Here is a 60,948-nt window from a genome sequence, read left to right as displayed (position 1 = left end):
GAGAAATCTAAAATTATTTCCCAGAGCTTTTTGAAGGAGATGACCTAGAAATGAGATGGCCAAATTCTATTCTGATTTTGGCTTTTACAGACGGTTACACACATTTATGAATTCCTACTTAGATTCTTACACTGAACACTGCAGACATCTTTCCTCAATGAAAAACAAAATACTCTATAGACAAATGAAGTAATGACAAGATAAAACTGAGCATGATTTGTGCAAAAGCCAACAGCAACATTCTCTACTGGCAGTTTTTATTGTGTTACGCAACATGTGAACAGCATAACTACAAAATTAGGAGTAAAAAAATTAGAAATTCCTTGTTAAGAGTTCACCATCTCTTTTAATTTGATGTCCTTTTTTGGGCAGTCTTAAAATCACTGTGGTCCAAAATCTCATCTGCAGAAAGGCTGAGCTGGAGCTGTGGAAACATCATCTGGTGGCCTTCCCATTTTCATGAACATCCATCCTGTAAGCAAGGACAATGTCAAGTTTTTTTACATCCTGAGCATGAACACAAACCGCACTAACAAGAATGGTATTCATTCAGCATAATGACACTTTCACAGATGACTGAACACACCCATTCTCATCTTTGAGGTGCTGGTACAACTCGAACTTGCTGTTGACAGAACTGGCTCTTCCAAAAAACTCTTGGTGCTTCCTGGAATTGACTGCAGTGATTCGGTTGCTCCACATAGTGAGGAGTGAGACAGGACCTGCAAAGACAGCGAATCAAAAACATACAAATAGTTTGTGTGGTGTTATTTTCTTTTAAAAATGTGCCTTATACTGTGATAAAATGTCAATAAATTAGTGAAAATGTATCCGCGCTTCTGTATGGTATTATGAAAGGAGGTCAGGTGTCAACTGTTGGTACCTTTCGTTCTTTCTGGAGGCTGAATCTCCTCTGAGGTTAAGCGAGGCTTTTTGTTGAGCGGCTCTGGGGAATCTGGGGAATCCTTGATGACCTCCGACTCCTGCTCATCTTTATCCATCAATCCCTTTAGTCTTTGAGACAGAGGAGCATACATCACAAAGTTAGGTTCTTTTATCTCTTTCTTCTCTGTTGTATCCAATAAGCTCAATAAAAATAAGCTGTGAATCCACATGGAAAAATGATAGACGAAATTATTTTTCCTAAAACAAACTGAAGGTTCTCGGGCACTACTGACCTCTCCGAGTCCTGCCAGCTTTTGTCGTCTGTCTCCTTGCTGCCATTTTTCTCTGTCCTGTCCTCCCTCTCCTCTCTCTTCCTCCCTCTCTTCTTCCGGTCCTCCTCCTCTGGAGGTTTGCTGCGGCAGGCGATGATGCAATCCAGAACTCGCTGGTGCCTGTCAGTCGCCCCGGCGTGAGTCTTCACTAATGTTTCCAGCTCATTCCACATTATGCGGTACTGCTCATCCCTGGAGATAATAATTATGTGGAAATATTAATGCTGATTTCCGCTGGTAAGCCAGGACTGGGGAGTGTAAAATGATCAAAACTGAGGTAATACCTCTTGGGGCCTTTGCCTCTAGATCCTACAGTGGAAATGGGGAGTGGGTCGTTCTTTCTCTCCATATCTACCAGGTTGTAAACGGTCTTCTGGCAGGTGAGAACATCCTCATCTGTCAAAGTCTCTTTTACTATCAGGTTAGCCAGAGGAACCACCTAATAGAGCAAAAACAACACAGACGTGTGCTAAAGGGGGATGTGGGCCAACTGGAAAAAGACAAATCTTTGGTAGAAATAAGAAAGAACACTGATAATCAGGAAGACTAGTATTCCTGGATGGTGCCTCACTGCCTGCATGTTGAAGATGGTCGTCTGGGAGATGATCATTGGCCAGTATCGAGTGTGGCGCTCCAGCTGAGCTTTGGCCCTCTCAGCTGGCAGCTTCCCTGAGGGATCGTGGGAAGATTCTGACACAGGAGTGAGCCGGTTCTCCCTCATAAATTCACCAAAATCCTGATGAAAAAATGTAAAAAAACAAAAAACATTTAGCATCAGATCAACTTTGCTGAATATTTCTGAACAGCTGATGGGAGCTGTACATACAGTGATGCGGTAGTCTGTCACACGGCCTCCGCAGCCCTCGCTGATGGAGGGCGGGTCCTCTAGGGTGGAGCGGTTGCTGTTGAGCACGTGCAGGAAAATCTCGCCTCCGTGGCTACTGAGCATGTGGCTGATTACCTTTGAACCCGACTTCCTCGGTTGCTCCAGCAACACGGACCGACCTGTTATCGGCACATCAACAGGAATAATCAGCGGTTTGCAGGAACAGTCAAAAAATAGGACTTCAACACAAAAAATAAACAAATTGTGATGAATCCAGTTTACCATTAAGGAGAAAATTGGTCAAGCATGACGAGGGACGACTGTTGACATCTGTGGGGGAGATGCGATAGGCTCCTGTGCAGTAATGTAGCTCTGAAGTGGAAAAAAAACTGATCTTTTGATCACCATTAATTACAACATAAAACATGAACAATGCCTCCTTCACTGATGACTCATTTTTTTACCCTAGATGGTAACTATTTGTCTATTACAACCATTATTGTTATTTTATAACAAGATCCCAGAAGGACACTGTAACAGAGATGCATAGGTTGTACAATTCTGGTCAGATACTGTTCTGTTTTTCTTTGTTTCTTATGGTTCTGTTCTTATTGATTTCTCCAGCTCTAAATCACTGAGACAACATATTAGGACCAGCCACTGTCATCACTAAAAGCCTTTTTATTTGCCTAAATGCTAATATCAGCCCACAATCCCAATATTTGCCTATATACTGTGTATACCTAGCCTGCAAATTAACAGAACAAATACATTAAAACTATAAACTGAACAAATGTCGCTGCTTAAATTAGACTTGAGGATAAATATTCTAACTCAAGAAACCGTGGCCTAAGGCTGATAACCAGTGGCGTTCCTGAGGGCCTCGTCTCTTGTGCACAGAGATTTCTCCACATTTTCAGAATGTTTTTGTTCTTACGTACTGTGGAGGTTTTTACAATTTTTCTGAAAATTGACCTGTTAGTCAGTTAAAATAAATAGCTGTAAAACAGCTTGTTCTTTTAAGTATCACTGACGTGTTGCTGCCATCAAATTGAAAATGAGCGAATTCATTTGAAGAGACAGTACCATGTCTCAGTTTAAACGTGGTATTTTTTCTGTGTACTTTTGTACATAACTTATAGGTTTATGAGATTTAAAAAAAAAAACAAAAAAAAACAATGCATGGTGTTGCAAAACATTTTAAATGAAGAATGAGTGAGGTTATTCTTTGTTGCAATTTTTCCCACCTATGCTGTTTGTTCGTGGAGTACACCATTTTAACGTAACCGTCTCCTTGAGTCCATTTTCTCTAGTGCTGGTCCCCGCCATGTGTAAGTCTCCTACACAACACAAACACAACATTGACATATTTTATTTATTTCGAAGATTAAGAACTCAAAACACCAACAAGGAGCCCATTGAGCTGTCCAGCTTGTACCTCGCCTCCCAACTAAAGCTAGGACGCACACGCTCCACCTAATTCTTGCAAGATTTCTGAAATACTCTACTTTGTGTAGCAGGGTTTGGAGGTTTCAACAGCATTTCTTACAATGGGAAAACAACAGTTTCAACCTCCTGACCTGTTTAACTGGCTCATTTAGAGCTAGGCAGACCTGTAACGTGGGCACTCACCACTTTTAAAGAACTCGAGGTGGGCGTCTCGGTGATGCAAGAGCTCAACGTCATAATTAGCCGATGTGTTGGCATGCTGCTCTTCCTGTCCACCCACAGAGACATTAACAAACAAAGGTCAGCGTGAAGTCAGCTCCTAAAAGGTTCAAACTCACACAAATGCACAAACACACATCAACACTGCTGATTTCATGTCCCAAAGGGCAAAACGATAAACAAAGTAAAAGGAAAAACGTTGGTTCATTCAATGACCCAAATTTTAAAGCAGAAATTATTATTCAGTTTAAACATGCTTTGATGTGTTTAAAAGGTTTGTTTTGATAATAGGACTTGTTTACTTCTGAATATGGGCAACACTACTATCAATTTGAAAAAAAAAGTCAGTACATGGATAGCTGGAAAAGCTGGAATCCAGATTGAGGGGATAGATGCGCTCAAAAACTAGTTACAAAAAAAAAAAAAAAAAAGAAAGCACAATGGAACACACTGAGACACTAAATGGAAGATCTCGGGAAGAGAGACCGTTTTCAAGGGGTGGATAGAGAGCAGGGGAAGTCTGATAAACTTTTAGGGCATCTACACATTGACAGAATTTAATAAATCAGAAGAGGCAACGCTGGTCACAGATGTTTCCACTTATGAACACTTGAATGCAACAAATTCTGAAGTTTTCTTTTAGTTTTTGTCATAAAAATAATCTCTACAATCAGACCAAAAAGATTTCCCCACAAATCAAATCCCTTTAAAACTACATTTGAACTTTGTAAGTCCACATGAGACCAGAGTTGCCCGTCCTTTACTTGATCCAACTGACACATCAGGATAAATTCATGACCCTAACGCTCAAAATATACACACTACATGATGCAAACTCTGCCCCCTTCCTCAGTTTGATGTGTGTGTGATCAGAGTACTAACCTGTTCGCAAACATTTAATGTGGGCTAGCAAAACAGAAAATACAGCATGAAACCAGCAGCAGGTTCACAGTCACATCGACATGCAGATGAGATCAAACAAAAGATGCGACTAGAGTGCATTGGGTTATTTTAGTGAAGCAAGGGTTCACACTTTATAAGCAAGCAAAGAAACAAAATGTGGATATGAGTGAGAAAAGAGGATAAAAAAATAATAAAACCAATCAGTCCAATAAAAAAATAAAAAAAAAAGTGAGAAGTGCACTGTATTCTAAAAAAAGATTTCTATACTAGCAGAATGGAAAGACAAACATGTTATTTTAATCAACATTTTGGCAAAAGATGTGCAAGAGCAGATAAAAGGCAGGACGAAGATGGCCTTTACCTTCATGGGGATGTTCGTTATGGTGGTGGAGGCCAAGTCAAAGTGCTGCTGGACCAAAATGTTGAGTTTGGTGGCCAGGTGCCTCCCAGCTCGAACACTGTGCACCTCACTGGTGAGCAGAGGAGAGATCTGAGACACAAAGAGAGGGACACAGTGAAAAGCTGGATTGTGATAGATTAAATGGGGTTTGGGTGAAATCCAGTGTTAACACGTCTTCACTTTCTATTGTGATTGATTTTAATTAAACGTTGACTGTCGAGCTTTTCACCCACCTCTTTCTTGGGCCGGTCAGACACCAGTGTGTCCTCACCCTGTGGGTAGATGTGAACTAGAACCAGCTCACACTGCTGGATGGCCATGAGCCTAAAACCCACAACAATGAGTTTTAATATTACAAGCAATACCAGAGTTTCACTTTTTATAACCAAGTCAGGATCACCTGGAAAAGTCTTTCTTTGCTGCGTACTGACCTGTCTGAGCCTGCTGCCAGCTTGTTTTGCTCTATAATAGTTTCCTGAATGCAGTCTTCCAGCATGCGCACATGTGTGTCGCTGCACGACAAAAAACAAAAAGAGCAGGAATTTATGGACATTTATGGACAAGTAAAATGACAAGTGTAACAAGAGTACATGGCTGCAAAGAGGCCCATGTGTTTGTAAATCTGCTGACAAAGGACCCATTTTCGATGTAAGCCCCCCTCAGACATGCACTCCTTCCAATCCATCTGACAGCTTTTGAACATGCAGGTTCTAAGACTGACTCTTGTTACTTTATGTTACCTCAGAGAGAAAGCAATGCAGTTTCCATTTTTATAAACAAAATTCTTCCGTTGATACATTCTTATCATTAAAAAAATTAAATAAATATTACCTGACAAAACTGGTTTGAAAAAAAATGACTTAGGGTAGTTCAGAAACTGTTCAGCATCTGTTTTGATGCATTCAAACCTCTCTCTCTCTCTGAGCCTGTGACAGAAGAGCACATACTCTTCTCTTAGCGACAATGAGGAAACAAAAAATAAATAAAAAATAAGTGTTTAGAAAGCCTGGTTACACCTCACTAGAGTTGATGCAGACAATGCTTTTTGCCAGAAGTGCAACATGTCTTGCACATTTGGTAAAACATGCTTCTTCAGCAGATAAGTGAAGCCAATATGTTTTAGTGTCCCGCGTGTAAAAGACTGTTTTTCTAGCTGACTGTTATGGGCTTTCCATCACTGTATTAGCTGTGTGGTAACCTTCATTCAAGTATAGATGAGAGTTTTATTATGGCTTTAACTCACATTGCGCAAGGTTTTCAGTGATACAGTTGTATAAGTTATTCTTATGACTCAAACAAAATAAAGAGCTGAAGCACTGAACACGTGGCCTCTGTTTACCTTTTAGCATTAGTTAGGCAGATAATACGGCCTCTGTTAGCAACTCTGTCAGCTGTGTCCATCAGAGCGATACGCTTCTCATGCTGCAGCTCTGTGATCTTACATAATGACTCCACTGCAGCTACCAGGCCATGCAAGATGCTGCAGCACTCCGGGTCCTCGCGAGGGTTTGGTGGCCCAACAGCTGCCAGAGCTGACATGAGCTGTGACGAAAGATGGGAGACACTGAGTTCAAAGGAAATGTCTCTAAATTGTGACAAAGTTGATGTTAGATACTGCAACTAATTCAATTCAGGCAGCTTATTCCGTTTAAATGTGCAGTGGATTACCTCGTGAGTGCTCTGATCTTCCCTCCTCCAGCTATTCAGTATGTGAAACTCTGAATCACTCACAATGTAATTAACCTGGAAAATAAAGAGGCAGAAAATGTCAGTGGCACGGATGACATCAAAAGGTGGACATCCAGCATGCCCAGTCTCATAATTATATCACTTAGATGGACAAACAATAAAAAACAGACACTAACCAGTTTGTCCTTTGGATAAACATCATAAAGGATCCGGCAGTACTCCATGGAGCACTCCACAGCACATGTCCACAGAGACTTTGACACCGGGGCCAAAGGAATGACCCCTTGAGCTCGGCTCTTTGTCAGCACATCACACTCCACCTGCTGACGACTGGACTCTGCCATGTAGGGACAGTGATCCACTACGAAGACAGTCTTGTGTGCCACAGAGAACATCTTCATTTTGCAAATCTGCAGAGTGAGATAAACCATAAGAAAAACAGAGCCAGACAGGAATGTTAGCTCTCTATATATTTTGTTGTTTGTTTATTTTTGTTAAGAAACATGTAGGCCCCTGACACATTAAAGGAACAACCTGAACCTACCCCCTACAGTGAGGAGATTAGAAGAACCCAAGAAGGGTCTATTTCTGGCATGATCTGGGGCTACTATTATCCTTAACATGGACATTATGCTATGGCTTTTGCAACTACCACATCTCAGCAGTATAAAACACCTACACTTGACATTTAGGCAGTGTGCCACACCCCTCTATTGTGGTTCTACATAGTCCAACACTTTCCAATACAACCTGCTTGTTTTTTTTCTTTAATTAAAAGTGCAATAGGAAGAATAGTGTGCAGACAGGGTGGAGTGGATGGAGTATCAGGGGTGAGAAGGATAGGTTCACAGGTATTGAGACTTGCTATGATGTATTTTTCAAAGATGGTGGTTCTAACAAAAAGACAGAAGGCCAAGCTGGAGGTGGCAGAACTGAAGATGCTAAGATTTCAAGTGAGATTGAAAAAAATAGACAGGATTAGCGATACAAAGGGTTGATGTTACAGACGTGAATGCCAGCAATGGGGTGAGATGGAAGATGAGCACCCAGAAGAAGAAGTAATTGTTTTGTTATGTTTTGTCCTGTCTTGTATCTTATTTAGACACAAGACAGGAAATGATCTCTAAATTGGGACATACACTTCTTCAAGCTTTCTAATAAACAAAACCTGGTTAAAACGTCCCAAGAAGCCTAGATAAAATAACCCAGATGTCTTTGGAGTGAAATAAACCTATGCGCTAAACTTAGAAAGAATACATTTATGACCTCATATGACCTAAACCAAGTACGCATAGATTATATATTACTACAACAAATCTCTATGACTGTTCATATTCAGGTTGGGTCAATTTCCACCTCCGTTTTACAGCTATTTATTTTGACTCACCTGGTGGAAACCTTGGGAAGGTAACGCTTCCCGGTCTGGAAACAACATGAATCGTCTGAAAAGGTCCGGTATCTGTATTTTTCTAGGTCACACTCTGACTGTTAAACCCCCTCTCCGTCTGCAGCGCGATGATCCTGACGCGTTTCAGGACATGTTAATTAATATACGAACGTCCAACGACCTGCTAAAAAGAGCATGTCACCGAGCAGCACGTTAGCCTGTCAGCTAACACCAGTCGCAACCATTTATTTGCTGATTCACGTTTATGACCGACGGTTTAAACAGTTAATGGTAGCATTTGCGTAATTCCAGGAAACACGTCTTCTAATTAACCAACTTCCAAACAACCGCTGCCTAGAAATTTTTTTGCAGACACTTGGGGGGAAAAAGCACAAACAATACAGTTCAAGTTGCTACAAGCTAGCAGGTTTGTTATTGGCGGAAATGTGTTGAGAGGTGTTCCGCCTCTTCTTCTTCTTTGACGTTCTCAAGCAGCTCACAGAGGTGGCGCTATATTACTGCCATCTTCTGGATTTATTAGTCACACGCATAGTTTTTTCCCCCGCCTATTTGTTTTGTTTTTGCTTGTTTTTGCTTGTCTGACATTGTTTTGTTTATAATCCCTTGTGTGAACGTAAGGAATGTGTTAATACGTGAAAGTCATTACTAAAAGCTTCTGAAACTTCTTTTATGTGCACTGTATAGTTTTCTTCTTCTTCTTCTTCTTCTTCTTCTTCATTCTATCTTCTATGGAAGCCACTGAAGAAAAAGCTTTTTCATCATCAGTAAGTTAAAAACTTAAATGTAACTTAAAGAATATATACTATATAAGGATATATAATTTCATAACTCAAAGGTTATGAGTTATATAGCTCTCAAAAGTTGACTAACTGACCAAGTATCCTGAAATCTGGAGTTTTTTCTGAGTAAATCAGCATTTCAAGATATATTAAAATTCTCATTGACAGACCAGTTCTCAGGGTCACCAAATTCCAATAAATTTTTTAAGGCCTACTTTTTTCTGTTTCTTAACCAACACAGTGCCATGCATATTCTTTTCTGTCTGTTGATTCCAGTGCTGCCCCATCAGGTTTGGACAGTTTAATATTCATTAGAATTGCCCTTTCTCTTTCAGCAGATTAGCTGGTTGTTGGTTCGGCTTGTTGGTTCCCTCTTGCCGCGGACTAGAGCAGCGCAGATACTGAAGGACCCGTCCCACCCTGGCAACAAACTGTTCCAACTTCTGCAATCCAGTAGAAAGTTTCACATCATCCGGGCAAGGACAGAGAGACTCAAGAGGAGCTTCTATCCCCAAGCCATCGGGCCCCGTCTGTCCCTAAATTGAATTTTCCCTGTTCAAATTCCTCTGTAATTTAATGTAGGCGTATTTTGATGCTAATAAATTTATGCTACTACTGCATTATAATGCAGTAAAGTCATATATGACTTTTACTTTAAATATAGAGTCTATATACTTCTTTTACTGCCTGAGAAAAAAATTATTACACCGTGAAATTCTTCAAATCGTTTTTTTTATCATCTTAGGATATATTTCACAAATAAGATCTACTTTGAAGATCTATCATGTCTGGATTGTGCTAACAGCCTTTTTTTTTCTTTAGAAAAAGAAAACAAAAGAATATGTTTAATGAGTGCAGGCTGTGCAGAACTCAGAGATCACATCACTCCTGTTTTAGCTTTTTGATACTGGAACTTTTTGTCATGGTCCTGGGCCATGTGGGCCCAGTATTCTTAGTTCCTTGTATTTTTGTATTTCGTTCCTTATTTAGACCATGTTTTCTAAGTTGCCCTGTTGTGTTGTTCCCTAAGTGTTTTCCCTTCATGGCTTTTACCCCCTGTGTGCCCCTCTGTGTATCTGTGAGCCCTCGTCTCTCCTTATGTTTTATTCCATGTTTCCCCTGCCCTTTATGTCTAAGTTCTCCCCGTGCTCTCTCTCCCCCCTGTGTGCCCTCTATGTATTTATGAGCCCTCGTCTCCCTTTGTGGTTGTTTCATGTTTCCCCAGCCTGTTATGTCTGTGTTTTCCCCGTGCTCTCTCTCCTCCTGTCTGAACCTCTGTGCCTGTACCCATCAGTGTTATGTTCACCCGCCCTGTCTCGTTATGGTTATCTGTGTCACCTGTGTTCCCCGTGTGTTCCCACTTTCCTCGTTAACCCTCTGTGTATTTCTGTCTGCGTCTTCCTCTGTTCGGTGTCGCGTTCTCCCTCATGCCGTGTGTGGTTCTCCCCGTGTCTTCCGGTATATGTTACTTTAGCTTTTCCCAGTTTAGTGTAGTTTTGTATTGCTTTTGTATCATCGTTATTGTTTATCACTTATCAGCAATAAAGCTGCATTTTTGAGTTTATCCCCCGTGTCTGTGAGTTTGCAATTTGGGTCCTCATCCTGCCTGCCACACGGCCGAAACATGACACTTTTAAGGCCTTTCCTCCCAGCTACATCTCTGACACCTTAGTACCATATGCACCACCACCTACCTGGAGCCCCCTGTTTCAAGAGCCCACCTAAAAATCTAAGGGCACACTTTCAATCCAACTTGTATTTGTGCAAAGAAATTAGAAGTATGATACTTTAATAAATAAACAAAACATATAGCAGCTTAATGTCTTTAAAAAATGTAAAGTAAATACTATTATTTTTATTTTTAAGTATAATATCTAGGGGTTTTTGTTTTTGTTTTAGTCAAAGCCACAGGGAGCCACTGGGGATGGGCAAAAAAAGCCCATATAAATATTGGCAATCTCTCTCTTTTTTTTTTTTTTTTGGCAAACTGGCTTAAAGACAAAAAAAAGGAAAACAAAAATCGTCATCAAGAGAACTGCAGGCCTCACTCGCCTCAGTTAAGGTCAGAGTTCATGATTCAACAATTAGAAAGAGGCTGGGAAGGAATGGCATCCATGGAAGAGTTCCAAGAATAAAACCACAGAGGCTTGTCCCACATTTGCCAGAAGACACCTGGGTTATGTAGGTTAAATAGGTTAAATAAATAGGTTAAATAAAGTGTTTTGAAGTGATCTGATCAAAATCTGGACTTAAATCACGTTGAGATTCTCTGGAATTACTTCTTCGCAGCGCTGTATCATATCCGCAAACCCAAATGCAGTCACTCCAAACAGTTTATAGCATTTAAAAAGGAAACAGAGCATTATGATAAAAGATTACATTACATATTTACTCCCCTGTCCCTGTATTAGTTGCTGACATTGTTTACTGTAGTTGCTAATAAAAAGTTTCATTAGAGGGGAAAACAACACTGGAGACTTTTTTTTATAGAAAGTTGTGTAACTGATAGAAGATTTTCTCTTAAATTGAATGTGAATTATATCAACAAGTATCTGGTCAAGGCCTGGAGAGCTGAGGTCCATGCGCAGAATTATTAATTATGAAAATGTTGATGGGTACAAACCAGAAGAAAGCTACACAGCGTCAGATAACCAACTTTTATTTGAACACTCTCCTCCTCCTCCTCCTCCTCCCCCGCCCCCCTCCAGCCCCACCCGTTTCACACTCGTACAAGTCACTGCATGAAAACTTTACGCGCACTGAACCAACGCTGTGAACTGAAGCAAGAATGCGCGGAGGCTGTGCCTTGAAATCAAAGTGAGAATCGGCACGCTTGTTGGTTTCCGGGTGTGTAGTTTTGTTTTGTTTTTAACTTTTTGTTTGGGAAGTGATGACACTGGAGCTGTCGGCAGGACTATGAGCGACCACGACATCCTCGAGATGGAGTCCGACATGGAGGATCTGGGGGATATAGAGCTGGGCATGATAGAAGAGGAAGTTGGTGAGAGAACATGGTCTTTTGCAACAGTTGTCTGCATGCTATTCCGGAGCGCGGACTCGGTCTGGGTTTTATCCTCGTGATGCTGTGGGTCCTTATCGAGACAGCTGTCGATATTCTTAGGCCACGTTATCTCCGGGAACTCATCTTTTGCTACTCTGTAGTGGAGAAATTATTACTATTGTAACTCCTTTAAACAAAGTCCCCTTTCTCTTATGTATTCTGCACTCCGGTATAGTTAAGATATTTACTTTTTACTCTATAATATGTAGTCCCAGTATGGCGCAAATACAGTGTTGCTCAAGGATAGATGACGGTGTGCAGTGTTACAGATTGATCAGGAATGGGCATGTGCAGAGAGACAATTGAGCACCAGTGGAGGTGTGGTGCACAATACAGCTTCGGACATCTCCAAGAACCCAAGATTACAAATGACTATAGTTTCTCGGTATTCCTAGATCTACCTTGCTACCACACAGAAACACCTCTCAGCGAGCTTTTGTTGTTCGGGTTTTTTCACATTCCTGAATCTGCAAACCGAAACCATAACTCCGCTGCTGAACAGAATGTGTCCTGGGCTCGTCTTCATCTCTGTACCCAGAGTAGATTCTGCTGCAGTGTTTCTATGAAATCTATATCATACCTGTCTCATCTAAAGTGACGCAGGCCTATCGATGACATGTTTTTTCTCTCTCCCTTTGTTCACTGATGTCTTAGATAATAGATCATAAGATAAGATCATAAAATAGATCATGAAGAGCATCTCACTGTAAAGGCACTCTAGTCTAATGGAGGGTTCGTTTCATTACAATCATTTTACAGGACTGTGGTGGTCAGTGCATTCACCAACAAAGTAGTCTTAATGAACGTCAAATGTAAAACGGTCACACTGGCTGTGGTTGAGGTGGTGTCAGTCACTTTGGCTTCTTACCCAGCTTTCTTTTTTATGCTTGAGTAAGCATGATGCTTGATCTCAATACAGGCACAGTTGCTGAAGGTGCACCGGATGTACCCATTTTACGAACGAAGATGAGAAAATCAGGTTTAAGCACTTTTCATGAAAACCAATAATTATTTATTGGTTTTCATGAAACTATACAGCCATATTTGTGTCCTGACTTGCAATAGAGCTGGTGCTCGATTCTTATCTGTTGTGAAACGTCCCCTGAGATCGAGCAGAAAAGCAACTCCTGCCGTTTCGTAAGATACCTTTTTTTTTAAACCATCTTCGGCCTCGCCTCTGTCAGTGCGCCCCAGGGTGGCTGTGGCTACAATGTAGCTTGCCATCACCAGTGTGTGAATGGGTGGGTGACTGGATGTGTGAAGCGCTTTGGGGTCCTTAGGGACTAGTAAAGCGCTATACAAATACAGGCCATTTACCATTTTTACCATTCAAAATTATTATTATGTACGCCTTAAGGTCACATACCTAGGCACCACAATGCTTCAAAAGCTGTTTTTTTTTCTTTTAAGGAATAATCCATTTTCCTCTCATTGTTACATGTGCCTTTTTTTTCTTTTTTCTTTTTTGTACATTGATGTGTCGGATGTACTCTAAGGAAGGAAGTAGCCTGCGACTGGGTTAGTGGTTTCTGACAAAATAAAAGATTTCAGTTGCATGCTTTTCAAATGACTCACACTTTCTGAATCAGTTATGGTTGCAGAGGTTCTGTAACAGCGTTTGTGTTCGGAGACTGACGATTTCAGATGAATGTGTGTCTGTCTGAACTGCTTAAAACCCGGGCTGTATGTTATGTCACTGCACTTTGTGGGATGACTGCAGTATAGAAGTCAGACCGTGAGCCTGCTTGAAGACTTTCAAAGGAGAAATTGTTGATTTTAAGAGCAGTGTTTTTTCCTCACGCTCCCTAAGCATGTTACTATGGCCTGTGTTATGAAAACAACATCTGTCTCCAGTTAGTTTTCTTTTCCACTTTATATGGAAACACTGCAAGACTTCCCATATTCGATTTTTAGGTCATCTGTTTTTTTGAAATAAGGGACAAAAGATTTATGAGGCAAATGGGAGAGGCTGCAGTGTTATTTTTATTATGTATTTTCTTGTTTTGACATAGTCTGTGGTGGGAAAGTATGTATGTTGAGCAGCGGAATTTCTATTTTGTATCAGGGGATTCATAGAACAATTGTGGTGAGTAGGACGTTTTGTGCAAGCAATAAATCAGCGAGAGAGTGTGATGTTAAAGGAAGTGAAAAGCAGTCTGTGGTGCTTCAGTGAGCACTGCAGAGCTAGAGCATTAGCTATAACTCAGTGGAAAACAAAGGTTAAAGAAAAGCGGGTCAGTAGTCCTTAAGAATGCTGTAGACTGGTGGGGAATAAAAAGCTGGAATGGAATAGGGAATGAAGCTCCAGTTGAGTCATTTTGTAGGCAAAACAAACAAGAGTTCACTGATTTAATTGAAAATGAACTTCAGTTGTTTTCTACAGCATCTGAAAAAGTGGTTGGGTGGAGTATGTGAGCTGTTTCTGGGCTCTAAAGTGGGGAATGCCAGAAAAAACGTTCAAGAATAACTGCTCTTTCAGCCTACTGATGCATATTTCCATCAACAATAAGCTCCTATAAGTAGATACCTTCTTAATATAATATATGGGATCTTACCTTTTGCTTTGTTTACCTTAGGTGACTAAACCATTTGTACTGTAGGACCTTAACTCAGTGTAACTATAAGTTACTGTACTGTACTTAACTATACAGAACTGTTATAATCAGTAGTATATGCATAAACATATATGTACACCTATTAGAGAGCATAATTTACCTACTGTAGTTTATGGGCTAAACTGATATTTTAGACACATTTAGTTTAAAGGGCACACATGCTTTTCCTTATTCTCTGGCACATTTTTGCTGTAGTATGAGAGATAGTTACATTAAACATGGCCAAAAGTCTCACAAAATAAGGTCAGATAATGTGCATCCAGTCCTTATGAGTCAAAAGCTTAGGGCACACACTTTTATTCTGTTTTTTATGTTTGTTTAATTCTACTTTAAGGGGAATCCCCTCACTTAGTCATGGCTGTCCCCACCCACCTGTTGGTCAAAGATAACTTAAAGGGACGAGACCCAAAATGGCCTGTTTCAGACACTGGAGTGACAGAGAGTTCGGATATAGAGATATATGAGGACCATTCTGAACTGTAAATCATAAAGCGCTATTCTGCTAAAGTTGTATATGAGCATCAGCCCTTTCATAACAGGTTTATGACCATATGACAACGCTGTAAAAGAACAGCGTTGTAACCGTGCTTTCAGTCCATATCTGTCATTGCCTTCACAGCTGCGCCCTCCCATGATTTTATCTTGTGGAACTCCAATTAAATCAAAATCTCCTCACAGACATATGAACACCCGTGTCTGTTTTTATGTGCATGCCCCAGCAGGCGTACAGACACACTCATCCTCTCTGTTGTGGCTGACAAAGATATGTATTAGGACAAACATGAGATGCAGGTCAAACTGCAACTAAAAGACTAAAAGAGAAATAGTAGCAGCATAAATTCTGTGCTATAAATGCAACAGAAGTCCATACATTCTCTGTACAAATCTTTTCTGGAAAAAAAGCTAGAATATAAAATCTATATAATCTGCTAGTAATGCATCTTCTGCAGTACTTAGTCTGCAGTCACTTAATCATGGACATTTGGATGTTTGGCTGGACATGGATAATTTCAGGCTTTCAGTGAATTATCTGGCTGGAATGATTTTACAGCATGCATATTTAATGGCTTTAAAATAAACAAGAACTGGTTACACATGGTGAAAATTACACACATATAACACCCAATTGTTTCAATAATTCAGCCACAGATTTGAGGTAAAGTTAAAGAATTTGGGGCTAGTCCTCCTTTTTCATTGTTCCATCCACTTTTTGTAATGCACCAGTACCGCTGGCAGCATAACAGCCCCCAGAGCGTGTTCAGTGTTCTTGGGTTTGACAGCCTCACCTTTACTCTTCCAAGCACACCTCTTGTCATTGCTGTCATGGCTATACAACTTTTCCCCTTCAGACCATAAAACCTTTCGCCAGGCGTAATCTGGTTTATGTGGGCAGGTGCAAATTTCAGTTGACCTTGCACCTCCTCTCAGTCAACGGCAATGCAAAACAGACTCTACTGTGGTGTTCCAGCAGTTTCCAGTTCAAAGCAGTGTTTAGCCTTGGTTTGTATGTTCTCCTGAAAATCCTAACTAGGGCTGCCACAAACGATTATTTTCATAGTCGACTTGTCACCAATTATTTTTGCGATTAGTCGACTAATCAGATCATGCATCCACTGGACGTACAACGTACAGCTTATTGCACTAGCATGCATCTGCTCTTATATAACTATCATTAGCTTACAGCTTTAAGTGTTTAAGGTATGTGCTAACTAAAAATAAAGACAAGATGATAGTTTATTACATTTTAATGAGTTTAATAAACTCAGCCGTCTGCTCCTTGCTATCTAAAATATAACAGGACACCGGAGTATATTCTCGAGCATCTCACACTTCTGATAATCAGTTGTCTGCTTTGAACAAATAATATACTGAAAAAAGCCAAACAATAACATTAAGTTATGTAACTGACTTATATATGTTTAACCTGAGTAGCGAAAGACGGCCGTGGGTTTGAAAGCGATTTGCTGATGTTGTGCCAAAAACTGATTTCCGGTATTTGCCAAAAACTTGTTGGTGAAACATATTTCAAATATATCCCTCATGAATTATATCAAGTCACCTTGAGCAACAAACAACATTTGGTGGCTCAAGAGTTGGCAGTTCGTCTTGTAATCGGAAGGTTGCCGGTTCGAGCCCCGGCTCCGACAGTCTCAGTCGTTGTGTCCTTGGGCAAGACACTTCACCAGTTGCCTACTGGTGCTGGTCAGAGGGCCCGGTGGCGCCAGTGTCCGGCAGCCTCGCCTCTGTCAGTGCGCCCCAGGGCGGCTGTGGCTACAATGTAGCTTGCCATCACCAGTGTGTGAATGGGTGAATGACTGAATGTAGTGTAAAGCGCTTTGGGGTCCTTAGGGACTAAGTAAAGCACTATACAAATACAGGCCATTTACCATTCCTGTAACAAGGTAGAAGCTGCAATCAGTTTTTGGCAGTGACTTTTATGTATCCTTTATTTATGCAGTTAAAAAAAAAATTCTTGTTTACTTTAAAAATGTCTCTTTTAAGAGTAATCTGGCCAAGAGGACAGTTGAAATTGCAACAAATGCAAAAATTGTTTTGTTAAGATATTTTAAGTGGACAAAAGGAAGGTGGTTGATTATAATGTAAGTATAATAACACAGTTACAAAGATACTTGAGAAACAGGTAATTTTTAATTTTATATATAACCCCTTTGTAATACCTGTTCACCGAAGTTTATTTAGCAACATACATAACAATATTACACATAAAAAACACACGGAAACATTGGAAATCACTTTTTGGCACAACACCGGGAGTCCGGTGTTCTCACCGGCTCTAGTGAGCCTTAAGCCCCGGCTAGCTATCAAGCTGGTGAGTAACAAACGCCTCCGAAAACATCGGAGCGCTTTTGAAAATATGCGGTGTCTTGATAAACTGAGCAAATATTTGAAGTTCACACAGCTACATTCTCGCCTGAAAATATGTTAAACGTTTATTTTGTGACCCAGAAAGAATAATAAGAGTAATATTAAAACTAACTAGCTTCCGCCATTGTTGGAAACTGAGCAGGGCCGCGCTATGAATTCTGGGATAGGTTGGGCCACGAAGTATACACCCGACCTATCCTTCAAATCTGGGGAAATGAAGGGAGCATTTGCACGATCTTGGAATCTGCAATTAATTAGAAATGTCTTTCCAAAGTTGTGACAGTTAGTGACAATGACAGTTTTCCTCCTTAGTGTCAAGACTAGCGAGTTAAACTCAGAGTGCAGGTTTATTGCTGGGAAAATTCTTCATAGAAATAACATCACCAAACAAACTCAAATCACCAATACGGGACTAGACACTAAACTGGGCACTGAAACCTAAAACTAGAAAACCTGAGGAAACAAACCAGAACTAAGAGTGAGGAAATTTACAGGAAAATGAGGGTTGAAAACACAGCAGGAAGTGAGGATTTGGAAACAGGAAGAAACACAGCTGGGACAAATCAGACATAATGAGACGAGGGAACGCAAAACTAGATACCCTGGCATAGGAGACAGACTATCAAAATAAAACAGGAAATACACCATGTACGCACAGACACGGACTCAGAGACACAAGCTTAACACTACGATAATACTGATACGGTACAGAGGGAACATAAGGACAGAGATGACCAGACAGGAGACGTGGGACCAGGACAGGCACAGAGAGACACAGACTTGATACTGAACAGAGGGAACACGGAGTACAGGGACAGGAATGACATGAGACACGACCGACAGGGGAACAAGAGAATAAACATGAGGGCAGAATTAAACCGAAGAACTAGAAATCACAAAGCCAGGAGAACTAAAGATCTAGAAATACAAAACAGAAACCAAACCCCTAATAGTCATGAACCACGATGAAAACAAAAATGAAAAAACTAAATTCAAAACACTGGGTCACTGACCCAGGACTGACACTTAGATTTTCAGAGTTCCTTCAATTTTGTTTTAAGTATTGGTCCAAGATTGCTGACAAAAACAAATTATTTCTGTGCTAGCAAAGAGAAACTACCATTTTGGGGTGGCTGTAGCTCAGGAGGTAGAGGAGGTCATCCACTAATCGGTTGGCGCTTCAGTCTATGTGCAAAATATCCTTGGGCAAGATACTAACCCCAAGTTGCTCAATGATGCATCCATCGGAGTGTGAATGTTAAACAGAAAGCAATTAACCACTGTTAAAAGTGCTTATATGAATGGTGAATCCTCATTCACCCAACCAGTCCATTTACCAGTTCTAGTCAATCACAATCACATAACCTCTGCCAAGTTATTAAAAGATTGAAGCGCATTTATATATTTGAGTTAGGGCTGGGCCATATCATACCATTCACGGTAATACTGGTATAATGTTGGGCAATGATAAGAAAATGAAATATCGCGATAGAATATGGGTAAAACACGCATGCGCAGTGCCTTTGTTTTCATATGCACATGGAGGAAAAAGCGTGCCGGCGACGGGAAATGAGAAGAGTGAAAGCGGATCACTGAATGAAACGGATGAACCAGAACTGGTTTGTAAAAATGCTGCAACTTTAGTGGTGTGGAACTGGTTTATCTTTCGTCCATCAGATACACAACAAAGCACTATTTTTGGTAGCGCATGCTAGCGGGCCGTCGTTATTACCGTGTTTTTTGGAAAATACGACACACTTAAAATACATCCTTTGATTTTTTCTTAAAATCGACAGTGCCCCTTATAATCCCGTGTGCCTTATGTATGAATTCTGGTTGTGTTTACTGACCTCGAAACGATTTTATGTGGTACACAGCGCTCGAAAATCTGTCAGACGTTTTAGTACGACTTTGCTAAGCTACGAAGCCGCACCGCTTGATGGATTGTCGGAGCATTACGGCTATCGTAGGCAGGAGCCTCTCGGAGTGATACGTACTGTGCTTCAACATAATATTACCATATTGTGTGTGTATAACCTCTTTCTAAGTTTTGTGGATCTTATACATGGTTATGCTGAGGATATGTCGGCCAATTTCCACTGGAAATGCATTTTGGTTAAACTGACAGCAAGGAATTTGCACTGTTACATTTTTATATAACTTTAATGCACATAAAAAACAGCTGCTTGTTTAAGTGAAAATACATTGATGGGTTTTTTTTCCACTAATAAAGTTGTGGAGTTGTAAAGTATTTTGTCTAGTGTCAATTATATTGTCAGTTATATCGTTATCGCAAATTTTCAAATGTATATCGTGATAAATATTTTTGGCCATATTGCCCTGCTCTAATTTGAGTATCTGAATATTTGAGTCTGTATATATAATTTTTACTCTGTGAGAAAATCCAAAAGAAACTCAAACTTGTGCACCACACTCTTGTTTTTAAAGATGAATGCTGTATCATCATTCCACTCTGGAGAAAGAACAAGCCAAAGAAATCATTAAAAGCCCCAAATTCCCTGATATTCATGCCCATGATAAGTTTATGCAAACCTCTGTCCAAAACTGCATGTCTGTTCTTTGTTCATTGTTGCATTTGCATTCCTATTTATATATGCAATCTTCTTCTTCTTTCTTTCTTTCTTTTTTTTTGCAGTATACCCAGAGGAGTTTTTACCAACTTATCACTCTATCAAAGAAGGAGGAAACGTAATTAAAGCACAAGAGGTGAGTCAACAGACAATGAAGTAACATTAAACCCCTAACATAATATTATGAGCTTTACTGAAACTTAGTGGGTCGGACTGTGTGGTGAGAGAGGGGGAGGGAGAGGAGAGCAGGGCGTTACAGTGTTTGTTGACCTACGTTACACGTTGAATAGGCAGGTCCAGGTCAGCGTTAACATTGTTTCTGCTGCGACTGTCTCCAAGCTGGACATTTACTTGTGATTATGTTCAACAAGTATGACGTTATGGAGGAAGAGGAGTATGAGTTTCATCCTGTAGATTTACCCAGTGAGCCTTGTTTTTCCCCTCAGGTAGGGTTTAATGACAAACCAGACTCCCTGTTCTTCAATGATGGTGTTAGGAGGATTGACTTTGTCCTGGCGTATGAAGATGAGGACAAAAAGGAATATGAGAAGAGGCATGTGTTCCAGAGACGCAAGGTAAGCTTGTTTTTCTTTTAACCTTATTGAGCATTTTAGTAAAACGCACCATGCCATTAAATCCAAAGGTACTGGGTGTACTGCAAACGGTGCAAAGTGGAGTAAATTGTGCATAGCAGAGAGATGACATTATAGTAATAAAAAGCTTAATTTGCATAGTTCTTTGTAAAACACGGTGGTTTCTGGTATGTATGTGGGAGCCTGGATATACGGGTCTTTATATCTCATTAGTAAAATGATAAAATCAATTTTAAATTTCACTGGAAGCTGGTGAAGGGAAGCAAGAAAGTGTGAGTGCGGGCAAGCCTAGCTGTTATGTCAGTGTGATTACTGACCTTCAAGAAGCTGTCCGGGTGAAAAAGAATTGCAATGGAGGACATTTAAAGATATCCAACTGTTAATGGTAATGTTAAGGTTGTCATCGTCAACATAGTAACATATGAGATGCCTTTAAAGCTCTTAAGTAGATGGCCAGGAGAGTAGCAGATAGTTGGAGAGTTGGACCAAAGCGCTTCTAGTGAGAATATTTAGCTATTAATGATTTTTAGCTATCAGAATATAATGAAAACCATTTAAGAAAAGTGATGCCAACCTAGTTCAACAACCTGTCATATAAGACCGGTGTGATCAGTGGTGTTAAAGGCTCGGGGACTGCAAACAGCCTGCTATGCCAGCATTCAGAATCCATGGAGAGTAGTTATGATGTTAGATTTAGAGTGTTAGTATTGACATTTGATCTCTGAGCGTCTATTCTTTTCACCAGTGACTCTCTGGTTCGATTCCCAATGGGTTTTATCTGAATGCCTTCGTTTTGACTTTAAGATCTGACTGCATTTTATGTGTCCTAATGAGTTATATAACAACATTCTTCTAATAGAATAATCTAACATCATAACGTATACACAGAGTGCATGCAGGCGAATGTATATAGCCAAAATTTTCTCAGTGTTTGATTTATTACTCATACAAATGGCAGAGTCTGTTTCTTATTTGTAAATGGAGTTTTTGTTTGCACTTGGATTAGTCTGTCAGTCTGTGGCTTCACATTATTCCCCTCTGTCTGTAAATATTATTTATCCAGGATATGAAGCATTAGATTCTGACTGTGAGGTGCTCCTGGCTATATTCCTTGAGAGAGCTAATGAAGAGCATCATTTTTTCAATTAGATGCTCAAAGTTCATCATCAGAACAGATCTGTTTGGCCATGAGTAATTTTTAATTTATGTTTTTAGATTTTGTGGTGCAAAAATGTTAAACCGCCACAAAACAAAGTCAGTTGGTTTGTAACTGAAGAGAAGGAAAAATAGAAAGAAAGAAGACCAACTCTTCCTGGTCTGGTTTCTGTTATTAGTATTAGACTGAAGGATGAACTGGCATATCCAGGCTTGTTTGTCCTCTTTCACAACAGGTTTACAGTCAGGTTTGTATATAATATAATGCTTGGAAATGAATATGTTGTTGTTAGAAAAGAAGTGCCACATGTTTTCCACTTGATTGAGATGAGAGCTGTGAATAAATACAGGCAGTGGGTGTAGACAGCTGCAACCCAGCTCCAAGTCCGTAAAAGCCGATCAGCCAGTTTTACTGAGTTCCTTGGAAAAGATTTGCCTATAAAGTTACTGGAAGTATCACAGTCCTGGGCTTTGGACTCAGTTTGCGGACTAGAGATTTCCTCTCTATTCGTTAATGTTACGTTTGTTTCTTAGTTTGACTGTTCATTCTTGATTGACTCGTTCCTGAATATCTTGAGTTCTGTGTTTCCGTTAATGCTGATTTCAGTTACTATTCTGCTTTAGGTTGTTTGGTTTGGTCTCGAGGGTTTTTTTTAGCCTTTCCTTTCTGTGTCAGGTTCAGATGTCAGGGTCATTGTCTCTGTGTTTAGTTGCTTCCTCTTTCCTTTTGATAGTCTTGCCACTTGCACTTTATGTTTAGTTCTACTTCCCTTGTTTCCACTTGCTTCATTACTCCTTGCATTTATTGTCTCCCTTTAACATTTGTCTAGTCATCCCTTTAGCTCTGTAGCAGCTTACTGGGAGCTTTCCTGTTTGGAATCTGTAGCATATCTTGATATCTTCCCTATTTTGATCCCTTGTTTAGCACATGACAGGAAATGAAATTTCCTAAGTCTGTTAGAACTGAGGAAACATTATATTCATAAGAAATCCAGCAAGCGGAGAGTCTCTAAAAGTCACTCGATTAACTTTGTTGTTCCAGAGCATAACTTTGGTCAAACACAGGTTGCTTAACTTTATTCTGCTCTGACTGCTGGGAAGGTGTGGTTCTTTGACATGCTGTTGGTTAAATGGAATTATTATGATTGTCTATATACATCGCATGCAATTGTGGTATTTCCTGTTTCTCAATGAGTAATCTTTCTGCTAACAAAGTTAGCAGTAATAAAGACTGAAGCTATTTTTAGCTTTGCTTCATTAACAGTTCCTTGAAAGTGTCCATGAGGTGCTGAATGTGACAATTTAGCGATACCAAATTATTCACCAAATGAATACACCGAAGACAGAGCGCAGTTCCTGCACCAGGAGAGCAACATGATGCAGTATTACAGTATTATATCGAGTTTTTAGTACATCTTTTTGAATAATAAATACATAAATCAGTCAACTAAAGGGGCCATGAAAGTATCTGCTGTATCCAGCGATTAATTTGCATTTGATATTTATTTTTTTATTGTCTTATTCTTTAGAGACGGCGAGAATACTTTGAGGCCAGCCTGATGAAGATGGGCATGGAGTTGGAGGCCACACAGTCTGTAAGTGGATGTTCTTGCCTGGAGGTTACTGTTTCTGTCCCCGTATCTCTTACTTTAACTGAATTCTCTCTTTGTTTGCAGGTTTTAGATGAAAAACTCATGTTTTTGAAAGTTCACATGCCATGGGATGTGCTGTGCACCTATGCCGAGGTCCTGCATATCAAGCTTCCCATACAGCCCAACGACATGCCGGCCCGCCCCTCCCCGTTGCGCTTTTTCTCCTGCATCACCAAGCACTTCTATCCCGATGAGAAACTGATCAGTAAGGAGTCCGAGTTCTTCACCGCCCCCTTTGAGAAGGATCGACAAGATCTCTTCTGTATCAAGGACAAAGATCTCTTCTTCACTCCATCGATGAGGAGCAGGATGGTAGGTTGTTCCATGTAGCTGCCATAAGTTCAGGCTGCCTGCAACTCTCCCTACACATAAATATGTCAATGGATTTATGGATTTCATGTTAAAATCACTAAAGTCAGGGTTCACAGACAACCTTAAAATGCCTTCATTTTAAAGGAACTTGATTTGAAATAATAGTCATCTTAAAACTTAACTTAACTTTTTCCATGAATTTGTGGTTTAAGTCTTATGTACAACATATTACGTATACTTTCACAAATCGCACATTAAAATAGTGGAGAAAAAGTTAGCAGGACTGGAAAATACAAGTTTGGACCAAGAACAAAAACTTTTATGCTCCTAGGTGAATGATTTAGTAATGGTTTGCTGTCATAACAATTTATTTTGAAGTGGTATGTAAGGAAACAGGCGTAAGAGACTCTGGAGAGGTGGAGGTATGCACCGGATACATGGGATCAGTAGAGCCAAGACTGAATGCATGTGCGACTGAGAAAGAGACGGGTGGAAATGTTAAAGTTTAAAGAGTGCAGATATTAAATGTACATGGATTTAAATACCTGGGTTCAAGCATCCAAGGCAACAGGCAGTGCACAAGGCAAGTGAAGAAGAGTGTCAGGGGTGATTTGTGATAGAAGCACAGCAGCAAGAGTGAAAAGGAAGATTTACAAGATGATATGATGTATGGTTTGAAGATTATGGCACTTCCAAAAATACAGGGGGTGGAGCTGGAGGTAACAGAGTTAAAGATGTTCAGATTTTCATTGGAGTGACCAGAATGGTCAGGATTAGAAATGAGTATGTCAAATAGACAACAGTTTGAACAGTTTGGAGACAAAACTAGAGAGGAAGGTGGTTTCTGCATTTGGAGGGATAGTGGACACATTGTTCAAAGTTGAAGATGGAGCTGGGAGGCAGGAGGAAAAGAGCAAGACCATAGAGAAGAAGGACATGCAGAGGGTTTGTGTGACAGAGGAGGATGTTGGAGTAGAGGTGGAGGAAGGTGATCTGCTCTGGTTAAACTGAATTTATATTGCACCAAATCACAACAGCAGTTGCCTCAGGGAACTTTATATTGTAAGGTAAAGACCCTACAATAATACAGAGAAACCCCAACAATCAGATGACCTCCTTTGAGCAAGCACTTGACGACAGTGGGAATGAAAAACTCCCTTTTAACAGGAAGAAACCTCCAGGCTCAAGCAGGAGGAGTCATCTGCTGGTTGGGGGTTAGAGGAGGCAAAAAAGACAAAAGACACACACTGTGGAAGAGAGCCAGAGATATACAATAACTAATGATTAAATGCAAAGAGGTCAGAGACGCAGGGTGCTCTGTCGAATCCAGTTTTTTCCCCAACTGCAGTACGGAAAGAACTGCATGCAATTGGACAATTTCCTCATTAGTTTATTTTTCCAAAGTGATGATTCCAAACCTAGAACACTTGAGACACCCATTTAAATAAAATAACAAATATCCGTTGTTAGAAATTATATAATTATCTTATAGTTTTTTATTTGATTTGAAAAAGTCAAGAGCTCCTTTTAGATTGACAGAGATGGTTTTGTCTATGAAGAAAAAAATCAATGTATTATAAAATAGTAGAATGATAACTTTTTGACTCTTTCTCTTTTCTTAGGCGTATTACATCCTGAGCCGAGCCCCCTATGACATACGAGGCAACATAAAGAAGTTTGGCATCACCAAACTGCTGGACAGTGGAGTTTACAAAGCGGCCTATCCCATCCACGATGTAAGCCACAATATTTTCTGCTTTATTTTGCATACTGCGTATTGTCTTGTTTAGCCAAGCTGTACTATGTTATGTTAATGGCTTCACTGCTCGTCATGTCAGTGTCGGTTCAATGTCAAGTCCCAAGAACCAGAGTGTCCCAATGAAAGATACCTGCTCTATGAAGAATGGGCTCATCCCAAAAGCTTCTACAAGATCCAACCGCTGGACCTCATACGGTAAATCTTTTTTCTGTGCATAAAAAATTGTCTTCTCTGTTTGTTCAAGAAAAATTAGTAGTAATTATTAATAACTCTAATTATTTTTATTGACAGGAACTACTACGGGGAGAAGATTGGCATCTACTTTGCCTGGTTGGGTTTCTACACGAGAATGCTCACTTGGGCTGCTGTTGTTGGGATCGGCTGTTTCATCTACGGGTACTATACCCGGGACACCAGCACCTGGAGGTACTACAAACAATTTATTTCTCTTTAATGATTTTAAATGTTTAAAAAAATGCTCTTTAATGGTCTGTCTTGTGTCTTTGAAATGCTGCAGCAAAGAAGTGTGCGACCCTGATATTGGGGGAAAAATAGTCATGTGTCCACAGTGTGACACGTGCCAATACTGGACATTAAACAGCACCTGTAACACTTCGAAAGTGAGTTCTGTTTTATTGTATTTGAATGCATCTTTTCCTGTCTTTAATGTTGCTCAGTATACTTTGCAGCACAGCGCTCACCTCACAGTAGGTAGCACTGTTGCCAGATTTGCATAGTGAAATGTGTGGCTGCTGTTTTACTTTGTGACACAGCTGCAGCTGCCATTGAAATTTTATCTCTTTCTCTCTTTTTTAAGAATCTTTGCATATTTGATAACTTTGGGACGTTAGTGTTTGCAGTTTTCATGTCAGTCTGGGGTAAGTTTGATACAGTTTCTACCAGATTTTATCTTCTGTTATTATCTTTGCTTTTGCATCATCTTTGGTATTATTAATAGAACACCCTATTTATATTGCGCTTCCTTCTCTTATAACTGCCTGGCTTGTTGTTTCCTGTGTTTGTTTCGCTTTGTGCAGTGACTTTGTTCCTAGAGTTCTGGAAGCGCTACCAGGCAGAGCTGGAGTACGAGTGGGACACTGTGGAGTTCCTGGAACAGGAAGAGCCACCTCGCCCAGAATATGAAGCCAAATGTATCTATGAGAGGAAAAACCCCATTACAGGGGTAAATCCCACATACTTTTTCTCCAGCTAATCTCAGCTTGAGTTTTGATTTTCTCCATTTACAATGCATCAGTGAGTTTCACCTCTTCAAATATTGTTGCTGAGGTTCATAATTTCATTTTATTTATGTCTGCTATTTAGGTGAAGGAAAAGGTGCCATACACAGCCTGTGGACGATGTGTCCGTGTGTCGATAGGAATGACAACAGTCATTTTCTGGGTGAGTCATGAATTAAATGTCTTTTTTGTGTCTACTTTTTTTTTTATACAAAGAAGAAGAAATACACAACAGGAATAGTGAGAACAATATATAAACTCCTTTTAAGGTATACCCTTCTTTTAATTTTATTATTTTACATAACAGCATGGAAAGAAAAACGTCTAATCCTTAGGAGGCCTTAAAATGATTATTATTTATTTAACAGAAAGTAAGCCAAACAAAGAAACAGTATTTGAAAAACTATGTACAACCTTATTGTTTCTATAGGAATTAAGAGGTTAAATATATAGCCAGGTGCTGCTAGTCAAATGCACTATTAACTGCTCATTAGCAAGTGAGAGCACTACTATAAAAGTAAAAGCCAAAGAAAAGACAAAAGAGTATGGCTTGTTTGGGAAGGTTGCCTGGAGAAAGTATCTTCTTCCTAAGAAGAACATGGCAGCACAGCTTAGGTTTGCAAAGTTGATATCTGAACAAACCACATGATTTCTGTAACGATCCCTTTTGTAAAGATGAGACTACAGTGGAGCTGTTTGGCTATTATCCACAAGATAATTGTTTGGAGAAAACCAAACACAGCATCTCAACACAAACACCCCATACCAACTGTGAAGCATGGCGGTGGATGGGTGATGGTTTGGGCTTGTTTTGCAACCACAGGACCAAAGAATCAAGGTGTCACAATGTCCCAGACCTCATTGAAATGCGGTGGTGGGAGTTGAACAGAACTGTAAACAAGCAAATGTCCACATATCTCAATGAAATGAAGCAATGTTGTAAAGAAGAGCAGGCCAAAATTCTTCCACAGTGCTGTGAGACACTAATAAAGTCACAAAGAAAAAAATTAATTATTGTAGTGAAAGTTTGTTCTACAAGCCAATTAATTTTGTTCTGATATTCAATTCAATTCAATTGTATTTATATAGCACCAAATCACAACAACAGTCGCCTCAAGACGCTTTATATTGTACAGTAGATCGTACAATAATAGATTCAGAGAAAACCCAACAATCATATGACCCCCTATGACCAAGCACTTTGGCGACAGTGGGAAGGAAAAACTTTTAACAGGAAGAAACCTCCGGCAGAACCAGGCTCAGGGAGGGGCGGGGCCATCTGCTGCGACCGGTTGGGGTGAGAGAAGGAAAACAGGATAAAGACATGCTGTGGAAGAGAGACAGAGGTTAATAACAGATATGATTCAATGCAGAGAGGTCTGTTAATACATAGTGAGTGAGAAAGGTGACTGGAAAGGAAAAACTCAATGCATCATTGGAATCCCCGGCAGCCTATGTCTATTGCAGCATAACTAAGGGAGGATTCAGGGTCACCTGGTCCAGCCCCAACTATATGCTTTAGCAAAGAGGAAAGTTTTAAGCCTAATATTAAAGGTAGAGATAGTGTCTGTCTCCCGAATCCAAACTAGAAGCTGCTTCCACAGAAGAGGGGCCTGAAAACTGAAGGCTCTGCCTCCCATTCTACTTTTAAATACTCTAGGAACAACAAATAAGCCTGCAGTGTGAGAGTGAAGTGCTCTAATAGGGTGATATGGTACTACAAGGTCATTAAGATAAGATGGGGCCTGATTATTTAACACCTTGTATGTGAGGAGCAAGATTTTGAATTCAATTCTGGATTTAACAGGAAGCCAATGAAGGGAAGCCAAAACAGGAGAAATCTGCTCTCTCTTTCTAGTCCCTGTCAGGACTCTTGCTGCAGCAAGATATGTACGGAACTATTTCACTTACTACTTCCTTTTTACAATAATTATATACTATTATTTATATATTATGGTTTCAGTTCACAAAAAAACAAATTTTGCTTTAAAATAAAATGTCCATTTTAACCAATGTAATATTGAGCAGGAAGTATTGATCTATAAAAGTAGCTAGGGTACATGGAACAGTTTCCTCTTTGACTCCACATGTTTTCAAGCATCCTGCTATTCCAGCTGTCTTTCCCCACATCTCTTGACTGTCAGAAAGAATTTGTAATAATTTTGTTTTGTTTTGTTTATTTATTTATTTATTTATTTATTTATTTATTTATTTATTTATTTATTTATTTTACTGATTTTGTCCTTTAGATAATGTTGATCCTGGCATCTGTTGTGGCCATCACTGTATACCGCCTGGCTGTCTTCTTTACGTTTTCTCGTGAACTGCGGAATACAAACTTGACAATTGCTGAGCCAATAAAGGAGTATGTGACACCTCAGATGGCCACTTCTGTCACAGCATCACTGATTAGCTTTGTTGTAATCATGATCCTCAATATTCTATATGAGCGGGTCGCCATCTGGATCACAGACTTCGGTGAGTTAAACATCCAACTGTACTGTCTTTCCTCAATGGAAAATAACCTAATCCACAGTCTTTTCATATCCGACACAATAACAGAGCTTCCACGAACCAAGACGGACTATGAGAACAGCTTGACTCTGAAGATGTTCCTCTTTCAATTTGTCAACTATTACTCCTCATGTTTCTACATCGCCTTTGCAAAGGGGAAAGCAGTTGGCCATCCAGGAAAGCCTGTTTATCTTTTGGGAAAATACAGAAATGAGGAGGTACTATTAGTCCATAAAGTGTTTACATAGCCAAGTAAATAGCTAGATATCCATGGCTGTCAATGTGTGTCTTTGATTTGCAGTGTGATCCGGGTGGTTGTTTGATTGAGCTGACGACTCAGCTGGCAATCATCATGGGTGGAAAAGCCATCTGGAACAACATCCAGGAGGTCTTGATACCGTAAGGACTCGGAATCTAGGACCTGTTTTTGTTGAGATGAGGTTGAATGCTAACTAGCCATCTTTTAAAAAGCTGTCCTTTTACTGTATACATACATTTGCTTGAAAAGTGAATGGACCCACTTTTTCCTCAACAATTCTACGAACTTTTCAATTAAATCCAGTCCATTTGAGCTGATGTGGTCTATACGTCAACTACATTTTTATCTGTTGCGTATTTTAAGCTTGAACTAAAAAGTCAACCATTTGGACAGCTGCCAAACCTCTAATGAACAGAAAATTGCTAATTGCATGAGCATCTCTTTCAATTTAGACAAAGGGATGTCTTTTCAAAGGTCGTGACTTCACAGAAAGATTTAGCTCAGTAAACACGATATGTCGCTTACAACAGTGTTCAAATCGACTAGATAAATAGGCAACGATACTTACTTACTGTTACTTTACGCCATCTCTTCCATCCTTTCAAGGTGGTTGAAGAATTTAATTTATCGCCACTGCGTCCATGTGACATCGGAGAAAGTGATTCCTCGCTGGGAGCAGGACTACCAGCTTCAACCCAGCTCAAAACTAGGACTGTTCTATGAATACCTTGAGATGGGTGAGATGGCAATACATTATTGGCACTTTGTCTGTTATATTTGCAGCTGCTGTTGTTGATAACAGAACCTGAATATACAGAATAATTGATTATTTTATTAATACCTGGTGCACTGGGAAACCTCTTGTTCCTTACAGCCATCCAATTTGGCTTTGTGACCCTGTTTGTGGCCTCCTTCCCTCTGGCTCCGGCCCTGGCTCTGCTCAACAATATAATAGAAATTCGGGTTGATGCTTGGAAAATCACCACTCAGTTTCGCCGTGATGTGCCAGAGAAGGCACAGCACATAGGAGCCTGGCAGCCCATTCTTCAAGGCATCACTATCCTGGCTGTGGTAACAAATGTAAGCTGATAATTACACCCAAACGCTAGTTTTTTTAACTCATTTTACAGGCGATTACAATCTCAGCCCTTCAGTTTAGTTAACTACTATAACTGTACCACAGTTATTATCTGCAGCCCAAAATGACTATATGTTTGTCAAAAATACAAGAAAATGTTGTGCAAAAAGAAAAGTCTCACATTTTAACTTTTACAACCAGTTTTGTGCTTTTTCTGCATTAACTTTGTGCCCTGATGTTTGTCTGTTTCAACAGGCCATGATCATTGCTTTCACGTCGGACATGATCCCACGGCTGGTCTACTACTGGTCTTTCTCAGTGTACCCCTACGGCAATAATACTGAAAACACCATGAAGGGCTACATCAACAGCTCGCTGTCGGTATTCAGTACCAACGATTTTCCCCCAGTTGATGATGAATATATCCACACGCCTCCCAACCTAACCACTTGCAGGTACAAAGACTGAATCATCATTTTCATTTAAAATTAGCTTCCACACTTTCTAGATAGTGCGAGGTGGACTGGAAGGACAAGGGCTTAAACCTTTTGTTTGTTAGTCCATTTGGACATAAGAACATCACACAGCAGATTTGATCAACTCCACTATGAAGGTGCATTATAGGATTTAGATCTGGTAACTGTGGAGGCCATTTAAGTACAGTGAATGTATTGTCATTTTTAGGCTTGAGATTGCTTGAGCTTTGTGACATGGTTAGTTATGATGAGAAAAGACCACAGCAACAATATTTGGGTAAGATGTAACATTTAAATGATGCTCAGTGTCCCAAAAAGATATTTCCCACATCATTACACCACCAGCACCCTAAACTGATTTAAAGGCAGGATGGAGCAATACCTTCATGTTGTTTACGCTCAGTTCTAATCGTACCCTCCAAATGGAGACTCATCAGACCAGGAAATGTTTTTCCAGTCTCGTGAGTTTGTGCACTCTAAAGCAGTCTGACTCGTCACCTCTGACATCAAAGGTGTTTTTTCCCCAGAGACCTCCAGCTCACTGGATATTTTATTTTCTTCACACCATCTTCTAAACTAGCTAGAAATGGTTGTGTGGGGAAATCCCAGTAGATCAGCAGTTTCTGATCATCCCATTGGGCACCAAAAACCTTATTACACTCCAAGCCACTTAAATTACCTTTCTTCTCCATCCTGATGTTCACTTTGAACTTCAGCAGGGCGTTTTGATATTGTGTATATGCCTAAATACAGTAAGTTACTGCCAGGTTATTGGCTGATAAGATATTTACCTTAATTAGGAGTTGAAAAATATGTACTTAATGAAGTGGCCAGTGAGCGTATTTGAATGTATGTAACTTGGGGAAAAAAAGGTTCCAATTAAGTGAGTTGACTGTGAGTTTTTATTTAACCTTAGTTAGATCATATATGCATGAACATGCAGAAACCTATACACGCATATGTGTTTGTTTAAGTGCAAGTAAATAGCAAACAGTCCCTGCAAGTATGTGCAAGACAACCTGATTTAATCACAGTTATAAGATTTACTGAAAAGAAGTTTTATCTGTAGCCTTGAAAAATGCAAGGAGAATGACTAAGCTGAGGGAGGGAGTACAGACTAAGGACAAGAGAGGAATGCAGACCAAAGCTATTTTGGTATTAGGCATGGGGGCAGGGCTTGGTTTCAGCAGGGCAAAGACAGAGTCCAGATCAGAGTCGAGGAATGGACCGAGTAATGCTGGAGGTTGACGAGACGGGCTTTAGTAGCGTGTGAACACAAATGAGCTTCAAAACATTCCAGAAACGACTGAAAAACTGTTGAGCTCGAACCAAAGAGTGGAGAAGGGTGAAGAGCAGCTGTGGCCTGACTTATACTCATATAATCAAGCACAGACAAATTATATTCTGCAGTCATAAAAAAAAGATTAAAGCTGAGAAATACAGAAACAAATGTATGGCAAATCAGTGCGGGTTTGAAGAAAACTACTGAAAACTTTTCTCTTACAGGTATCGAGATTATCGGTTTCCCCCCGGGCACCAAAGACAGTACGAATACAACATGTTCTACTGGCATGTGATCGCTGCCAAAATGGCTTTTATAATTGTTGTGGAGGTGAGTAGAAACTAAATAAATAGAAACCGATCACGTCAGAAAAGGATAATTTAAGAACATGCCAATGGAAGTGTTCACTTCTTTTTTTTGTGTGTGTGTGTGTTCGCAGCACATTGTTTATTTTACCAAGTTCATCCTGGCCTACATAATCCCCGACGTCCCGTATGCTGTTAAAGAACAAATCAAACGGGAAAAATACCTGACCCAGGTGATCCTCCACGAGACCAACCTGAAGCTGGTGTCCAAACGTTTAAAGGCAACTGAAACTGAAACTGAAAGCTGAGCATTTACAAAAGAAGGACTTGGAGGTGGATGAAAACGGATGGGACACGAAAGCAGAACCTTTTAAGTGTGTCACAAGAAGAGTGTTCTTTTTCTCTGTATTCAATTCAGTTTTATTTATACAGCACCAAATCACAACAACAGTCACCTCAAGGGGCTTTATCTTGTAATGTAGACCCTACAATAATATTATGATTACCAAGTTAATAAAGCATGAACTGTCTGACAGGAAACACCATCCTTGAGGAACTGCAGGACGGCGAACGGAAAAACCAGAAAAACCACTGATGTGTAGTCTTCCCTAACCACTATTTTCTTGCCCTGGACTGCCTTGATGTGTTTGGTGGTGAAAACGCACTTTAAGAGTCTTGTTTTTCTGGTGAAATAAATTTAGCTGACCCTTTAAATATAAAGATAACAGCACAGGTGGAAAAGGCTGCAGCAGAATGCCGAATATGAACTTTTGGCTCAAGAAATGTGAATTGTAATCTTTTTTTTTAATTACAAAAAACCACAAATCCGTCTTGACGTTAAAGACCAAAACACAAATACTAAAATCAAGAAAAATGTAACATTTAGCACATTGGTGATTTTTTTTTTTTAAATTAATTGCCATGCTGTATGTTTTATGCATTGACTTTTGCAACCGGATTTATTCAAAAAGGGGGGAAAGGCAGGTAAGGACGTCAAATCAGTGCTTTCAACTGTGAATCGTTTAGTTTTTTTTCCCTTCTTTCAGCTCTTTCACATATTTTTCTTGGCTGTTACAGAGATGACCTTTCAAGTCATACCAAAGGATACATTAATCTTAAGCATTTTTTTTAGTTATGCTATTCTTTTTGCTTGTTTTGGGTATATCAGACTAGAGCAGTTCTCACTTTAGCATCTCACTCTGTCCACCTTCCTCCACATGGGTGTGCACAGCTTTCGCACACATTTAATAATCACCAATATTGCAAAATGCAGATATGCAGTGTTGGTATAATGCTTTTGTCACCTCTGTTAAAGAGCTCACAATGTTGCACGGCATAAATGTGCAGGAGATTGTCCCCATTAAACTTTACATGTGTTTATTTTGTGAGGTGGGGGTTCTAGTAAGGAGAATAATCAACAAGTTTTGTATATAAAAAAATATGTTGAAGTGGGGAAAACATAATATATCCTATGAAAAAACTTTGGTGAATATAAGTCTTGTGTATGACCACTGCACTTCATTTTTTATTCTGAAATGATGGTTCAGGCCTTTTTATGTTATCCCGTGTCAGTCATGAAAGTACCTCTTTTAATCCACTTTGTCCTGAACGTAAGTATAATCACCAGTAACAGTATCATATATCAATATCTTTATTGTCTTGTTGTTTTATACGGTCATTAAATTGTTTTTTATATATATCTATAAAAAGCATATTTCGTGTCTTACGTCATACATTTCATTTAGCCCTCAACTCTGATATGAATACAAGTGTAGTGCTCACATTAGTAAAATTAAACACGGCCATTATACTGAGATGAGGGGGTGCACCACAACAGAAAGGCAAAAATCAAAGACTCAGCAAAAACTTCTCAGTGATACTTAGCAGAAGCAGCTACCTTAGAACGCCTCACAGCACTGTCTAAATTATCCTTAATTTTAATGGTCACCTGACCAAATAAACTCTAAAACCAGCAGGGATGTCAAACATAAGGCTGGGGGGCTTGACCTGGCCTGCAAAGACAATCCAGCCTACTAGACGGCTTTGGAAAATGTTAAGAATTTTTACTACTTTTTCACAGTTTTCCCTACTGATAAATAGCTCCCACGTGGCCATTGGTATTACACCAAAGTAAGTAACTGATAAACAAATGACAAAAGTTCCCTTTTTCACTACCTGCTATGGAAATTGTGTTAGCAATGGGTCCAGAGTTTTTGTGGGGGTTTTTAAGAGAACTCTTATTTACAGCTTATTTATTTCTTGCTATTTAAGTCGTGCTGACAGATTTCTTTCGTGTACTACAGCAGAATTTCTTCAACAAATAGTAAAACTGAAACATACTGTTGAAATTACACAATTTTTGTTATATAAATCTCAGGCGTTACATGTATAATTAAACTTCTTCAAAGTGGGCTTACTTTGACATTCTGCTTTTGAGGGATTCCTCTTAGAAATCTCAATTCAGAAGTCAAGTTTCTCTGCTACATTTTTGATCAGGCAGATTTTTCAACGCTCCTCCAACGCCATCAAGACGCGTCGCAGGACCCAGTGAAACTCACATGTACGCCCCCAGTGTGCGTGTCTGAGGTTAAATAGTCTTTTAGTGTGTAGTTTATAAAGTTTTGAGTACATAAACCGCACAGTTTGTCCGCAATGAGCTCCCAGATTACTTGTATCGGGTGGGTAAAACGAGGCGTTGCCAAGGAAACCCCGGATAAAGTAAGTAACATTAGCATGTTAGCCGACCGGCGGCTAATCTGTCAACATGGCAGTGCCCAAACTTTTACACGTATTGAACCTCGAGCAAATGGCACATATATTTTAAAATAATAAAGCCACTTTTAAAATTTAACTCTAGGTTGAGTTGAGCCAGGAGGAGCTCCAGCGAATCATCACTGAAGCGAAAGAAGAATTGGGGTATGTTAAAGGCTCACTGCTCCCGTGTATCCCATCACACTGTGCCTGCTGTCATGTACTTTTTGTTTACTTCTTTGAATGCCCCCAGGGAACTGGCAGCTGAGGACGAAGAAGAAGATGCTGAGGGTGTACCTGTTGAAGAGAGTGATACTGCTGAAGTGCCACAGGATGAGAGTGAAGAAGGAAAGGAGGAGGGGGATGAGCTAGCAGAGTATGGCCTGGATAAATATGATGAAGAAGACGCAGGTGAGGAAGGGGCAAGGTGCTCTTTGGTTATTTGAGTAGATTTGCCGCTTCATCCCATATCTTCTGGTGCTCTGCCTCTGTTTTAGTGACGGCTAATCTTGGTGACAGCCTGGCTGGACTCACAGTGTTCAGCTCTAATGAGGAGGATCCTTACATCACCATCAAAGACACAGTGAGTGGCCTCCAAAAATAAGTGCATGCATTCTGTGTTGTGCCTGAGGAGCTGCTATAAACTTTAAAACCCCTCATTTGTTTTCCAGTGCAAGAAATTTGTGTTAATTATTTTGGATAACTTCCTTCCTAGGACCAGTATGAGCGCGAGGACTTTCAAATCAAACCCACTGACAACCTGATCCTGGCAGGCAAAGCAGAGAAGGATTGCTGCAATTTGGAAATCTTTGGTAAATGCCTTCATTTACTGACCCAGTGGACAGATAACAGAGGATTGTCTTCAGCAAATAGAAGGAAGTTTTGTTCATTGGATACTGCTGCTGTGGCTTAAAATAAGCTAAATGTGTTACTTTGCAGTTTACAACTCAGAGGAGGACTCCCTTTATGTTCATCACGATATTCTCCTGCCAGCCTATCCACTGTGTGTGGAGTGGCTAAATTTTGACCCAAATCCTGCAGAAGGAACATGTAAGAAAACATCAATGATAAATGCAATTTAGATAAAGTCTCTTGTTTCGTTGTATAGGACCTTTTAGCAAGCACTGTCTCCTGTTTGTGTGTGTGTTACCCTGCAGCTAACTATGCAGCTGTGGGCAACATGACCCCTCAGATAGACGTGTGGGATCTGGATGTGGTGGACTGTTTAGAGCCGGCATTCTCTCTGGGGAGCAAAAAGGCCTCCAAGAAGAAAAAGAAGAGCAAAAAGGTAAAAACCTAATTAGTGGTTTTATTCTCAGCAAGAAATTGAACCCTCAGATGCCCATCAGAGTGAGAGTGTGTGAATTTCTATCGCTTTCATTAAATCCTGAATTGATTTTTAAATGTAAATGTATTTTACCAGAAATATCAGAATCTCAGGTTAAAACTCACAAAACTATTTCAACAACTGCCAAACAACTAAATAAGGAAATGAGAGCAGGTAAAAAGATGTAAACAATGGGTGCGGATCCCCTCGTTCACCTGACAGCACGTACATAGACACGACATCAGGTGAAAGCTGACGTCTTACAGATTTGAAAGCTGCAGGTTTCGTCACTCTCTGACCAAAATTTACTGAACCAGCAACAAAAGAAGATCAAAACTACGCTTCACGTTTGAAAAACATTGTCATGAATTCCCTCTTACTTTCACTGTTTTGCTTCCACCAAGATAAAAATCACACTTCCTGCACAGCCCTCTCTCTCAGTGTACTCAGAGACCAGTTTACCGTCAAAAGTCTCCATTTTCTGCATTATTCATTTGCTCATTACGCACCAGTCTACCGTTGTGTACAGTGCTGTCGGCCGCTGTAACCTTGCTCTGCTTCACTTTAGCAGTATCAGATAATATTCATATGTTGATTTGTGGTTTTCTTCAGTTTTTGATCTACTGCAGAATATTTTTAAGGCGGTTATCTGCTATAAAAAGTCAGGACAGGAAAATCTTCATGTTTTTCTGTGTTTTATCCTCAGTTACTTTGACACAAAGGCATCTGCTGTGATGCTGGCACCTCTAATGAAGTCTCACAAGTGACAGATTTGTTTTTGTACATATAAAAAATATGAATATGTACTGATAAATGATCATAATTATAATATTTCTGACTGTTTGAGTCAAAATTGAATTGAATCGATTCAGTTATAGAAATCAAATAGATACCCAGCTCTAGTAGAAAGCACTATATTAGTACCAGTCCATTTAGTAAACTCTGAAGGGTTTAATATAGGTTGAGACTGAGTTGGTAATTAACGGTTTCTGTCTGTTCTTCTAAAAATAACAGGGGGCAGCAGCAGAACCTGTTGAGGGGCACACAGATGCAGTGCTGGATTTATCCTGGAACCAGCTGGCCAGGTCAGTATCAGATTGCATTAATATGCATTCATCCATTTTCTACCACCTATTCTCACGTGGGTTGCGGTGCAAGGAGTCTAAACGGAGATGAACAGGCCTCCGTTTACTCTCGGAAAATGGACCCATTTCTAATGGAGAGCCCAGATTTCCTGTAAATGAAGCTCATTTCCTCAGCTTGTATCTGAGCTTTTATTATTTCAGTCTCTACCCCCTGCTTCTTATCATAGGTGAAGGTAGGAAAGCAAGTCAACCAGTAAGCTGACAGCTTTGCCTTCCCAGTTTGGTCTCTCTTCACCACAACAGACTTAAACATGCTGCATCAGTTCATCTTTCAATCACACGATCCACTCTTCCTTCCACTTGTAAACAAGTCCCAGAGATACTTGAATTCCTTTACTTGAGGCTGAGAGATGTGCATATACTTTGTTTATATTAGATGCATGTGGTATAACTGTACGTATCTGTACATCAGTGGGTCTTTCCTGAAACACAGTCCCCTCTTTCTTAGGAACGTGTTGGCTAGCGGTTCTGCAGATGAAACTGTTATCTTGTGGGATATGTCTCAAGGCAAGCCAGCCAAAACCCTGCGCAGACACACTGATAAGGTATTCAATGAGAAATAAAAATACAATTCACAGTTTATATTGAGTGTTGCATTCCCAGAAATTACAGCATTAAGCTGCTGGGTAACAAACATGTTTGTCTTTCAGGTCCAGACGTTAACATTCCACCCGTTTGAAGCCCAGACTTTGCTATCGGGATCTTACGACAAGTTCGTGTCATTTGTTCTCCTCACCACCAGATTTTATAGGAAAATTTTGGATTGACAAAAGTTTGGAGGCTTAACATGTTCTCTTTACAGGACAGCTGTACTTTATGATTGTCGGAGTCCAGACAGCAGCTATCGGACGTGGAGGTTCAGTGGCCAAGTGGAACGTTTGGTCTGGAACCACTTTTCACCCTGCAATTTCCTGGTGAGTCCTTAAAAAATCCTCCAGGATTCTTTAGTAGACAAGCTGTGCAGAACACAGTAAAATGCATTTCAATTTACAGAGCATCCCAAGTTTTCTAAGAAACAAGTGCTATTCTCAGCTCCCATAAAAGTGCCAGTGCTCATATTAAATGTCATTTGTTTAATTTTGGGGGGCATGTCTGAATATGCAAAGTGTCATCGCCACTGTTTGTAAGACAGTTTATTTAAAATTTCTTTACATACAAATTGTTTTTAACTGTAACAATGACTCTCACATCAAAGGTGAAGCTTTTGCCTGGGCCTGAAAAGGTGCTGACTTGGAATATTGCTATGACATAACATAACATAACATGTTATGTCAATTTATCTCTTCAGTAGAGAGATAAATTTGGCATTTTCCCTATTAAGAAGTGTGTCACTCCCTTGGAATTTTTCAGGGAAATGTAAGGTGATCAGGCTTGGGAAGCATTTGTTCAGCTGACACAGAATGACCCATCTGTTACGCCTTCTCCCAGCACTGGTGCTTCACATTGATGTTTTTGGCTGACGTCCAGGTCATTTTCAGAGCTCGACCAGCATAATCACATGTAGAGATGTGGTTTATGCTAGGGAAACCACTTTTGTTTCAGTCACATTGTTTTCACCAGACAATAAATTACAGATTTTTTTTTCTGCTCAGTTTTTTGATTTTTCATCAGAGGATGAAAAACAAAATTATACAAAAGCATCAAAGCTTAACCGCATTAAATCACATTCCTTTTAAAACCCGGCTGAGCAGCTGTGACTCCAGCTGGTGTGTGGTCATTGTGCAAATGACTTTGCGTATCTCATTCTGTTGATTTTGTCAGTTCTTCATAAGCTGTGTGCTTTACGTGTGGGGGGGTTTTTTTTTCTTATTTTTCAGGCGAGTACAGAGGATGGTTTTGTCTACTGCCTCGATGCACGCTCAGATAAACCGGTGTTCACACTGAGGGCACACGATGAAGAAGTGTCAGGTGTGTGTGTGTTCAGTCCCTTTTTTCAGTTTAAACTCTAGAGAAGCTTTTCTTTTGTAAGAGGCTTTTTTTTTCTTGGAAATGAGTCATTTGGGAACATATGAAAGCATTCCTTGACATTATTCATACATACCAGAGAAATGTGGGAAAACTCGTGGTTGGCTTTTTTCCATTATCATCTCAAAACCACTTCCTTTCTGGAGGAAATCATGAAGACAGTTGGGTAACACTGAGGCTCTGTGATTTAGCCCAACCAAGTGGAGCCTTCCTTTCCTTGTGTTCTTGAAAAGATACAGTAATGACTGTGCTATAGAAACCACGCCTAACCCCCTTTGAATTCCTGCAGGGTTGGCCTTCAGCAGCCAGATTAAAGGATGCATGGTCACCTCTTCAGCTGACAAACATGTTAAGATATGGGACATTTTAGGCAACAAACCCAACCTGGTGCACTCGCGGGATATGAAAATGGTAAGTTTGTGGTGTGTTGTGGATTATTTTTCCATGTGTATAAAAAGTGGTTGTTAAAAGATGTTTAACCTGACTTTGTAACCTGTGATCAGGGTGTGCTGTTTTGCGGGTCATGTTGCCCCGACCTGCCCTTCATCTATGCCTTTGGGGGACAGAAGGAAGGTCTGCGAGTTTGGGATATAAGTGATGTTGCAGCAGGTAAAGTTAAATCATTTGTAAATCATGTGAAATTAGTTCCAAAAGCAACTGCACGACTTGTTCTGTGGTTATCTAAAGTGGCAAACATTTATTTTTGATGCTGTTTCAGTTAATGATGCTATAATGTTGTTGTGACTGCTTTTAGTGGCCGAGGTCTTTGGCAGTCGAGAACGCTTGGTGGCAAGTACGGGATCACAGGCATCCAGCACTGCAGCCACATCTGACATGGAGGTCTCCTAGTGACAGTCTGGTTAAAATGGATAAACTGAGCTAATGTGGAAACACATCAAGCTGCCATGCTTGAGGTTTCTTTGTGGAAGCTCCACTGAGAGGCTGGCCAACCTTTGAAAACCAGGCTCAAAGGAACCAAAGAGCTCAGTTCAGCCACATATGAGGCCGCTGACAAGAACATTTAAAGACTTGTTCAGGAAAGTCGAGGAACAGTTGCTCTTATATTAATATAAGTGGACTTCTTTGGATTTTTGAATGACTGGGTGAAATTTAAAATCAAGGCAGTTTTTTTTTAATGTACATTACCAATGTATATGCTGCTTAGATTACTTTCTCAAGAAAGCCATGCACACTGATCTGAACAGTGGTTTTATACCCTTTTCTGCTAATAGATAAAAAATTTTGGGGGGAAAGTCTGTACAGTTATTTGATTTGGCTCAAGTGTAAAAATAAATAATTAATGGACTCATCCAACTTTCATATATTCAAAAAATAAACACAGTTCATTAGATTTGTGTTGATTTTGTTCTTTGGTTTTCAAACCACTTATGAACCACTAGATGGATGTGTATGGATGTGCGGTGTTTAAATATTTATGTGGTTGTACTGTACATTATTAGCCTGTAATCTTAAAAAAAAAAAAAGTAAAAGACTTTCTTTTGGGTTTTGTGCTAAAATGAAGTGCATTTAAAACTGGACCTAATACTAAGAATATATGGAAAAATAACCACCTATAATGTAAAGTGTGAAACGTAAGAATTCATAAATGTTTCCGTTTACTGTTAGTCACCAGCAGGGCTGAGTAGTAACAGACTATGAGCAATCAATGTTTTTAAATGATATTAAAGAAAAACATAGAAAATAAAGGTATCACAAGTACTACATGATGCATGTGCGCACTGAGAGTATTTGTGGGGATCCCAGGGTTCAATTGTATTTTATTTTAAACAAAACATTTCTAAGATATTTAAAAATATTTTATGTAACAGCATGAAGTTCAGTTCATTTTGGAGATTTTGAAATAATTCATGCATGTTAAGTGCAGGAGTTACAAATAAAGCCAGAGTAGAAATATTGAAGGAGATGGGTGTAGCAGCGGAACTATTGAAGCCGACTCAGAAAGCAGAGACGGAAATATTACAGTGTTGCACATACAAAATAATGAAGCATGGCGTCGGGTCGTTTGTGCAGACTAAACAGTCTCCTAACGCGACTCTCCGGTCGCACTCGGTTATCGTGTGTACAAAGTAAGTTTTATGCTTTATTTGTCATCGTTGGCGGTCATGTGAGTTTACAGATTTAATGGTTAACAGCGATGGCAGCGGTGAAAGCTAACAGGCTAACCTTGACAGTTTAGGTGGCGAGTCTGACTTCACTGTCCAAAGCACAGTGTGTCTGTACAAACAAACAAAAACAAAAAAACTCGCTACGAATAATTTAATATATTACAAGTTTACACGTTTCCTAGTGACTGTAAACGTACCACATGTTGGGCACAGTAGCAGCATCATGTCTAGTGTCTGTGTTTAGTAGTTCCTGCTGCTGCCTCCATCCTTGTGTTATGGTCTCTAAGCTTTCAGAGTTTCATTTATAGCTAAGAAGTTGAACCGTGTCCATTTGTGTCATTAGTTGTCTGGACTTGTGTTACATCTGTGTTGGTTGTGTTTGTTTTCCTGCTGCAGCTTGTTTGGTCCCAGCTCGCCAGAAGTCCAGTGTTGGTACTACTTCTCTTGATGGACCTGAATGGTTTGTATTTGTCAAATTAAGATGAGATGAACAAAGACGAAAGTAGTTAGCTTACCTTGTGGATTAGAATTAGCATTGCGTGTTGTATTGTCCAAAAGTCTTGAGCAACAATTTATTTCATTACTTTAAATTTTGACTCCAAGCAGCCAGATGTAATGTGTTATCATTTTTAAAGAGGCCTCAATTAGTAGTTCTCCTTCTTTCTGAAGAACTTTGAAAGTTTTTCTTTGGTCATTGGTGCCTTTTTCACAGTAAATTCACTCCCTTTCTTATGCATGACATAAGGAAACATAAATTCCTTATAAAGACAACCAACTCAAGGGATGAAGTGTATCCTTAAAAGATCGAAGGAAACTGAACAAGTGGAGAAAAAATCCAGCAAAGACTTGACACAGCATGCCTCGGTCGATCCATCTACTGTTCACCAGTGCCTCATCAGAAATGGTTTCAGTGGAAGTTTAGTTCATTCTTAAGGAAGAGAAAAGGCTGAAGTATGCCAAATTACAAAAAAACTGGACTGAAGATTTGTGGCATCAGGTTTTATGGAATGATGAATTAAATTTTAAATCTTTGGTTCAAATCATCATCAATATGTGCAGAGGAGGTCAGGAGAGAAGTACAACAGCCACTGTGGAGGGTCTGTCGTTGTTTGGGGGTGTTGGAGATCTTCTCAAAATAGAACAAACAAACTCAGAAAAGCATCATAATGTTTTGGCTTACCACATAATACTGTCAGGAAGGAGTCTGATAGACAACGGCTTGACTTTTCAGCATGACAATGATCCCAAACACACTGCCAATGCAGAAAAAGTATGGCAAAACACACAATGGAACACCATCAGTCATGATTGGCCTCCCCAGAGCCCAGACCTCAACATTATTGAAGCAGTGTGGGATCATTTTAATGGCTAGTGAAAGAAATGCAGCGAATATCCAAAGAAGAGCTTTGAATTTCCTTCAAGAAGCCTGGAGAACTATTCCTGAAGAATATTTAAAGAAATTACAAGAAAGCTGCCTAAGTGAGTTCAGGCTGTGTTGAAGAATAAAGGTGTTCATACAAAATAATGACTTTCAAGCCCATTAGAATTGTATAAACTTAACAATGGTTTACATATTTCCCATTTAACTAGCAAAATATAAAGAATTTGTTACTTCAAGACTTTTGCAAAGCACTGTAGCTGCAGAAATATGTAACATTTTTGTAGTTGTGTTGTTGGAATAATTAATGAAGTTTTAAAAAAAAAATGTGACAACTACTTAAGTTTGACATAGATACTAATCTTTCAAATTTTTGGCTTTAGTAATGTGGATATTGGTGTGACCTCAGATGGAAAAACCATAGTGTGCTACCATCCCACTGTGGACATTCCCTATGAGCTTACCCAGGTAAGGCACTACTGTGCAGGTTTCAGAAGTATTCTGGATATAGTTTTAGACCTGTTATTATTTTATAACAAATAAACTTGAAGTATCAGACTTACAGCCATTAGAAATGATGTAACTGTTCTGTGCACAACAAGTGAAAAAGCTTCAGGATTGCAATAAAACACCGTGTATTTACAAAACGGGAAATTAATCTTTGCAGCCTATAGAAAGACCAGACCCAATGGCCAACCAGGTCGAGACGCACGACCAGGTTTTAAAGGCCCACCTCAGCAAGGAGGTGCTCAAGGACAACGGCCCCACAATAGAAGAGCTGAGCAAGATGTTCTTCACTACAAAACACCGCTTTTATCCAATTGGACAGTAAGTACACAAGTAACACACACATAGGCAAAGGTCTGTGATGAAAAGGTTGGTGGGAGATTTGCCCCTATGTTCTTCATCTGGTCTCCCTTTAGTAATTTATTGTTGATTTATTCCTCCAAAGTTTACATTTGGATCAACAAGATGAATTATGTATAGAAAATTGTTTATCTGGATATATCTATGTTACAGGTATTATTGGTATTGCACAGTCCCGATCAAAGTTTAAGACCACTTGAAAAATGTTTGAAGTGATCAGCAATAACGGTGGAGCTACTTATTACTGAGTTTGGGTTTTCTGTTTTGGGGTGATTACAGGTCTTTTGTTTTTTTGCATGCTCAAAAAAAGGTTTTGTCTCACTGTCATTTCTTCTTGTTGCATGTGGAAGCTCTACCTGGAACCTTGTTACTATCCAACCATGTTTGTTTGTAATTTTTCAAGTGGTCTTAAGCTTTTCATCACCATATTTACTGGCAAGCTGGAGGTCAGAAATAACATATTGAAGAAATTTCCCTTGAAAGTGGGTTACTCAACCTTGTTTCGTCTGGTTTGCTGATTTAACAGTGTTAGCACAGCAGATTTAGATGAGTTGCCAACTTTGATGAGGAGACTCTGTCGCTCCTTCTGTTGTTTTTATTCATTGGATGATTGTGAAACTGTAAAAGAGCTGAAAGAAAATGTGCTCTCTCTTTAAAAATGCCTCTGTACTTGTTGTTCTGTATTGATCGTCCTCTGTTTTTTTTGTTCACAGGTATCGAAGGCGACGCATAAATAAGGACCCACCGAAGGACAGATAGCTACCAAACAGCAAATGATATCCTTCTGTTGTCACTATAATGTTAAATAAACTGTTAAATAATAAGTTAGTAGTTACTATTTTTTTTTTATGCAGCCACTACACTGGACTTCACAGTTGCAGTAGAATTTTCTTTAGACTGATGATATAAAGCAGGGGTTCTCAAGTAGCCTGGCAAGTCACACGTGTGTCTTCAGAGTTTCCAGGTGTGCAGGTGTATAGATCCATATCAGATATTGTGATGTCATTATGTTGGCTAGCAGCCACCTACCAACCTCCTTTATGCACATGTAAACACCTTTTATAAAGGTGTCGTATCATTTTCATTTCATGATGGTAGCATCTAGTTCATATCCCTGAAACTTTAATTATGAATAACGATTTATGATGTCAACGTGTTGCCTAGCAACCAAAGAGTGTTGTAGCAACGTAAACATAATGAATGAAAATTAAATTTACTATATTTGTGCTCAGCAGACATTTAGTTCTCATTAAAGAGGTACGCTGAACAGCTATGCTGAAAAATATAGGAACCCGTTAAAGAGACACTACTTCTGCTACCTAACTGTTAGCATAAAGGACAACGTGTGTGGGGAAAGTGAATCACTTTCAAAGCACAACTACCTGTACAACACAGCAGCAGAAGAAGAGGGGAAAAGTTCATTCTCTTTAGGATGTATTTTGTAGGTGAACTGTGGTCTGAATGTCACCCGCTTGAAGCGGGTTGTGGCAAGTGATGAGTGTGTCAGTTTTAACGCAAATGTCATAATGCACCTCACATCTGATCCACATTTGGTAGATCTGTGGCTATGATGTGTCACTTGGATAAAAAAACGTTCTTCAGTCTGTTGGGCAACAGGTCAAACAGATAGTGACCAGGGTGAAAAATGTCTATATTGATTTTAAGGCTTTTTTAACAACATCTTGGTTTTGCAATCTTGTTGAGTGTAACATAGCAGAAGCCCACTCCACAGAGCTGAATTCTCCACCTTTCTTTAGCCTGCTGTCCACACACTTAGATTCCAAAAGATGCATCAAGGCAACTCAGGATTTAGTGCCTAAAATTCTTTGACACGCAGACTAGAGGAGCTGAGAATCAAACCATCTATCTTCCAGTTGGTAGATGAACTCTACAGTGGGGCAAAAAAGTATTTAGTCAGCCACCGATTGTGCAAGTTCCCCCACTTAAAATGATGACAGAGGTCAGTAATTTGCACCAGAGGTACACTTCAACTGTGAGAGACAGAATGTGAAAAAAAAAATCCATGAATTCACATGGTAGGATTTGTAAAGAATTTATTCGTAAATTAGGGTGGAAAATAAGTATTTGGTCACCTCAAACAAGGAAAATCTCTGGCTCTCACAGACCTGTAATGTCTTCTGTAAGAAGCTTTTCTGTCCCCCACTCGTTACCTGTATGAATGGCACCTGTTTGAACTCATCATCTGTATAAAAGACACCTGTCCACAGCCTCAAACAGTCAGACTCCAAACTCCGCCATGGCCAAGACCAAAGAGCTTTCGAAGGACACCAGGAAAAGTATTGTAGACCTGCACCAGACTGGGAAGAGTGAATCTACAATAGGCAAGCAGCTTGGTGTGGAAAAAATCAACTGTGGGAGCAATCATCAGAAAATGGAAGACATACAAGACCACTGATAATCTCCCGCGATCTGGGGCTCCACGCAAGATCTCATCCCGTGGGGTCAAAATGATCATGAGAACGGTGAGCAAAGATCCCAGAACCACACGGGGGGACCTGGTGAATGACCTGCAGAGAGCTGGGACCAAAGTAACAAAGGTCACCATCAGTAACACACTACAACGGCAGGGAATCAAATCCCGCAGTGCCAGACGTGTTCCGCTGCTGAAGCCAGTGCATGTCCAGGCCCGTCTGAAGTTTGCCAGAGAGCACATGGATGATACAGCAGAGGATTGGGAGAATGTCATGTGGTCAGATGAAACCAAAGTAGAACTTTTTGGTATAAACTCAACTCGTCGTGTTTGGAGGAAGAAGAATACTGAGTTGCATCCCAAGAACACCATACCTACTGTGAAGCATGGGGGTGGAAACATAATGCTATGGGGCTGTTTTTCTGCCAAGGGGACAGGACGACTGATCCGTGTTAAGGACAGAATGAATGGGGCCATGTATCGTGAGATTTTGAGCCAAAACCTCCTTCCATCAGTGAGAACTTTGAAGATGAAACGAGGCTGGGACTTCCAACATGACAATGATCCAAAACACACCGCCCGGGCAACAAAGGAGTGGCTCCGTAAGAAGCATTTGAAAGTCCTGGAGTGGCCTAGCCAGTCTCCAGACCTCAACCCCATAGAAAATCTGTGGCGGGAGTTGAAAGTCCGTGTTGCTCGGCGACAGCCCCAAAACATCACTGCTCTCGAGAAGATCTGCATGGAGGAATGGGCCAAAATACCAGCTACTGTGTGTGCAAACCTGGTAAAGACCTATAGTAAACGTTTGACCTCTGTTATTGCCAACAAAGGTTATGTTACAAAGTATTGAGTTGTATTTTTGTTATTGACCAAATACTTATTTTCCACCCTAATTTACAAATAAATTCTTTACAAATCCTACCATGTGGATTCATGGATTTTTTTTTTTTTTTCACATTCTGTCTCTCACAGTTGAAGTGTACCTCTGGTGCAAATTACTGACCTCTGTCATCATTTTAGGTGGGGGAACTTGCACAATCGGTGGCTGACTAAATACTTTTTTGCCCCACTGTATGGCAGTTTGCGTGGAAACAAGTATAAGTAACAAGGTTGCAAATCTGTGCTAGCATTAATGTTTTCTCATAAAAAGATGTAAGCTGTGGAGTGAAATGGACTGTGAAAGTCAAAGATGAATGTCGTTATACAAATAAAGGAAGAAATCTTTGAAATTCATTTAGCTTCCTTTCGTAATATGGCAATAGGGTTGCATTAGTTAAGGTAATACACGCAATGCAGTCAGAAAAGACTGCCCTTTGGTCTACCCGTGATGTGTGCATGTGACTTGATATGTCACTTTTTCTTTGTTATGTCGTTCAACAATTACAAGATACATGCATTCATAAAATAAAGAAAGCTGATTCATAACTTTAAAAAAATCTTATACTTGACAACCAGTTTGGCTGTTAAGACGTTGGGAAAAATTGGGATTTGGGGAATTCTCCAAGGCTGTTATGTATTTTAAACCATATGTGTGAACCACTTATTTAACAAGAGCAGCTGTGATTTACACAACAAATTAAAGTTTTAGTATTTTGTGCATAGACTGTTTTCAAATTCTGGGGTGTGACAGAAATTTTCCTGCAATTGTAGAATGGCCCTTTTATTTTGTCTTCTTAAAATAGTAATAGCAGCATTAAAAAGATATATATATTCAGAACCCTTTGAAAACATTTAACTAAAGTTTCAGATTCATAATATGTTTTATTTGTTCATTTATTTAGTATTGCAGCATTTATATTTTACATGGAAGTCTTTAGACATCAGCATACTTGTCTACGTCATCTGAAGCCACCGGAAGCGTGAGTTATCTGTCCCCGCCCCAGCAGCTCAGTCAATTCAACCTGAAGAGAAGGCGAGTCAACGGCTAAAAATATAATAGCTAACACAAGATGGCCGGTCTGCCTCGTAGGATTGTAAAGGTACTCCTGTCATCGGACAATATGTATATATCATAATGAGCCGTTGAATGTATTTTATAGCGGTTATTCAGTGCCAATATGGACATAGACGTGCAGTCATCTCGCGTGTAGCCTGGCGTTAGCAAGGCTAGCACATTTAGCTCCTGTCGAGCTAGCTCGCTTGTCTGTGTTTTGTTTGCCACTTCCGTTTAGTGAATTCTGCTGTGACGGTGGTTGAATTTTTTATACGTGAGGAGTTCTTAACTCGCTTAATTTGCAATGTTAAAGTTATTGCTTTCTTACATTTTCAGTATGACTCGACTGATTGTAGAAATTTGTCCCAGTCGCCCTATGAATGGATTTGCTAAGTGAGCTAGGCTAGCAGTTTTAGCGTTGCCGATTAGTACACATGTCTGATGCTGATGTGAAGCGCTGCCCTTGTGCTCACGAAACATATGTTCGAGCCCAACTACGCGAGCATGTCACCTTTTGTTTAGTTTTTGTATTAAAATATATGGAACTAAAACAGAAATGCAAGGCCTTAAGGGCTGCGGTCTCCTCCCTTAGCCTCACCGCAGCTTCGCTGGGCCAGGCCCGGCAGTGGGCGCGATCAGCCTTTTCCGCTACGTCTAGCAGCTCTTCCTCAGGTTTAACAGGTTTTCACAACCAGTAACACGACAGTAGGCAAAGTGGGAAAACCGGAATCAGCTTCTGTTTATAAACCTGTAGCATTTTGCTTTACATTCACAACAAAGAAACGTTTTTGTTTTTTCTAATTCTAAGAGTGAATCAGTTTCCTTCCTGTTTATTGCAGATGTTTTGGTGCACCTGCTCAAGCGAATGCAGAAATCTTAAATAGATAGTCTACTTCCTCCTTGTTCATTTTCGCACAGTGTTCATAGCGGTAAAACTCTTTAGCAGTTAATACACCCAGTAAAGTGGAACGATCCTTGCACTGAAACAGTTTCTAAAAGTAATCTGGACAAATTTATTCAGATTGACAGGCAAAAAAAAATCTGCAGTCAATCTGATAACTGGTTGCTTCTTTAAACAGCGATTATTTATTGGCTAATTTGTTTGTTGATGTCTCAGAGTTTTAGCAAGAAAAGCTATTTGAAGAGCTCCCTTTAAGCTAATGTGATTCTGATTGGCTGCCCCTCGTAAACGGAAGGTTTGAACTGCAGTTTTGTTTAGAGCAGTCTGAAACCACAGTTTTTGGCTCACATACTCTTTATTGCAACTGTATTTTTTGCTTAAAAAAATGTTTGTACTCTGCCACAAAAATATTTCCATATTAAAGATAAGAACCACTTCTCTAAAGCATGAACAGAAGTACAATGTGAGGAAGGGGAAAAAAGACTACAAGAAATAAAGGAGGCAATGGAGAGAGAAGGCTTGTTTTAGGTATTGTGAAATGATTGGTTGAATTTCAGAATTTTTTTTAGATTGAAATAAAGTGGAGCCACTGAATTATTTGTCAGTGCGAGGCACTGCACGGACACTTGACTGCCTTTAGTTTCCATTTTAAATAACTTGTGGAAATGTTTTCTTGTCTATATATAGGGTAAAGTGGAAAGTATCTGTGTGACTAAGCGGGGTGAAATTGTGTATTATGAACCATTATGCACTTAAAAGTCTGTTGTTGACACCCTCCTACAGTTCTTCATGCAACACTTTTTCTTCCTTTTTAAATTCAAAATGTCAACAACTGTGTTTCTCACTATGACCTTGCTCAGGAAACGCAGCGGTTGATGGCAGAGCCTGTTCCAGGGATCACTGCTACGCCTGATGAAGGGAATGCACGCTACTTCCATGTGTTCATTGCAGGGCCTCAAGATTCTCCCTTTGAAGGAGGCACATTTAAACTTGAACTATTTCTTCCAGAAGAGTATCCCATGGCAGCTCCCAAAGTGCGATTCATGACCAAAATCTATCACCCCAATGTTGACAAACTGGGAAGAATATGTTTAGACATTTTGAAAGGTAAGAAAACCGTGAGATAAAAATAATCGACATGAATTTTAAAAAAAAAAAATTTACATCCTGTTTTCTTTTTCTGGTTGATGTTGGTGTGAAACAACACTGACAGCATTCTGCAGGACTTGATTGCAGCTTTTTTCTTATTGCTTTGTAAAAGTGAGGAGCATCAAACAGTTAAAGCTTATGGCTTTTATGCCTTTATAGCAGTCACAAGTTCATTTACTTGCAATTCCAAGTACAAATGTGTGGAAACCCACTGAATAAGAGAGATAATAATAATGCTTTAGGAAAACACTTACTTGCATTGGCATTGTTCTGTTTTTGCAATGAGCAGGCAGTGAACATCCGACATGTTAAAGCCTGTTGTAGAGAAAAGTATACCTTCAATTTTATATAAAGAACTCATCGTCTGAAAGAAGAATGAAGTTAGGTGATTACTTTCAGTAGGGCGTGGAAATAATACGAACCATTTTCATGTTATACTGAACTGATTTATTGTTAATGTCAAAATATGAGTTTTTAAATTGTATTTGTAAGAAAAAGGAAGATTAATTCATGACATGTGTTCTAGATCAAGATTTGGGGGATGGGATAGATAACATTAGATTGGAACACTGTACAGCCATATTTTATGTGATGATTTCATTATGATTAAACTATTTTATTTAAGTGAAATTGTAGCAAAGACAATATCAGATTTTTTTTAAGGCTCATTTTAAGTTTTATATCTGTAACACATTTTAAATGATTGGAGACAAAGCCTTTGTTTTGCATCAGCTTTTCTGATGACAAGCGAGGTGTTTCCTCTTTAGAGGTGTATTTGATTTAAAAAATGCAATAAAATTTCACAATTCAGGTCCACAGGAAGAAAGCTGCCATTCGACAGCTTGCTTCTAAATTCTTTTTCTTTAAGCAGCTGAGTTTTCTCTTTATTTTATGAGTGCAGAGACAAACTTTGTTCAGTGGTTGTTCCTGAGCCCGTGCACTGATTTCTGCTGCAGAATCGAGTCTGTTTCAGTTCTCTCGTGCCTTGTGTTCACTGATTTCTTTCGATTATTTTAACGATCATATGCAGCGTAGATTATGACAATCCCAAAGTCTCTGCATTTTCTGTTGAGCAAACAAATGTATTTATAATTTATTTGAGCACATAAGCATTATTATACAATGATAGAATCATGGATTTAATTTTTATTATCTTGATATTATGTGGTAATGGAAAGCAAATTGGTATATAAAATGTATCAGGAAAGCATGCAGCTGTGTTTGCATATATGTTTAGAAGGGAATGTGGAAAATAGAAGAGATTGTTTAGCAAACTGATCAGCACTAAAGGACTGCTACTCCCTCATATGTTTTTTTTTTCTTTACCTTGCCTTTCTGATCAGCTGAGCCCTGATATTGACTGCTTTCCTTTTCTGCCACTAGCAAGTTGTTGACAATAGGTTTACCATCAGATTTGTTTCTTTTCCCATTAAACCCACCAGCCTGTTCCTCTTTTTCCTGATCTTCCCACAGACAAGTGGTCTCCAGCCCTGCAGATCCGTACAGTGTTGCTATCTATCCAGGCATTATTAAGTGCTCCCAATCCAGATGATCCACTGGCAAATGATGTTGCAGAGCAGTGGAAGAAAAATGAAAGCCAAGCCATTGAGACAGGTGAGGAGAAGATTTATTTTTTTTCTATTAGATCACTCGGGATGGGCTTTGTTAAACTGTATTTCTGCTGCCACAGGTGGTCACAGGTTTCAGTGTGAGAAGTGCTGTGACAGATGGTAACAAACAACAGCTCAGGTCTTGACCTTAACTGTCAGCCATTTTACAAATAGCTGCAAATTAGCCAAAGCTGAGATGATGGTTTTCTTTATGGTTCATTTCCTGGGAGGAGAAGAATAGCAACCAGAAAACAAAACAACAAACCTGTTGGTGACTTTGTGGGAGGGGTCAGCTCGCTGACCTACTGTAAATAAAGCCAGGTGATAGTAACAGTTCTCAAGTTTGCTTGGCAGATGACGCACGTGAGAGCTGCATATATTTGTTATTCTCCCAACATTTTGTGAAGCATATATTTTATCAGCTTAAGAAAATAAGTTGATGCTCATGGAGGTCTGCACCTAATGATCTTGTTGGAGAGTCTAGTAAAAGAAGTTGATTGGTTTGTCTCGGCTGATATGCCACTTCTGAGTGTACAATGACAATGAAATTCCTCGGTCGTGACTCACTTGATGGTATCAGTTGAAACCCGCTAAATAAGGGAGATAATAAAATGCATGCGTGTATGCGCAGCAGTCAATCATGAAACAAATTCTTACGTGTTGTTAAAGGCAGTCTGAGATGGGCTGTAAAAACAGGGTTTCTCTGCCAGTTTCCATGGAAATCTTTGTGACTAACCAAACCAATACATCATTTAAATATTCTGCTTGTGGTTTGACTGTAAAAGCAGAAACACATAATGAGATCAGAAGCCTTTTTTGGTTTTGTTTTAGGATATCAATAGTTATTTGTGTGAAATCAGCTTCGCATGGCTCAACATGATGTTCTTGTTTTCCTCTATCTACAATCCAAACTCTAAACATAATAAAGTTTAAAGTATGTAAAGCATCAAAAACAAGCAACACAGAAATGAAAAGCCTAAATATTAAAATTTTGTATTTGGAAGTCCTGTGACCTCTCAGGTGCTTTTGCTGCCTGTTCTGGGACCTTGCAGCACTCTACTTATTTACTGTTATTTACTCAGCCGATGGCCCTCATACCAAACAAAACCCTCTTGTTTTGTTTCCTCCTCAGCCCGAACATGGACCAGGCTCTACGCAGGCAACAGTGAAGTATAGAAGAAGAGAATCGAGGCGTCTGAATGTGATCCACAAAATATACTCCTATTCTGTCATTTGAATTTAACGGACACAAAAAAAGAGGAAAAAAAATATTATAAGTCCAAATCTATCTGAAAGAAATGACATGAGCAGCAGACCTCTGGGTGACATATGTTAAGACGTGTTAAATGTGTGTTAGCCTTTTTTTCTTTCTTTTCTTTTCTTTTTTTTTTTTTTTTGTTTGATTGTTTGTTTTCTTTCCCCTGTGTTGCTATTTAAATGCATGGACAGAGAATGAGACCCTCCCCATTACAGTCTTAAAACTCACAATACAATGTGTTGTCTTTAACCAGGCACATACTGGTACGTTTGCAAAGTGTACATGCATTAAAGCTGTCGTTCTTTTAACACATGCATTATTTGTCAACACATCTGTATGTCTTTATGTGTTAATTCAGCACTGCACCGGTAGAAATAGTAAATGACACAAACTATTAATAATGTAGGTTCCCAAAACTAATTTAGAGGGGGGGGGACCCAAAACAATTGGAAGGGGGGGAAAGCAAAAACAGCAGTTTAAATGCACAGCAGGGGTGAATCGGAAGGATTTCACACAGGAAATGCTTCCTCAAACTTTTATACAAGCTGCCCCTAATGTAAGTGCCAGGTTTGCTAATGGGGAATACATATTCCTTCACAGCCACAGCTCATGTTTTAAAGAATTTAGTCAGTGCCTAGTATCCTGCAGGTTTTGTGTATTCATTCACACCTTACCATTGGAGTCAGGTGTGTAGAAAAGATGATACAAATGTTCTGATTAGAATCCATTGAATGGGGATTCCTGCAGTAATACAAGTGCTGCTGGTTGGTTGTAAGCCTGTTGTCCGAAAGCTTCAGCAAGTCTCAGAAACTTGATTCAATCTTTCTTTTATTCATTTTTTCCTTCTCAGTTTTCAGACCCTGTTTAGTTTGGGGAGGGTGGGCGGAGTACTTCCACAGCCTTAAAAAGTCATTCCCAACACATTAAGGGAGGCAGATGATGGTCAGTGTTGAAAGAAACTGTAAATATCATAGCAGAGTAGCGTGTGTTGAAAATGACGTCAGCTTTTTAAGTGTAGGAAGTTAACTTGTTGGTTTTATGTTCATTTTTAACTATCTGTCCATGCTGTATCTGTTGCCTGTTTTCGATTTTATTTTCAGTGTCACTTCATGTATCATAACCAAGCTGATAACAGGACGGTTCAAACTAGACGCCAGAGGTGAAGGGGGTGTTTTCTTTAAGGGGGAAGTTGCAGTTCTTGCCATTGATTACAAGGTTGTTTTCAGAGTTTTCTGCTTTTACATTTAATCAGTTCCCGTGGGTAAATTTGGTCACTGTGGAAGCAGGAAGAGCGGTGTTACAAATAAAACGTGTTCAACTTCAAAAGGATTTTTGATTGGCTAAAGAGAATGGATGTCACGCACACTGTACGATAATCCCACAGGGTGTGATTCAATTTGATGAACACTTCAGAAAATATAGAAACTTTCCTTTTAAAAGAGATCAAATAACGTTAAAGGCTCACTGCTACATTGCCTGTACCCTTCATGTTGCTTCATTGTGGCTCATCTGAGAGAGGACTGACCGAAACCTGTTTGTAGCTTTTCATTTTTTTTTTCTTGGATTATCACAGGCTTTGCTTAGATTTGATGGTGTCCAGAAATATTAACTCTAACTGCTATATTTGCGGAAGCCTGGAAGACGGAGCACGGCTTAAAACCTGGTTAATTTATTGTTTCCCTGAGGGACTTGATGGTAATCTAAAGGAAAAAAAACAGTCACTGGATTTTTGAAATATATTGATCAACATACTGAGCTCAAAGTGAATAATCAACTCCCCATGTGATGAATTAAAAAAAAAAAAAAAGTTCTGTCAGTAATTTCAGTGCATTTGCATACATGGCTCTTCAAACACTCTGGTAATAAACTGAGTTGAGTAAGTAAGAGGAGTCTTTGTTTAATGTGTGGATGGATGGATGTTTCCAGAGCTGAAAGCTTACAGCTAAGATTTATTCTACACCCTATAAAAACACAAAACAAGCTCAAGGCTTATGAGTTTCTTTCATGTTAAGATAAGATAACCTTTATTAGTCCCACGTGTGGGAACTTTGTTACCAGCCCTGCTGCTGGTGTCTGCTGCCGGGAGACACAGCAAACCTTGTGACAACACACACGGATGGCATCTGACAAGCACACTGAGAAAAAACAAAACTAGAGAAAAATTCATTAGAATAAAGGGAAAGCAATGATCTGTGGCCAACACCTATAAAACAATCTCCTTTCCCTTCGCTGGCTTTTCTTGCCTCTCCACTGCACATGTTGTCACTTTCCTTTGGACCACAGTAGGTGAAACTGATTCACACTGGTTTTTGCTTCATAACTGGACGCCCTTTAAGTTTGAGGTATACTCTGATGACAGAGTGCTAATTTTTGAACAGCGTATTAAATACTCCATCCTTAAGACATTTCGTATTTTTTGCAAGCAGTAGGACCATTCATGTCCAGCGGAGGGAGACAACCACAGATTTAACCATGCTGAGTCACACAAAGTGAACTCTTTACTCATAACTCGGGGCGGAGAAGTATGCACATCCACAAAACCTTTTTGCTGTGGGCACACCCAAAAATACTGAGTCAGAAACCCTGTGAGCAACGTCCAAGTTTAAGACAACTGGTTTCTGAAATTCTCACACCAGGACACATGACCTTTCTTCCTCATTCTGATGTGCATTTTTAGCAGTTATGTCATGTCCAAATTAACTGAATTACTGCCATGTGATTGGTTGATTTGTGATAAATAGGTGGGCATAGAGTTTGTATACATAATCCAAAGGTTATTGCATCTTATAAAGCCTAGAAAATCTTTTAAATTTATTATCATTTATTGTGAGTGTATTAGCCAGCCATATATTATCACCATTGTCACCAGATGGCGCTACAAGCAAAGGTACCTGGAGCCTGAGACTTCTTCCTCAAGATTTGTGTTCTTTTCAGTTTGGTCACATCTTAACAGGTATTTTAAACATCTGAATACCTGATGGAATGCATTCAGTATTTTCTCTTAACTATCTGCAGGAGTCACCTGTCTTGAAGGCCTCATGTTTCATCACCTGGGAAAAATGTTTCACAATGTTTTATGACTCCATGGCTTAGTTTATATGACAACTGTGAGTCATTCAGGCGGGTATGTAGCCATTCTCTGAATGAATGTGCAGTAAACGATCCCCTCTTGCTATCTGTAGCTTCTGCAAAACATTAACCAGTTACAGAGGCATTTGTCTCTGGAAAGGGAAGGGTTTGTTGTTGCAGCGGTCATCCTCAGAAAATCTCTGCTCGGAGTCAGATTTCAAAGTCTTAATCATTATAACTTGTCACATTCCTCACGTTTACATATGAGTTCAAACATGCCGGCATCAAAAGCATTACATGTTCTTATAAATATATATATAATTTTGGTTGATTATGATTTTAAGAATCTGGGTCCTTCTCCGGTTTACTACTCTGAGACATGGTTAATCATCACCTCACATATGACCTTGTATTACTTGAACCAGATTTTATGGTTTGTTGTAGCTAGCTTTATAGGGCATATTGAAAGACTTTACTAATTATGAGATTTTTAAATATATTGGTGTGATTTGTAGTGATTATTTGACTCATGGATCCTTTCTATTTTTAAATCATTTTCTGTAAACCAGAGAGATGATCTTGTGGATAAAACCCAGGAAGATTTGCAGTAAAATATGAAATTCATTCAAGCCAGTCTGGCAGCGACAGCCTTACTGCATTCAAAGTCACTTTTTCCACATTCTAGTCCTCAGTTTGATCTTCACCAGGCTGTCTTGACCATTTCTACATGCCATGGAGTTTCTACCATGTGACTGGCTCATTAAATATTTGAGTTAATGAACAGGTAAATGTGTGTACCTAATGAAGTGGCTGGTGAGTTTATTAAAGACGAACATAGCCATTTTGGGGATGTCAATGTAAAGCTATGTTAGCTGCCAATGCTAGCATGTCTGCTTAGCAAGATGCATCTGTAAATTCTGGAGGTGCATCACACAGATACCTCATAATTAGTAGTGAGTATAATGTATGGATAAAATATTTGAAACATCAGTGCAGCATAAACTTCAGCGGGCTCTTGGCTTCAGATAATGGTGTTCATTTTTAGTCCAAGACCAACCAAGCCGCAAATAATTGTTGTTATGGGAGGGAAAATTAGCCCAGCAAACATGTTTGTTGGGTATTTTAATATTGTGTTGTGCAAAATGATGATTGCTGCTTTAGAGGACATGGAGCCAAAATCCTAAACATAGCTCTGCTCCTGTGACACACCGGATCATGTCTCACAGGGATTGCTGACTGCAGGTGAAAACATTCCGGTCACATGCTGGTGATGTTGAACCAACAGGTGATGGCAGACATCCTGTTTTGACTGTTGCTTGTAATCGGAATCACCACTAACTTGAAACGCAAACCCCGTGTCGGTCAGTACTCGGAGGATATGGTTCAGTTTTCTAAGTGGTGAGTTTGCTGGTCTTCTTTGAAATCACTCACTCTTTTACTTTTTCTGTTTACTTTTCCATTTCTTCATCATATTTCCACACTGTGTAAATACTTGCATTTCATCCTCCTTCTGCATTCCTTCCTGTTTTTTCTTTGCCCTTACCTGTCCTCAAGTTTTCCCTTCTCTCCCTTTACGTTGTCTCCTTTATACTTTTCTTCTTCTTATTCTCCAACTTTCTCTCATTCTCCACTTTTATTCTCCCTATCCTCTTCACCGCCCCCTATCTTTTCCCCTCCTCTTCCTTCCCTTTTCCTTTTTTTCCCCATTTCATCCTACATCTTCCCTCCTCTGTTTCCCAATTCCCCACGCCTCCTCTCTATCCCACTGCAAATGAAGTATAGGGAGACTGCAGTCAGAGTCATCTAACCTGAACCATCCTGAAGTTATATAACTGTTCTTGTTACCCTCCATGCGTGAAAAACAAACGTCAGCTACCCAAAAGGGAATCCCTCCTTTTGGCCACTGCAGGTACCCAAAAACCAACCAGGAGCTTTAGGTAAAGGAGATGTTATACAAGACAGCTGCAGTGGAATATTAATGAACGCAGTGATTAGAGGAGCTTGTTGTGAATACAAATTAGGACTTGGCACTTTTTTTAAAACCACTTTTGAATAATTGGGTTTTATAAATCCTTAACCTTTTGAACCTGAAGTAGCTTCGTGGGTTCTTTTCATTTTTACATCAACCCACGTTTCAGCTGGGCATGTTAGCAGGTTTTCATTTTCAGGACAGGGTGGGCTGTTCTGAATAATGTAGCATAAGTGGGTCCAAAGTAATGACATGACACAATGCTACTTTATATCACACATGAACAAGATATTCAGATTAGACATTTACAAACACGAGACCACCTAGTTATAAATGCATATGTTCTTTAAAAGTCAGTATTATCTCTCCCACAGTTAGTAGACTTGTATATCTACACTGTTTTGGTTACAACTTTTGCTTTCAGAATTGGCAGAATTCTTAATGGCATCGATTCAAAAAGGTGGTGGACTTTGATCCATATTGACGTGATTGCATATTTGTCAGCTGCACAGCCATAATTAGGATACCCTGATCCACCACTTCCCAAATCCCAGATCTGACTGTGGAGGCCATTTGAGTATAGTGAACTCATCGTCATGTTTAATAAACCAGTTTGAGATCATTTGAGCTTTGTGACATGGTGTGTTATCCTGCTGGAAGCAGCCATCACACGATGGATTCCCTGTGGTCCTAAAGGCATGGATATGGTCAGCTACAATACTCGGGTACATTGTGGCATTTAAACAACACTCAGTTGTTACTAAGAGACCAAAGGTGTGCCCAGATTTCCCCATGCCATTACACTGCCACCACCAGGATGAAGCATTCAAACAAGGCAATGTTGTTTACACAAAATTTTGGCTCTACCACTGAAATATTGCAACAGAAATCACGACTCATCAGACCAGGATGTCTTTTCCAATCTTTTGCCATCAAAATGTTGGTGATTCATTGGAAATTGCTGCTAAGTTTCCTATTCTTAGCTGATGGTAGTGGTACTCACTATGGTCATGTGCTGTAGCCCATTTGCTTCAATGTGTTGAGAGTTGTTTATTTGAGTTACAGTTGCCTTCCTTCCTCAGGCCGAAGCAGTCTGGCCATTCTCCTCTGTTGACTGGCATCAACAAGGCATCTTCAGCCAAAGAAGTGCTGCTCACTAGATATTATCTTATTTTCAGGCTATTCTCTGTAAACATTAGAGATGGTTATGGGGCGAAATCTCAGAAGATCAGCAGTTTCTGAAATATTCGATCCAACTAGTCTAGAACCAACAGCCTCTATACCTTCAAAGTCACTTAAATCACCTTTCATTTTCACGATGATGCTCACTTTGAATTTCCGCACATCATATGACCCATGTCTGCATGCCTAAAAACATTGAGTTGCTCTCATTTGATTGGCTGATTAGACATTTGTGGTAATCAGCTGTTGCACGGCTGTACCTAACAAAGTACATGAACAGCTACTGTAATTTATTTTATGGATAAATTGTGGCAAAGTCCTGGCAGCTGGGAAGTCTACTCGCTGTAATCTAAACAGTTACAGTAAAATATACTACAGTATCCACTGTATGCAATGAATAGAAATTTTACAGTACATTCCAGTCCCAATAGTTTATTAAAATAAAATGTATTAAGGAACTATAGACTTATACCTAAGCATCAGTCCTCATGCTGCATCTTCATGTCTGAGCTCATGTACTCTGAATCTAGTTCGACCTCCTTAAATTATGACAACACATCGAGACACACTATATTCACAAAAGAATGCATTACTGCACAAATTTTACCTTTAAACCACTATTTGTCACAGTGTGCATCACATTTTTTGTCACATCATTCAAGAAATTGTTAACCCAAATGCATTCGTATCATCATTTAGCTGTACTGGTGCAAAGAGCGCACCATAAAACAGATCATCTCAATGGCTGACTTAAGTAAAAAAGAGCTAGTGCGTGTTCTTATGTCTGCAGCCATGAGTGTTTGCGTGATTGTGAGGTAGTGGCACGGATTGCTTTTCTAGTCCTGTGGGTTTTTCATCCATAACTCACAAGGCTGTTGCAGGCCATCCTTCCACATATCTATTTGTAACAGCTACTGCAGAGAAAGAGTGAAGTGTGTGTGTGTGTGTGTGTGTGTGTGTGTGTGTGTGTGTGTGTGTGTGTGTGTGTGTGTGTGTGTGTGTGTGTGTGTGTCTTGAAATGATTGCTGAAGCTCCAAAATGTAAGACAGCCTTGCGCTGAATTTAACCAAGATACCAGTGCATTGATGCCACTTTGACTTAGCAGTAGTGGCTGTGAAATATTGTGTGACCTGTAACACCATTATACTTTAACTAATAGTAAAAGCATTTATGCCAGCCTTTATGATAGCGTGGACACTGGCACAGGAGAGCATGGCTCAG

The 60,948-nt window shown here is 39.7% G+C and overlaps 5 protein-coding genes across 6 annotated transcripts; 4 read left to right on the top strand and 1 right to left on the bottom strand.

Moving 5' to 3' along the window:
* Positions 1 to 213: 213 nt before the first annotated feature.
* Positions 214 to 8,581, bottom strand: ints13 (integrator complex subunit 13). Of its 2 annotated transcripts, XM_085437734.1 has the most exons (18): positions 8,091 to 8,581; positions 6,880 to 7,113; positions 6,683 to 6,757; positions 6,354 to 6,556; positions 5,446 to 5,526; positions 5,248 to 5,338; positions 4,976 to 5,104; positions 4,594 to 4,617; positions 3,676 to 3,760; positions 3,291 to 3,383; positions 2,326 to 2,415; positions 2,044 to 2,222; positions 1,789 to 1,953; positions 1,502 to 1,656; positions 1,179 to 1,409; positions 884 to 1,014; positions 587 to 722; positions 214 to 472 (listed from the first exon to the last, which is right to left on the bottom strand). In XM_085437734.1, the coding sequence occupies exons 1-18, from the start codon at positions 8,136 to 8,138 to the stop codon at positions 436 to 438; spliced, it is 2,187 nt and encodes a 728-aa protein (XP_085293860.1). In that variant the 5' UTR covers positions 8,139 to 8,581; the 3' UTR covers positions 214 to 435. The 2 variants fall into 2 exon arrangements, with proteins under 2 accessions (XP_085293860.1, XP_085293861.1); XM_085437735.1 differs by lacking the exon at positions 4,594 to 4,617 and having other exon boundaries at positions 8,091 to 8,580.
* A 3,037-nt stretch (positions 8,582 to 11,618) lies between these two features.
* Positions 11,619 to 34,388, top strand: ano6 (anoctamin 6). The gene is made up of 20 exons (XM_085436085.1): positions 11,619 to 11,891; positions 20,109 to 20,179; positions 20,490 to 20,618; positions 23,321 to 23,386; positions 23,468 to 23,755; positions 25,378 to 25,491; positions 25,594 to 25,709; positions 25,806 to 25,940; positions 26,032 to 26,134; positions 26,332 to 26,392; positions 26,552 to 26,697; positions 26,838 to 26,915; positions 29,002 to 29,230; positions 29,315 to 29,484; positions 29,568 to 29,665; positions 30,132 to 30,262; positions 30,400 to 30,605; positions 30,859 to 31,058; positions 32,586 to 32,691; positions 32,801 to 34,388. Exons 1-20 carry the CDS (start codon positions 11,807 to 11,809, stop codon positions 32,972 to 32,974), a joined length of 2,706 nt encoding a protein of 901 aa, XP_085292211.1. The 5' UTR covers positions 11,619 to 11,806; the 3' UTR covers positions 32,975 to 34,388.
* A 728-nt stretch (positions 34,389 to 35,116) lies between these two features.
* On the top strand, positions 35,117 to 41,205 carry pwp1 (PWP1 homolog, endonuclein). Its single transcript, XM_085436086.1, has 15 exons — positions 35,117 to 35,384; positions 35,524 to 35,582; positions 35,671 to 35,828; positions 35,915 to 36,000; positions 36,133 to 36,229; positions 36,357 to 36,467; positions 36,575 to 36,705; positions 37,759 to 37,829; positions 38,338 to 38,434; positions 38,540 to 38,601; positions 38,692 to 38,803; positions 39,707 to 39,797; positions 40,144 to 40,265; positions 40,358 to 40,463; positions 40,609 to 41,205. Exons 1-15 carry the CDS (start codon positions 35,319 to 35,321, stop codon positions 40,701 to 40,703), a joined length of 1,464 nt encoding a protein of 487 aa, XP_085292212.1. The 5' UTR covers positions 35,117 to 35,318; the 3' UTR covers positions 40,704 to 41,205.
* Positions 41,206 to 41,812: 607 nt separating this feature from the next.
* On the top strand, positions 41,813 to 45,459 carry mrpl42 (mitochondrial ribosomal protein L42). The gene is made up of 5 exons (XM_085437317.1): positions 41,813 to 41,941; positions 42,377 to 42,440; positions 43,742 to 43,826; positions 44,026 to 44,186; positions 44,939 to 45,459. The coding sequence occupies exons 1-5, from the start codon at positions 41,863 to 41,865 to the stop codon at positions 44,982 to 44,984; spliced, it is 435 nt and encodes a 144-aa protein (XP_085293443.1). The 5' UTR covers positions 41,813 to 41,862; the 3' UTR covers positions 44,985 to 45,459.
* A 3,046-nt stretch (positions 45,460 to 48,505) lies between these two features.
* Positions 48,506 to 55,391, top strand: ube2nb (ubiquitin-conjugating enzyme E2Nb). Its single transcript, XM_085436416.1, has 4 exons — positions 48,506 to 48,635; positions 50,351 to 50,597; positions 52,113 to 52,253; positions 53,382 to 55,391. Exons 1-4 carry the CDS (start codon positions 48,606 to 48,608, stop codon positions 53,423 to 53,425), a joined length of 462 nt encoding a protein of 153 aa, XP_085292542.1. The 5' UTR covers positions 48,506 to 48,605; the 3' UTR covers positions 53,426 to 55,391.
* Positions 55,392 to 60,948: the final 5,557 nt, after the last annotated feature.

The sequence above is a fragment of the Copadichromis virginalis genome, linkage group LG17 (genome assembly GCF_057382275.1).
Source record: "Copadichromis virginalis isolate Kocher_CV1m ecotype Utaka linkage group LG17, C_Virginalis_male_GT1.1, whole genome shotgun sequence".
Taxonomy (NCBI): Eukaryota; Metazoa; Chordata; class Actinopteri; order Cichliformes; family Cichlidae; genus Copadichromis; species Copadichromis virginalis.
The sequence above is the reverse complement of the archived record's forward strand: the minus strand, read 5'-3'. Positions and strand labels throughout refer to the sequence as shown.

Bases quoted from the DNA above. Each gene is read 5' to 3' on its own strand.
- ints13 (XM_085437734.1), bottom strand. From the start codon at position 8,138: ATGTTGTTTCCAGACCGGGAAGCGTTACCTTCCCAAGGTTTCCACCAG. The intron at 7,114-8,090 runs GTGAGTCAAAAT...CTCACTCTGCAG, and splicing joins CTTCCCAAGGTTTCCACCAG to ATTTGCAAAATGAAGATGTT. The intron at 2,416-3,290 runs GTGGGAAAAATT...TTTCCACTTCAG, and splicing joins TCCACGAACAAACAGCATAG to AGCTACATTACTGCACAGGA.
- ano6 (XM_085436085.1), top strand. From the start codon at position 11,807: ATGAGCGACCACGACATCCTCGAGATGGAGTCCGACATGGAGGATCTG. The intron at 20,619-23,320 runs GTAAGCTTGTTT...CTTATTCTTTAG, and splicing joins ATGTGTTCCAGAGACGCAAG to AGACGGCGAGAATACTTTGA. The intron at 29,666-30,131 runs GTAAGGACTCGG...CATCCTTTCAAG, and splicing joins ATCCAGGAGGTCTTGATACC to GTGGTTGAAGAATTTAATTT.
- ube2nb (XM_085436416.1), top strand. From the start codon at position 48,606: ATGGCCGGTCTGCCTCGTAGGATTGTAAAG. The intron at 48,636-50,350 runs GTACTCCTGTCA...GACCTTGCTCAG, and splicing joins TGCCTCGTAGGATTGTAAAG to GAAACGCAGCGGTTGATGGC. The intron at 52,254-53,381 runs GTGAGGAGAAGA...TTTCCTCCTCAG, and splicing joins AAGCCAAGCCATTGAGACAG to CCCGAACATGGACCAGGCTC.
- pwp1 (XM_085436086.1), top strand. From the start codon at position 35,319: ATGAGCTCCCAGATTACTTGTATCGGGTGGGTAAAACGAGGCGTTGCC. The intron at 36,706-37,758 runs GTAAAAACCTAA...TAAAAATAACAG, and splicing joins AGAAAAAGAAGAGCAAAAAG to GGGGCAGCAGCAGAACCTGT. The intron at 40,266-40,357 runs GTAAGTTTGTGG...ACCTGTGATCAG, and splicing joins ACTCGCGGGATATGAAAATG to GGTGTGCTGTTTTGCGGGTC.
- mrpl42 (XM_085437317.1), top strand. From the start codon at position 41,863: ATGGCGTCGGGTCGTTTGTGCAGACTAAACAGTCTCCTAACGCGACTC. The intron at 43,827-44,025 runs GTAAGGCACTAC...TAATCTTTGCAG, and splicing joins TTCCCTATGAGCTTACCCAG to CCTATAGAAAGACCAGACCC. The intron at 44,187-44,938 runs GTAAGTACACAA...TTTTGTTCACAG, and splicing joins CGCTTTTATCCAATTGGACA to GTATCGAAGGCGACGCATAA.